Raw genomic sequence first — 72089 nt, 5'->3', positions numbered from 1 at the left:
TTATCCTTACTCACAGAGGCAAGCTGTTTGCCAATATCCATCACTGGAAACTTAAAATGGCTCAAAGGATCCTTGACATTCCCCAACACTGCAGAGCCAGTAGCTGGCCAGGTTTGGAGATCTGTGTGAGGAGGGATTATTTTAGACTCCACACTGACTCAAAGGCTTGACATTAGCCTACACGGAGGTAAAAACCCAGGCCAGCGTCAGTATCTGGTTAGCATCAAAGCATCAGTGGAAGGAGATTTATACCTTTCTTGTCTAGAAGTACATTGCAGCATTTGATATTGCAAACCTATCTGCCTACATACATTCTTTTCTCTCCATCTATTTGAAGCTGAATGATCAGGTGTTTTCACAGTTGCGTTTTTAACTCAATACTTGTGTTGATTCTGGACCTGTAAAATGGCCAAGGATTCTATCAATTCTTTACTTTAAATGTTTTAATGGTCGTAATTAATTAATTGCACACAAACTATATCGTTTGTTGTCCTCTTAGGGATGTTCGTCTAGTATTCATCAACTCAATTGATCCTCAAGGTCATTCGTGACTGAGTTACATACAGACTAGGGTTGGGAAAAGTTACGTGGGCCACATTACAAAAGAGCTCTGTCTGTCTTCTGATAACATGCACAGGCTGGACAGTCTCGGTAGCTGGTTCATTGTAAAGGTCTTCACGTGTTAAAAACTTTGGACCTGACCCAAAATGGGCCTTTGGAAAACTGACTTTAACCTGAAGCGCATAAATTACTATTTGGGAAGGAAATCGATGCAGGTTATAAATTACACAATAGCTCTTCGCACATCCACGGTGGCTCGTGTGCTCTCATCAGATCTACTCTAAACTTCATCTCCTCAACTTGGGCAAATCTGATGCTGGATCTCAGCTTTGAACAACAACTGCACCTTAGAGTTGCACTTAGAGCGTAAATGGTGGCTGAGTCATTTATTTGTTCATGTTCAATTCTCAGGTAATGTTACGTATACGTGTCATGGGTGTATTTAACTTCTAGTTGTTGTGGTGCCAGAGGCAGTTGTGGGGGTGGGAAGGATGGGAACCTGGAGCTCAGTTAGTAAGGCAGGCGTCCATGGACCACAGGGTCAGTGGTTCCCGGCTACATGTCAAAGTCTCCTTGGGCAAGACACGGAACCCCAAGTTGCTCCCGGTGGGTCAGGTGAGCACCTTGCATGGCAGCCACAGCCATCGGTGTGTGAGTGTGTGTGTAAATGGGTGCATGGGAATCAGCATTGTAAAGCAACCATTTACCAATGGATGATGGTTTCACTATTTCTTTCTTTCAATCCATGTTTACAGGGGCAAATCTGGGGCACATGCTCAAAAAAGGGTGGGGCATGTATGGAAAATTATTCAACAGGTTTTCAATTCAAATTTAAAAACCTTTCAGGAAATAATAAAGTGTAAAAATAATAGGCTTATAGTGTGTTTGTAGTGTTTTTCGGTGTCAGTAATGTCAAATAGGTAACCGAAAAAACATATTGAACAACTTTAAATGCAGATCATGCAGATAGTGATTTAGTTCAGCTACAGATTTGGTCAGTTCGGACCTGGCAACTCCTCTGACGTCTGTGTCGGGTCATGTTGAGTCACTCAACTGCAATTAATCACAGAAAAATGTGCAATTGATTTGTAAAATTTTGTTAAGATTTTGAATTTTGTTTAAAAAACTGAAAAATCATCACTACATTTAAAATGAACCACTGAACTTTTTTTTTTTTTTTTACATTCTGAAAATTAGACCACTGATGTCTTGTACCTCCGTTTGTCCTCACCTACCATTTGTAAATGTTCCCTCGACTACATACTGTACTGTTCAGAGAAGTCCGCTCGGATCTAATGTTTCCATTGCTCTTTGTGAACCCAACCAAGCTTAGTGCAAGACAACAAAAGCACTACCAGTTAGCAACAATGTCCTGCGCTGTAATTTGAACTGCTACCAATGAATGCTTTACCACTGATGTGAAGCAAGAAAAGTTGTTCTCTTGAAGTTACATGCAGGGACATTTTGAACAGTACATGACATTTTGGCAGTAACTGTAAAAACAATTGAAAGAGAAAACCAACAAAACAGTGGTGCAGTGTTGTAATGCTGAGTGGGCTTTGTGCATCCTGTCTACTATATCCTGAACCTGCCTAGACTGCTCTGGGAAGTTATGGCCTGTTGAGCATCTATTAATTTGCATCTGCACTGGTGTTGACAAGAATCACCACCAGGTTTGCTGCCCTGATTGTTTCATCTGTTCGGGCATGGGAGGAAAATGAGACAATTAATTCCCGTGAACCAAAATCCACCCTGTCCATTAATCTTGTAATTGTAACAGAACAGAGCAGTGGAAGCCACGGTGGCAGCTTGTCAAGGAGGGAATGTGAGCTGAAGGAGATTCAGTCATCCTACAGATTGAGTGTGAAAGCTTTAATGCACAGAGAAGCTTCCCAAAACCCATTTTAGGTCACAACTTGTGTTTTCTAAGTTTTATAGAGCTGAATATGAAACAAATATATGGTCAATATCATGAACCCTTGTTTATTTATTCTGCAAATACCACTACATTCATATGTTGCCAACCACAAAATGTTTTTATTAACAATAACACTTTATTGTTTTGCCTATAAAATGTGGTAAAATGAGCCCATAATTTGCCTGTTGCTTATTTTGATAGCACAGTCAATGAATACTTTATTAGGCCATTAACTACTGCTTATAAATGCCAAAGAGGAGGTTAAATAAAATACAAATGGCAGTATTTTTATTTCTTATTTTCTATGTATTAAAAAACATACGGCACAATGTTATGGTACCCAAGTCTTGACTGATTAAGACCAGGTTGTTTATGTCCAGGTTTTGAGTGGTGTTTACTTTGGAAAAGATCCCAAGTGCTGTTTTTTTCAGTCATATTTAATAGTGCTATTTATACATAATATAATGGATGTTCTGTTCACAGTCCCTATTGCCCTAGAGTGCAATGCACAAGCTTCACCTTGCTGCCGCAAACCTCTAAAATATTTTGTGATAACTGTAGTAACAACAAAATGATATTGAAAAACAAATCTAATGAAATGTAATATTTTTTTGGAGTTTTTTTGTCCCCTGTCTTTGATGATTAATTGGCAGCGTCATTCTAAAGCCACAGTTCACCGAATGTTTTTTAAGCTGTGGGAAGAAACGAAACAAAATGCTTTGGACTAAAATGTAGTTCCAACCTCGTCTTCCAAAATGTTTTTTCTACGCAAGCGAAGCCGCATACGCGATTACATTTTTGTTGAAAATGTAATGACTCAATCCTTATTGTTTTTGAAAGAATACAATGGTACTTTAATTAAGGGAAAGGGAGCTGCCAGGCCACATTCAGGGAGGGTGACGGGTGTATAAAGCACAGACCTAAGATTGGTCCCTGAGTTCTGTGTCCGGTTAGCTTCAGGCAAGAAAACCACTGACAATAGGGTTAAAGAAAGATCGGGGATGTGTTTAAAAGCAATAAAACATTGTTTTGTGGAAAATCATAGATTTTCTTGTATTACACCAGCCCTTGATCTTCCACTGACTCTAACCAGCTGCTTTAAGTGCCTAAACACAACCATGAAATGCTTTGATATCGGTGTAGTCACACGAACTGGAATTAAACTAGCCATTTTCAGATTTATTGTGGAGAAAGAGTACATTGTCTGTGGACATATTCGCTCGCTTTTTACATTATGTTCACAGAAAACGTAATGTGGCCGAAATTAGGTTTCTCAGGAAAACGTAACGTTTGCAGTTTAGTTTTTATAAGAATGTAATTTTTATGAGACAGAGTTGCAGCAAGAGCTTCAAGAATAGTGGCAGATGCTGCAAGCCTGGATATAATACATATTTCCTTGACAATTCTTGTAAACACATGTATCATATTTGGATTTGCAGTTCAGTTGTATAAAAATGTAAATTTTAGGTGACAGGGTTATTACTGTAAACAGTAATGTAAAATGTGAAATATGTGCACAAGCTCAATGTTGTTAGTAAAGATGAATGAATGTAGTGAAGTATATGAAACCCATGATCAAAGAACTGTTTCTTTAGCAAAAAATAGATCCAGTTAAAGCAGTGGATTGTGTCCTTTGTGAGTCACCCAGACTAACCAGGACACGCTCTCTCTAAAAGGACAGACTGCTGTTGAGTATTTCAAATATAATTTCCCAGGCTTTGAGCACCGCAAACAAACAGTGTCCTCCATTATTTTGGGTTGAAGGCATAAATCCCAGAAACAAAATCTCCACACAGAAGTATGTGCATGGGTATATTCCACAAAGGGGAAGCGATGATTTGTGTTGTTTCTTGATTTGGGTGAAGTGACCCCCTACGAGAGACAGTTCTGTAATGACACATCTGCACTTTAAAGTGGCAGCTTACCATAAATGCCAGGAGGCAAATTTACTTTCGTCACATTTAGAACATGTATCGTAAGCTGACATACAGCTGAATATTTAATTGTTGGAGTTGTTACACTTACTGTGTATGCTGCATTTGATTCGATTGTATTTCTTCTGCACCTTGCATATCCTCTCTAAGAGAAAGTGCCAGGTGTTTCACAGATAGTGTGATTTGTCATCTGGTATGTTCAATCGGTGTGTAGGCTGCTATATCACACGAAAAGTCCCCCAGTTTCCACCGCAGGCGCTTGTGTCACGCTCATCACGTTTGACAGCTGTTCAAACTTCACCGCATCTGCTTATTTGGAGGAAAAGTCTGCTGCTATCATTAGTACATTCACAACATTGCCATATTGCCCCTTTTTGCATCTGTTCTCAGAAGTAAACTGTAACTGATGGTATTATCTAAAGCCGTGATTCAATAATCTGGCTAATCCTTTGGGACTTCTTAGAACTGAATGTTGTAGGACTGAACACTTGCTGTGCTCTTGGAAAAGTAAGGAGCCTTAGAGTCAAGACTTGAATTTATGGTGTGCAGGATAAAACTATTTTTGGGATTAGAAATATTTCATTTGGAAAATTGATGAACGTACTCCGCAGGAAAAGAGAAAACTTTTCTGCTTGCATAAAGATAAAGAACACAATGTCTGAGCTACAGTAGAATGATGAAGGACAGAAAGAGTTGCGCTTATCAAGAAACAAACAAATAAAAAAACCTTCCATTATTTGCACTAAACACACAGAGGGGAGTCGCGGTGTCAAAGCGATTGAAATGCATGCTTGTTTAGGGGATGCACTGGATGGGAAGGCTCTATTGTATTTGGAGTGGGGCTATGTTTAGACTGGAGGGACACTAGGGTCATAAGAAGCTTTGGGGTAAAAAAATAAAAAATAAAAACCCACATACCACCTCCAGCCCCTCCATCTCTTATTCCTTCACACTTTCCTGCAAACCCTGCCATTTCAGAGATTTATAAATAGTATTAAGACTGTTCTTGGCTCTCTTGTCGTTATGGGCCGCTCAGTTTGAGTGGCGGTTGTCACAGACAATTTCTATCATACTTTCATAGAAAAGAGGCACCCGAGAGTACAGAATTCCCTTTGAGGAGGCAAAGTCTTAGTTAGAAGAAATTGGCCACTACAAATACTGATCTATTTTGGCAAGTAATTGTCAAAGGCGTAAATATTCCAATGATGACAAAGTTCTCCCAAGCTTTCAGACAGACCTACTGAGGAATTGAAGTGTTAAGTGCAATGAGAACCTCCAGCTGTTCTAACATTGTTTATACACTTTTGTATCTCACGATTTATGCGTTTCAAGGTGGTTACTCCCGAAAGGACCGTGACATCCATACATCATAAGTAACCACTGTCTATTTATTCTATCACCTGTAATTGTGATCAGCATGAGTGGCTGATGAATTCATAAAATGTTGGGGCTACACACATCATGTGTCCATAATTTTCAGCACGGTGAAACAAATCCTAAACAAAAGCTGTAATGTATATTTTAGTGCTGTGCTGGAAAGGCTTAGGCAGACACTCGATGCGCAGTCTGACAGGCAGCAGGGAATAGCAGCAAAAAATGGCAAATCCCTTTTAGACTCGGAACTGGGAGAAATAAATGATGTAATTGGCAGAAAATGTCTCGGGTCTGAAGCCTTGTGTTTTGTCGAAGTTCTCCACTCGTTCTGACAGAGAAGTACAACTTACACACACAGGCCTACTGCAATAACCGAGAAATAGCCCCGACTCCGGGAAGGTTGCAGCTCTGCTCATCTCTGAAGGTTGTCGTCTCTGTTCGTGAAGCTCTTTGCCCTCAGGTCCATGAGATGCCCTGAGATCTGCCGTGCTCTAAAGACACCTACTCGGCTCCTGTACTTTGCAATTCTTTCCGCCCGCTAGCTCAATAACAACACTCATCGTTTTGCTGCTAACCTTATGCAACATTTCACACTTAATGTAAACACTGGATGTCGCATTTTTTGAAAGAGTCTGGCATGATCAAACAGGAGCCTTTTTTGTTTTTAAAGCAGCGAGATGCACCCTTTTCATGTATTTTCTTTAATGAGTTTGAAGCACAGCATGCCAGTTTTGCGCCACAGGCATCGTACATATGCATCCTTCTGGCATTTGTGTGTAAATTCTCTGAGCTCAAAAATGATCCAACTCTTGATATGCTCACACTAGAAAAGCGCACTATGTTACTGTCATCATTTTCTCTTCTTGTAAAATTGAATGAAAGCATTTTACTGCATCATCAACACGGAATGATGAACAATAGTCAGAATTGGAGTTTTGTAGCTAAAGCGAAGGCTAAGTAGATAAATCCTGGTTCATGCGAAGCTCAAAAGAACCACAGACATAAACTCAAATTTTACTGATTTTTAATATGTTAATATGAAGAACTCTCACATGGGAAGATTTGGTCCAAAGTCAAGAAAACACACGTATTGGTCATGTTAAATTATGTCAGAGTGGTGATTCCAGGTAAGTAGGGTCTAAAAGAAACTCAACTACACAAATGTGAAGTCAGAGCAAAACAAACATGGAGGCAGCCTGTCGTGGTCATCTAGCATTTGTGCTGAGAACTCAAAAACTGTGACTGAAGTCCTGGCGTGTCATGGTGTGTACGCTTTGCACGATGAACTGGAGATAAATTGGAAATTGTTTTATTCATAGTCTCAAACAAAGCTAGTGGAAGGTGCTGATATGCACGTACAAGACATCTGGTTGGTGACGCTTCTCGGTCGTCCTTGGTCTCATTGGCCGTTGCTGATTTCCGCTAAATGTTCACCGCTGCACCTTTCACTGAGGCTGTCGGGACCATTAAGCTCTTGTCAGTAACCCCCTCAAACTACTGGGCTGATTATCTAAATTTTTTCAAACAACGGTCTTGATTTTACACAAACGAAAGCAGGTTTCTCATTTCGATTCTACCTTGTCAAATGCTGGCTAGTGAAGTTATGCTTAGTAACTGTTTTAAAACTTTAAATATGCCAAAAATTTTGCCAGTGAGTAAGATTTGGCATATAATATTTCTAATAATGTTTTCATTAATTACCTGAAAATAAGAGCTGTTGCATTTTCTTTAGTTTAGAATGAGCTTTCTGTATCTCCATAGGTTTCTGTAGACTGCCATGTTGCACGGCTATGTTTCTACAGTAGCTCAGAGGACAAACCAATCACTGGATGGAATCTGGCAACAGTCTAGCACTGCTTGGTCCAGTGTCTGAAGGAGTGGGATTTACTGGATGAATAAGAAACAGGTCACATTTCAATAAAAATCTGTCTTGAAAACAGAAAAATTGGCTTGTATTTCGTTTTTTGTTTTGTTTTTTCATGCTATTCCTCTGTGCGTGTGTGTTCATTGCCAAAACTACGTTTGGAAATAATTCATCTTAAAGTAATATATACTTTTTTTAAAAAGGAATTACAGCTACTAAGCTATAATATAACTACAAGATAAAATTTATATCGTGTCGATCGTAGCAGCAGACCTGCCACAAAAAGAAACACTGTGAGACTGGGGTGATTTAAAGGGGAGTTTCTTTGATTGCACAACAACTTAAAGTTAAGAACAAATGCAGTCTGAGAGCCAGGACAGGACATGTGAATTATACAACTTGAAAGTTATAGATAACCCAAAATCTTCTGTGTTGTGCTTCTCATTTAAAATCTCATTGGTATTTAAATCACTAATCCTCTGATTTGTCTGTAGTAACAGAGTGTTCTGACAGCTGTTGGTTATGCCCAGAGTTGTATTTTTGCCACTCTGACCTGCCTTTTTCCACAGCATCTTTAACCACCGCGCGGTTTCAGAGTCATACCTGCTCGGTGTATATTGAAAAGGACTTGTCAGTTCTTGACGTTTCTTTGTTCGGCACTGTTGTTGGTATTCAACAGGCAGTGACAAATCAATGGCACCGGGTCTAAAACTATTTGCAGCCATCTTTGCCCAGGTCTTCTCCCTGCTGTGTCAAAACAACAAGACCAGAAAAATACTAAAAATATGTTGACAAGGGCAGACTGCACATGCTGCCTGAAGACACACACACACAAAAAGACACAATGAAAAAAATCATCTTCACCTCACACAAACCCCTTAGTCTGATTCCCCCCCCCACCACCACCTTTCCATTTGGATCACTTGCTCCTTGTTAAAAGGGACCCAGCCCTGGATGGAGCGGGGGTGGTGATGCCCCTAATGAAGATGAATATTCAGCTGCTTTAGAAAGGCTCCTGGAAGGCTGCCCAGTCTGCACTTGCTGTTCCAGTCAAATTGGCGGCACAGCGAGGGTGGGGAGGGAAGGAGGGGTCTGACGCGATGGGTTGAAGTGGGGAAGCTGGGTGGTGGGGGCCTGTGGAGATGATTGGGGTGGCAGACGGACAGGGGTGGCATGCGTGCCTGTTTTCTCCTCTGGCAGATGAGCTAAAAGTGATGCATAAAATGTGTTTGCACACACACACACATGCATACACATACATGTCAACATGACAGCACAGTCCAGAATCAGAGAAGCGAGGCAAGAAGCTGCCGACATGACAGAGGAGCACAGGTAAGAAGACAGACACATTAATTAATAGGCCGCCATTAATAATCCCAACTCAGTTTAACTTTTACATGCTGCAACCATATGATTACATGATGCATGAGGGGAAAGTAAAATGTTGACAATTTAACATGATTTCAATCAAGACATCTTGTTGGAGAAAATACAATCATGCAAATCCCTCAATTACTAGCATCATTCATGCTTTGGTATTTTGGTATCATACATATTTTATACTACATGGTACAAAAACACTGTGGTTCTGTAAGTTGAGATTTGAGAGGTTTGCGTGTCGGCTTCTCTGTGAGCTTCTAAATTCACCCACGACTCACTGCTCTGCTTATGTTCCAAACATTCCCATCTACTGTATATATACGTTTGCAGAAAATAGCTGTTTCATGTCTGTATATATTCTGACTATACGCATCTAAAAATCTCAGAAAGTAAAATTTCATAAAGAATTCATTATGTTTAAACACGCCTGTTCTAGCGCACATAATGCCTGCTCTTATAAAATACAACATTTCAACAGAAATCCATTTCCTGTGGCATGTTGCTGCAGTGTGGCAACAACAATAAAAAAAAAATCATGCTGTAGAATGTTAATTAAAATTAAAAGCAGGGACTTTTCTAAAAAAAACAAAATCTAAATATTAAAAATTATATTTGCAGTAAAAACAGTGTTTGGTTGAATTGCTTGTAGTGTTGATGTTTGGAGGCAAATTAACAGAATAAAGTCTTTCTGAAACTCTTGCTTGTTACATATTAACCTCTAAACCGCTTTGGCAAAAGTGTTGAATGAGAAAAAAGGAAAAAATCCCATAAAACTATTCTTATTCTGTAAAAAAAAAACAAAAAAAAAACTGAATATTCCAGTGGAAACTTAAACAACAACAGCAACCCACTCGATAAAGACCCTACTTTTGGAAGTGAGTGTTGATAATATTGGGTTTAAATCCTCTATTCCATGCCTCGTGCTGTCACGGTTCAGGCTACCTTTGGCTGCAGCTGCGAGCACACTCCTGTTGCCAGGTGGAGAGGGAAGTTGGAGAGAGCCGCCGGCCATTAACGGTGTTGGATATTGAAAGTGAAAAGAGAAGAAATGTGGGGCAGCTTTGCCACCCGTTTGAAGTAGGGACAGCTTGTTTGTGAAGTGGAGGCCGAGCGCTCGCCTTTCATGTCCTGCTCTTATGTGACCTGGGGAGACCTCAACTTCATAAACCATATTGACGATATCGCCTAAAAAAAAAAAAAAAAAAAAAAAAAAAACACACACACAATCTATTCCAGCACTTATGAGCCTCGGAAAGCCTGAAGCTTTATGAAGTGAGATGAATGAGAGAGCGCTGAGAGCGGGTTTCAAGGCCAGCTCGTGACACAACTTACCAACAGACAAACATTAAAATGCTCTCAAGTATTGACTCATTACCTGAGCAATAAATAAAGGGTTTACGGGAATGATGTGACAGTTAATTTCAGGCTGCATAACAATACCAGCACTGTGACATTTGTTCACGATTCTTTTAACGATACTGTCACACTCCATTAGCATTTACTCTGTGATCCTGTAAACGATTGTGTGATTAAACATGAATTAAAAGTGAAACCATGAAATTGCAAATCCTCCCACCACCTTCTCTAAAGTTGAAATCGTGTGCTCTTAACGGGAGTTTTTGACACAACTGCTGATCCAGCTTTTGGGGATGAGAGCTTGGGAGACTTAGACGTTTTTTTGTCATCTCTGCATTTCTTGGGAGGGAATTGGCAGATTATTTGGTCAACCTCGATCGGTTCCACCCCAGCTTAGGGGGGGATACATGCTCGCTGACTAATATTGCCCGGAAATCCATCAAAGTCAGAGGGCCTGTCCCCCTTTAAAACTTATGTGTTCCAATCAAGTGCTCAGCAAAGCCTAAACCATCACAAACAGAGGCCACACTTCGCCCGCAACTGACACTGACAGATGAAAATAAATTATGCTGCCTCTGAGCATGAATGTACCTACTGTAATGTTGAATGACATGACACTTAACTTTAATCTTCAAAGCGCTCCTATAGCATGATGCAGTTTTCCGTTGCTGGTTTGATTTTCCATAAAAAAAAGTTAATATGCTTTTCACACTCAAGACTTTTGATGTGCGACACAAAATGTCCTTCTCTGTCATGGAGTGTGTTGTTATACATCATAGTGTGCAGTACACGTGTGTCCAATGCTTGAAAATTGACTCGAATGAAGACGTGCAATTAACTAGAGCGTTATTTTGTTATTACACTAGGAAATCACCTAACTAATAACTACAGTAATGGCAGCTATCATTGAATGTGTCAGCTGATTTCTCTGTTACATCCATTACTTAAGGCTGATGAGAACTCATTGTTACATGCGGTGTTATCTGAACATATTTGAAGATAAAAGGGATTTTAAATGTGCAATGTAAAGCCTGCTGTCACACAGACATTTGATGTATAATATATATAAAGGAAAACAAAGAGGCCAAACATGTTGTACATTTGAAAGATACAATACAAAATGAAAGTGAAATGGTTGAATTTGCTTATCCTCTTATGGCTTTTCATGGGTGCAACCCAAGCTAGTTGATGCTATTTCACTCTCACGTTCACACCTATGGGCAGTTTAGAGTCACTAATCAGCCTGAACTGTAAGTGCTGAGGGCCACTGATGATTTCAATGACCCACAAAGGGCCTGTACAGCCTAAATGAAACTACCTTGGTTGTGTATGAAAATGATGTAATGATTTTGATCATCTATGTAATGCCATAATTTCCCCCGTTACACCAGCCCACCTAGAATACTATATGTTGAAGAAGCATTTAGCACTAAAATATCAACCTTCTACCAACAATACACAAATAAAAAAATACAAATTTTAGAAAAGATCTTAAAGGGATGTTAAGAGCTTTGGGCACTGTTTGATCTCACGAGCTAGCGATGTGGGACTATGCCATCATCAGCCTAAGTGAGCAATTAGCTGGCACACCTGGAAGCTGACACCTCAGCCTGCATCCAACGATGTTTTAAAGTTAAAATCAAACCTTGAAACTGTAGGAATACCTCTCTCCTTAATTTGTAATAAGTCAACTCCGATATAACTATATTATTTCACTTTATTGTGTTTATTTATTGCTACTCAAACTAGAAAAAAGTAGAACTTTCAGGAGAGTCTTTATTTTTTATAAAAAACTAAAGATTTCATTATAATGGTGAGTAGTTGTTGTTGTTTTTTTTTTGAGTCACAAATAAATGTGAAAAAGAAAAAGAAATGAAAAAGAAATGATGAGTCAAGGTAAAATACACTGTGGTATAGACCATTGTCTTCCCACATCTCAGACATTAACTATTCTCTTCTTACCTTCAGCCATTACAAATGTCAGTGCTGTGCTTTGCTCAGCAGGACGCTCAACTCACGAGTGTGGGCACATACACACAAACACACACACATACACACATGCACGTTCTCACACATAATTTCACATTCCTTCTGGTGCTCAGCTGCAGCACGTGACAGAACAAGTTATTCAGCACAGGTCCCACGGGTTGGCTGTCGTCTCGTTTCTTAATGACAAGCATTTGGTGTAACCATCGATTTCCTGTGGCACTAATTAAGAGTAGACTCATTAAAACGTTTGCAATACATCCTGTGTTAACTTTGCAGGCAGTGTTTTTCACTCTCTTTTCATTCTACTTTGATCATTGTGTCTCTCCTCTTGTTGAGGCAGGTCCTCATACATCTACAGAGAATAACAGGGATACTATAGTATTATGCTACACTCTCATCCATCACCCATCTCTTGGCAAAAACAGAAGCAACTATAAGATATATGTACAGAGACGTAAGTGCACTGTGTTAAATATGTTTCGAATAGTGACTGCGTGTCCTTGCTTTTGCCTTTAGGCTGGATTTGTTCATAACAAATTGGTAAACAGACCTAATTTTGTCTCCTTAACCCGCCATGTTAATGTACCTGAGGGACACAACTGGGCTAAGGATTTAATGGAAGGGAGAGATAATGATGGAAGACTCTTGGCTCTGATTTGAGCTAAGCTGACTACAGTGGGAGGTATTTGAGCAGGCGTTCACATCCATTTAGGACTGCAATCTGTATTAAAAGCCCAGTAGTTCTTATTCTGACCGACCATATTGATCCGCCTAACGGTCCTCCCTGTGTGTGTTTGTTGCCAGGTCAGATATCTGTTTCTGATGCCTGCTGATGTCCATGTGTTGCTGCCTGATCCTAGTAACCAGAGTCATATATCATAGTCTGGTGATTTAACCTTAAAATGTTATTTCTGTCAAATACAGCACATTTTTGTAGCAATTGGGTAAGTGATACGGGATAAAAATATTCCATTTTCAATAGCTGAATCAGTTGCGTCAGTATAAATATTGGATTTTATTTTGGTGTAATGCCAGTTACAGGGGTTTCGCCATCAGCTCGTTGACACTGCGGTAGCTCTTCTCCCAATGTGGCAGATTTTATAGTTGTCAGATAAGTGTTGCATCTTCTGTTGCTGAAAATTGCAACCAGGAGGTTAATGTGGATATTATGCCCCACTTGGCTGCTCATAAATAAGCTCATTATTAAGTTTTTAATATACAACATAGTTGCTATCTAACGATAACACCATTTAAGTAACTGACGTGAGAGAATTTCCAATTCATTCTGACACAATCACATAATACGTTACTATAACTGTCATTGTAAATAAAGCTCTTTAGCCATTGATCGATATGGACATTATGACATGTTTTATTGGCGTGTATGTGTTTTGTTTCTTTGTTTTTTTGTGGGGTTGAGCATAGCACGTTTATTTCGTGACATACCGGCTGCTAGTGGCATGTGAAAAAACTTCAAGTTAGAGAAATTACTCCTTCGATTGTGGCACCCAGCAACTCAGCAAGATGACATTTTTGGTAGGTTATGTGGCATGCAAGTGATTTGAGTGTCCAGTTTTCCTTAGTTTTGCCTTCAGCTCACACCATAATCACGACGTAGGCATCACAAGTATCTATAGGCTTCATCTAAATGGGTAATTTTTCTCTGTCAGTTTATTATTTTCACACATATTGTATCTTACAAAACATGTTTTCACCCTGCAGCTTGAAGATATATTGTCGTATTTCTTTTACTTATTTATTAAGGTTCCAAAAGCTCTTGCCTTTTGGAAAAGTATCTAACAAGTACTTTTTCATCTGAGATTTTCTGAGCACCTAAAACCAGAATAATCCCTCAAGCAGCCAAACAAACAAACAAAATATATTCTTGATTACATACCACTTCTTCACAGTCCACATGATGGACTGTTGGCTCCGTTGGCACTTTGTGAACACAACATTTGTTCCATTATAATGGCAGGGCACTTTCTTTCTCCAATCTTGCTCTGCTAGTGGGCAGCATTTGGAAATGTGTGGAATGAACAGCCTGCAACAATATCAAGTGTTAGCAGTCAACTCAACAGAAAGCTAATGAACCATAGCAAACAGCTTGTGGGGTGTAGCAAGAGAGAGCAGTTGCATCAAAAGCCCTTCATCGGCAGCTTGAGCACGCTGAAGTGAATAAACTATATCCTAAGGCTGGTGCAAAACAGTCATGATACAATGGCATGCATACAACCTAAAGTAAGAGAAGTGGAAGACGGGGTTACACTGAAGTATGGACGTAATATCTACCACAGATTCCACCTTGACTTCGTGGTTACTTCGTTTTCATAGAAACCTGTTTTATGGGTTGTGCTTATTGTACAGCACTGAAGGAACTTTAGACAGAGAGCAACCTAGTGAAAAAACACCAATATGACACTAGACTCTGGATACATTTTTACGTTTTAAACCTAATAAAGTAATACCTCTAAAAGTAATAAAGTTTTGCTCAGTTTACACTCAATAAGCCAAAGTAAAACCATAATTAACCCTTAATTCAGTACTTTTTAGAAGCCCCTTTGGTAAAAGTTACACTTTGAAGTCCCTACAAGCTGCGCACAGCTGGATTAGGAACGTTTACCTAAATCTGCTCAGATTGGATGGGAAGTGATCTGCCATGTTCACGTCTCTCTACACTCAGAAAAATTCCCGACGTGACTGCCGCCATGACTAGACTCTAAAGAATGCTACTGAGATCCCCACATCTGCAGATGTCTTATGATTTCTTTTATGGATTCCCGACAGCATCTGGAAAAATCAGGTCTGGCTAGTTTCCAAATTTCTCCGATGTGTCTGAGGTCTCACAAAATGTATGTTGAGGAGCTGAGTGTTCGCAGCACACAGCATCATCAGTCGAACGTTAGAAACATAGAACCTTTGGAAAAGCCTTACACTACAAGCTCCCTCGTACAACAGCTCATGATTTCCCAAATACAGCTCCTGCAGGAATAGTCTAGATATTGTATTTGTTCCTATTTCCATAGCCTCATACATCCCATAACATTAGCTAAGAGTTAACATCCAGCTTAGGTATTGTTACTGTAGTACACTGCCCAGCTGTTCTTACAAATACCCATTTTGAAATACTCTATAAAACTATATTTAGTTTGTGTCCCACACACTATCACACCTGGGTTTTGCTTTGGTTTTTTAGATTTGCTGACAGTAAGAAAAAGAAGCACTCCATTTCTGGAATCTCAAGAGAAAAGATAAACAGCCAACACGGAAGAACCCAAAGGTTTTTATGAATTTGAGGGCTTTTCTTTCATCATAATTGTAGCATTCATGCAGAGGTTTTGGAATTCAAGCCCTCGCATTGTGATCTTCAGCTTCAGTCGTCCTCAGTGTAAATCCTGCCGCTGTTTCCCATGCAGGTGTTGGACTTACAATGAGAATGGCAGCATGAATGTTAATAGGCCGTTGTAATAAGGTCTTTGAAGTATGCAATACACTGTTGCAGAATCATAATGTGAAAATCCCTGTTTGAATGGAAAGACTCAGCCCTGCTTGACACCAGCAGGCCCTTGCTTCCTCTCTCTCTTTCTCTCTGTCTCAACTCTCCTCGTCACCGCACCCCAACCCCCTCCTGTCCATCTCCCCAACATCTTTTAATATTCACTTCTGGCAGGAAGACTTGCCTCGCTCTGATAGGTCTCAGATGACAAGTAGGGTTTCCAAATACCAACATGTGGGATGTAGCGATCCGTGGGAAAAAAGTGAGGGAGTGGACCCAACAGGGAGGAAGCTGGATTACTGGTTTAGGAGAAGAAGAGTAGGGTTTAGATAGGGATAGTATGGAATGGATTGGGAAGGAGTGGGGTGGGTTTGGTCAGAGGGTGGGCAGATGAGTTGCATGGGGGCACTGGTAATGTTCCAGTCGAGGATGCAGTACTGCTACTTCTTTTCTAATTTCATCAGTTTCATCCATAGCACATTTAAAGAACTTTAATCATTTCAAGTGTGAATAGCGACAGGATAATTTTCTGCAATTTGACTTTAATTTGACTGAAGCAGTCAACAGGAATTTGAAACAGCACCACCATTCTGAAATATTTGGTGATTAAAGCCATTGTATCTACCAGCATGGATCCCATTCACCGGTGTGCTTTTCACACATGACCTTGAACTGTTTGGAGAGCTTCATTAGAAGACTGCCTGATATTGTACATGACCTCTGAAGTTTGGATTGCCGTTGCTACAAGAGAAGACTAAAATGACTGAAGGCTTTGTTCATTTTGATGAACCGGAGCCTAGAGCAGGAAATTATCAAGCCACTTGAAGTCCTGTTTGTGATTCAGCCAAGGCCACTTCAAATTTCAAAAGGCATCTCGACAAGCAAGCAAGCAGAATCCCCGTGACCCTGAACAGTTTTATAGAATTGCTCCACTACCCACTGGAAATATAACGTTTATTAGAAAATAAAAAGTGATTTAGTTTAATCTAAAGCTCTACAATATAGTCAATTAAGAAAAATAACAATTTCTAGCCATCTCAAAAAAACTGTTGGGATGGGGCACGTTTTCTATTTGATTATCGCACTCTATATTAAAATTTACAGACGATTGTAAGTGAGTCTTTTCTAACTAATGAACAGGGAAAAAATATGTTATTCACACATGAAAATGTATAAGCAGGAGCAGTACAGTGCTGGTGGTGGGGATGCTAACAGTGGTGGGGGTACTAACATCTAGAAGGTCCAAGGCCTTTCTGTCTGGAGTTTGCTTGTTCTGCGGCTTGATTAATACTCAAATGTATTGCTCTGCTGTTGAAGTACTTCTCTTCTTTAGTGAAAATTTTAAAGGGCTACTTTCACTCTTAGTGAATATTTTATAAGCAAAGCACCTACACTTTTACTTGAGTGTTGAGTTTATGTGTGTTGGCTGTAGCTCAGTTGGTAGAGCAGTTGTCCATGAACCACAGAGTCAGTCACTGTCCCTGAATAAGTTATTGAACCCCACATTTGTCCTGTAAGTAGCTCTGGATAAAAGCGTCTGCTAAATTATTAATTGAAATTGTACTAAGTTACTAATAACAACAATGCACTTGGACGCATTATATTTGCAAGGGCAGGGATGGTAATTATATAATTGAACAGCCAACAGCTACTTCAGACGTGGTTGTGACAACAGCAAGATAAATAGACAGTTGGGGAGCAAAAGCAACTTTTAAGGGGCGGTGACATTAGGTGAAAGTCAACAGGCCAAAAAAACAACTGCAGCTCTGGTAAAATGCCACAGTATCTCTAGTGTTTTGAATGTTACCTAATTGGGGTTAAATAAAAGCCATGATGGGTTCAAATGCCACTAAAGCTTAAACCAAGTGTGGCTGTATTTAAGGTCTATCATTATTAACTTTATTAGCACCGCCTCAGTTTTGATGATGGCACCAAAGGCTAGAAATTTCTGATAGGACTGATTCCAAATTTGACATTGGGAAGTGCAAAAGTAAATGGACAAATAACGGGACTTATTATCAACCTTATGAAAAGCAGGTTTGTTACTCTTCTTTTTTTTGCTCTCGTTTGGTCTCCGCCAAAATTAAAAATCTTCACCTGACAGATGCTCTACTGTGATGAAAACAATAACATGGGACATGGGACATGGAAGTGAACCAAAACAGTAAAGATGTGTGCAGGAAAATGAATATAACGAGCAAAAGGATGGTAAAAAATAATATGGAGAACTATTTCTATAATCCTATTGCACTTGATGCTATTTACATATATTTACGACACAGTAAAATGATGCCAGTTCACTACATATGAGGCACCGTGCAGAGTCAGTGGGGAAGTGCATTATTGGAGCATTTTTGGCCCTGGATGCTTTACAATTTCTTAAACTTGGGTACTCTTCCATTGGGTTTTGTGCTGCCATCTAATTTATTAAAATCTTTTTTGATGCAAACAGAGTTACGTGCAACTTATCAACTGAGCTGAATTTGCAGCACAAGAAAATGTCAATAGTCTGTGAGAGGACATTTTATATCCACTCTAAAGTGGAAATAATTGTGCTGGACTAAGGCAGTATTGATACAGAAAAAAGTTGTGAGTGATGTTTTTATTGTACCTTCTCTCATGCTCTATTGTCTACATCTACTTCAGTTAGTGAGATTGTACTTTCCCCACAAAAATGTGTTCTTGACAAGCTCTCAGCAAAGGGCTTCCTGTGCTGTGTACATGTAGGTGGAGAGAGTGATAACAGCAGCACAGAAGGGTTTCTGCAGTCGAGAAAAAAAACGGGAGAGAAGACAGAAAAGTACGGCTGTAATGTTCCATGTCCAATTGTTGTAATTACAAAAACAAAATTTTTTTTTTTTTTTTTCTTCTTTGGGATTCTCCTTTAAATTACTGTGATATCTCATGTGGTACATCTGCCTATTTGCCTTCCCACTCATCTCTGCTCTTCTTCCCCATCCATCTATGCTGTCGCTTCATCACCGATGCCGCTGTCAATCACCCAGTCATGCTTATAAAGCGGCTGAGTTATGAAGTGCTTTTATTTGCTGGCAGCGTCGTTGAACTTGACCTGTGATAAAGCTTTGATGGGGGACGTGTTAATAGCGAAGCCGGGCTGACTGATGTGCAGCCATACCCGAGTCAAGAGGGGAAGTTATGAGAGGTCGACCTTTGTCAACTAAATGCATTGAGGGGCCTCCACTTCTCTGACTCACTTGTTGAGCGGGTGGATTATCGACCTCATCGACATCATCACAAAAATAATTACAGTCATTGTAATCGCCATGCCAGTCACCTGTAGCGGCACTCTCTTTACATCTGTGCATCTTTTCATCCCTTTCTGATTCCCTTTTCCGCACAATTTTGTGAACAGATGACTCATTCTCCTCCCCACATCTTTCATTCAGTCTCTCTTTTAAGCTCATCTATTCCATCTTTTATCTCTTCAAACAGGTGATTCACCCTTTCTCCCCGTCTCTGCTTTGCTCTCCTCGCCATCTCTCAGTTGTTCTCATTACAAAAGGTGATCGCCCATTGAGCTCATCAACCCTCAGTGAACTCCCTTCACCCACTGACTGATGAGCCTGAGAACGGGGGATGTCGCCATGCTGACAGCTTCTTCTGAGGAGGAACACATTAATGGGTCGTCTTCCGACAAAAAAAGAAGAAAAAAAAAGGGAAAAAAAGTGCCGTCCCACTCATCCTGCTGATGCCGCGCCACTCGTTGCTGGTATTTCTTAAATGCCAACGTCAGTCATGAATAGGTCAGGACAGCAAGCACTTAAATAAGGCTTTGTCACTGATTAATGAGAGGTGGGGAGGACTGGGAAGGCCCCTGACTGCCTCGCGCAGATAAAACAATGAATGTTTAGTAAATAGCCACGGGGGCTTCTCGCCACCTCTGTCTCTCTGCCTCTCTCTCCCTGTTCCTTCCTTCCCCTGGTGGAGAAGAAACATCGCCGTCAGAAAAGTGACAGCTGCTCTGGGGATCGCAGGAACACATGTTCCCAGCCGCAGGACTGGGGGAAATCCAATCACATCCCAGCGAGCCTACGGTGGCTCAATTTGCAAAGCCAACAGGCCTTTTACCAGTATTGTTGTAATGATATTAACAGGTTGGAATCCAGCCAAGGAGCACTATGGCAGTAACATGCTGATGTTATTGACTACTTATCCATAAAAATGCATCCCTTCTCACTGCATTAAACTCACGTGTGGCACAAATCGACTAATCTGAGCAGATTAAAGTCACTTAGAGGAGATTGGAGTTCACCCATGGTTTTATTAAAATACACAAATCTAATCAGAGACAATGTGCAAATTGGCTGGTCAAAAGGCAAATACATTACATGGTGTAAGGCGTGCAGAAAGAAAGGAAAAACGGATGTTTATTTTGTTTGGTCTTGGCTTTCAATCAGAACGCAGTGAATTCATAAATACCAATCAGCTGGAAATACAGTTAATGTCAAATACCACCAATGGATTTTGGTGTTTTAATCAAAATAATGTGGAATTTCATAGAGCTTATTTGAATAATCCATAAAGAGCAGCAAACACAGAGCGGTTTGTTATCCATCCCTCTTAAGTTGTGGTGTTCCCCCAGTGCAGACCTGGCTCTCACACTCAGAACAGATGCCTCAGAGTTTCAGCCATGTTCTTTTTTTTTTTTCTTCTTCTTCTTCTTTTTCCGAAGTAATTAACTTGTGGAAATGATTTACCCTAGAATGGCTGTCAGATCAATTTCTCATTGGAGGTCTTTTGCAAACCTGTTGTGGCACCCGCGCCCTGTCAGATCCCAGCCACTGGGCACATCAGGTCCCACATGAGTGATTCTGGAGTGTGAGACAGTACAGCGAGGCTTTAAACAAAGACTGGACTTGTTGTAGGTTTGAAGTGAAAATTTGTAAATGTCTTGAACTGTTGTCAAAGAAACTTGTGGTGATGGGAAAAGCTGTTGACAAAGTTTGCACAGTTACATTACGTGGGATTATTTTAATGATACCGTATTTATAAAAGTGTTCAAGCAAGTTTAAAATGGTTTGTTCACCTTCAGGTTTGCTCACGGATCTTATTCAATGTAATACAAGGTACCTTAAAACTGTTTCTACTGTTTAATGGATTAAGCACTAGCTGAAGAGAAACTGATACATTTATTAGAAACGACTAAATATATTTCTGTGAACAATTACTTTATTTTTACCTAAATGTTCAACCTTAGTTATATAAAGGACTGCATCTGTTATTTGTTGACAATTCTTTGGTAAGATTTGTATTTTTTTTTCTGGAGTCTTTTAGAACAATATCTTGACCTTAAGTGTAGCCAAGTCAATGTTTGTAGACTTTAGAAGGATTTTTTTAGAAGGAATTTAACCACAATCTCCAGTCCACATCTACAACAAACTGGAGTGAACATGCAAGAGGTTGTCTGCAGGAAGGGACAAAGCAGATCCCTTGAGGAATATTATTAAAATTATGTGTGCAGCAAGATGGTGCAAATCTTTAACCAGTCTGTTGTGGCCAGTGCTGCATTCTTTGCTGTGATCCGCTACGGACAACAACACACCAACACTGGGTGGGGCCAAGCCTGGTGGGGTGGGATTTGATCCTGCAGCCTTCTGCATCCAAACCCAATGCTCTACCCATGGAGCCACGAGGCCCCCTAACATTAATCTATCTAATAAACATCATGTACAATGTATCTTATAATATGCATTGGCTTACACTGACACCACATGTATACACTGTGTGTATTTAACATGTACCCAGTGAATATTGAATTAATATAGCGATCAATGAATATAGCGTAAAGTTGAAACTGTCAAAAAGGGGATAATTCTACTATGTGTTTATTATTGAGGTCATAGTGGGTGATGTAAAAGTACTGCAGTGCATTATCAGGAGGTGGTTCTATAGGCTTGTCTTTTTGAAAAGACATCCTAAAACAGTTTGTACTATTCTTCCATCTTTTTCATTCTTGTAAATGCAATATCTCAGGAATGCCTTGACGATAATTTGGTACAAAATTTCCCTGGGATAAAAGATGAACTGATTACATTTTGTTTGTAAGAGGTCAACAGTCAAGGACACTGCAATCTCACATCACTCTTATTCTTGTGAATTGGATATCACAGTAACGCCTGGAATTTCATCATATTAGACACCAGTATCCCCCAGGGTTCAAGGATAAACTGATTAGATTCTGGTGGTCAAAGGTCAGAGTCACTGTGATCCTTTGATCACTGAATGATCAAACGTGAATCCATAGCAAAAGGAATACACGCTGTGCTCACACTTTCGCAATAACTTGTCTTCTGTTTCAACAGTCCAGCTGTCGGGGGACACACTGTTCTTGCAGTTGGCAGCCATGTTTGTGTATTTTTACATAAGTGTGCAATGATGAGTTGGTGAGTCAACTTTCTCTCGCTGGGTTTTGTGGTTTTCTGCTTAATATTTTATTTCTGTTCCTTTCACTATATTTATGATTTAAAGTCAGGGAGACTTGGAGTTTTCAGGAGCATTGAAATTATGTCTGTAAACACTACACACTGCATGGTGATTTGGATTCACAAATGGTTCTAGCCAAACTATCCTATGCTATACTATCTAGTACAGAGTCTCCGAACTCTTATTCTTAGTGACCCCTGCTCTGTTTGTTTTATGACTATCTGTGCTTTACCCACTGCATATAATGTGGATCAGCTGTGATCAGTCAAGAAGAAGATGGGATATACCATTTTCAAATAAGGTGGGCTGGGGTTGTATCTGCCAACTTGACTGTACCCACATGATCCAGGTAATCAGCAGTGGGTAGAGCACTACTTGATTATTGAAAACAAGCAGAGCAAGGTTGGGAATTGCTGCTGTAGTTCGGGGCCAACTTTATGCACGAACCTTTGTATTACCGTTGTTACCTCTGTCTGAGACAACTGTCTTTACCTTGTCTTCAGTATTAGATCATTTCCATCTAGACCAATTCATTTATTCCTCTTGTTTGTATCAAGTCATCAATAAAATTACCATCGAATGCCTTTTTCTATTTTGGTTTATAATTACATTGCATACATGTAAAGGTACATTACAGTATATTTGTTTATGTGTGCAGCTGTATTTGTAAATGCACTTTGACGTTTACAGTGCATCCTGAAAGTATTCTTAGGCTGTAACATGTTTTTATGTTACAGCCTTATTCCAAAATGGATGAAATTAATTATTTTCCTGATGATGCTGCCACCACCATGCTTTATTGTAGAGATGGTATTGGCCAGGTGGTGAGTGGTGCCTGGTTTTCATCAGAGATGACACTTGGCATTCAGGCTAAAGAGTTCAATCTTTGTTTCATCAGCGAATTTAGTTTTTCATGGTGTGAGAGTCCTTCAGGTGGGCTGTCATGTGTCTTTTAGTGAGGAGTGGTCTCATCTGGCCACTCTGCAAGACGGGCCTTATTGATGGAGTGCTGCAGAGGTGGTTGTTGTTCTGGCAAGTTTTCCTCTCTCCACAGAGACCCCAGTGGTGACTCTTGGTCACCTCCCTGACTAAGGCCCTTCTCTCTCAATCGCTCAGTTTGGTTGGCCAGCCCACTCTAGGAAGAGTGGTTCCAAGCTTCTTCCATTTACCACAGTGCTTAATAGGACCTTAAATGGTGCAGAAATTTTTTCTGTACCCTTCCCCAGATCTGTGCCTCATTACAATCCTGTCTCACAGGTCTACAGACAATTGATTGGACTTCATGGCTTGGTTTGTGCTCTGTGATGCACTAACTGTGGCACCTTATATAGACAGGTGAATGCTTTACCAAATCATGTCTAATCAACTGAATTTCCCACAGGTGGAGTCCAATCAAGTTGTAGAAACATCTCAAGGATGATCAGTGGAAACAGGATGCACCAGAGCTCAATTTTGAGTGTCATGGCAAAGGCCATAAATACTTATGTACATGTGATTTTATTCATTGTATAATTTTTAATACATTTGCAAATAATTTAAATAAACTTCTTTCATGTTGTCATTATGGGGTATCGTTTGTAAGAAAATCGTGAATTTAATCCATTTTGGAATTGGAAAAAGTGGGAAAAGTTAAGCGCTGTGAACACATTCTGGATGCTCTGTATATCCTGGGTGATGTTATGGATGCAAACCAGGCAAGGGGCTGACTTGATTCTAGATCAAGCCAAGGGTTAGTCTAATCTCAGTTTGTGATTATTCAATAATACATGTTTAAAGCTCTTCTGTTTTAAATATAAAACAACTGCCACACTTAATTCCAAGGGTGACTGTGTGTTGTGGATGTGCTCTTATAGCCCGTGTGGACTTTTTTTCCGTGTCTTTATCATGACGGAGTGATTTAGTGCTCTATGGGGTTGCAACATTAGGATGATTCTTCTTGCCCTCTCGCAGTCTTCCTGGCAGCTTCCCAAGGACAGGCGGCAGAAAGCAATTGCTATTAGTGCGCATATATAGTCCGAGCAGATAAATATAGGCTGCTTTTAGCAGATGAGCCACAGTACCATCAATTAAGATTAGGGCAAGTGCTATCATTGTGTCATAAAGAACAACAAGAAGGCATTCCCTCAATGTCAAAGGTAAGATGAACTTGTACAAGCCATTGGGAAAAATCAAAGAGAACCTGATAGCTCATATACATAATGCTCACATTGACAAATAGCTATTGATGTTTCTTCATCAATGAGAGTGACGGCGAGTGATGAGAAACAGCCCGGAGGGAATCCCGATGGAGCACCGAAATGAAATTATGCTGAAATTTGGCGAGGATGAATCTAATTAATTTATTTCAGGCACAAGTGTTATTTTCTATTGAGGCGATGGATGGCGCAGGGGGAAATCTTGGACATCTTCATGTAGCAAGGGAAAGTCTTTTAGCTTGAGCTTTTAATCTGCCTCCATTTTACTTAAAAAGAAGATTTTCACAATAAACAAAAAAAACAAAAAGAAAACAACTCGTTGTGTTCACTATGAAAATGAGCAACGGGAGCAAGGAAATTCATCTTTGCACCATGTCCAACCACAACCCCCATGACCCTGTTGTTGGCTGGTGTTCCTGTCTTATTTCCCTGTAGTGTCCTCTTTTCTCTGTCCTGGTTGTAGCAAAGAGTATGGCAGCAATCACTATGCCAGGCCAGAAGGACACGGACAATGTGTGTGCCCTGTGACTCTCCAGTGGTTTCCAAGTAAAGGCCATCACTCTCTCTAATTAGCTGGTCTCTTTTGGGCTGTGACTAAAATCACCTCTGTGGCTCCTTCCTCCATTGGATCACACCTAATTTTAATTAGACCCCTCGGAATATTAGCCAGGGTCTTTGTTCCGCTTCCTCTCATTAAGGAGCCAGACAAATGAGTCTTTAGAATCCTTTATACATTTCCTCTACATTTCTGCTTCTATCTTACCCCGTCTCTCCTTCTCCCTCTCTTACTATTGTCCTCACCATTTTCTTGTGACTGCTATTTTACTGTGATATACTGTATATAATCAGCCCCTGGCCAAGCTAAAGCCCTGTGAATAGTGATTGCCCATTCTGTCAAAATATCCCTGCAAAGTCACACACTGAAAGAGCTACCGATACAGTTTGACCTGGACCACACAGACCTGTAGATTATAGAAATGAGCAAACTTGCATGGCCCGGCACAGTGGTCTGAGAAACTGCATATGCAGCAGCTTATGCATCCGCAATTATTTGTTGGAAACCATTGACTTACGGAGAAAGTCACACACACAAATACATTCACTGTATTGCATTTTGATCCTTGAAATAACTGGAATTAACTATTTATTCAGCATTTATACACTGACAAAGTAGAAGTTTTGAAGTCTTCTTTTATAAGAAGTTCATGCACATTTAGCTGGAACCATGGACACGGTGTGGCATCGTAAAGCACCTGAAACCAGGCCCAGCACAGGTCATCACACTGTACCCAAAATTACAAAAAAAAAAAAAAAATCTTTATCTGATAAGCATTATCTGATCTCTTACACCCCAATAAACACAACATTGTCATTTATCAGCAGCTTCCAAAACTGTTCCTGCATTTGTTTAAGTGTGATTAAGCACAAAAACTCCAACATGGTTAAAGCTATAGTTTACTGTGGAATTTGTAAGACCTGGTGGAACATTTGTGTTCATGTATGGTTTGCATCGTGCCCAAGGACGTAGGCCGCTTTAAAAGAGCAGTGCAAAAGCCATTTGAAAGTGCTAAAATACAGCCTTACAAAGTAAACACTCAAATTGTTATAGTTAATGAACTGTATTAATTTGTAATATAATATTGTAAAGTAATTTTCTCAACTCTGCAAACCTTCAAACCTTTGTTCTTTACATATTTTGGTACAAACATTCAATATAAAAATCATTGTTCATTTTCATGTTCTATTATTTTTTTCTCATTTCTAGGAATAAAATGTAAACTGGATTAGTGAGCCTGATTTTTTGCATAGATGTAACTGTTACAATATTTAAAAGACAATATAAGAATTTCTGATCGTTTCTTTATTTCTTTATTTTTATATGAAACAATTAGCTGAGAGCAATGCGTTTGCAGCTGTGATTCGTTGTCTATGAACTAAAATCATCACTGATCAATAAAACATGAGCATGAAGAAAAACAACATGAATCAAATTATTTATTTTTGGGGTGGGGGTGGGGTGGGGGGAACAAGTTGGTGTGTTGTGAGTTTCTGTTGCCTGAAGGCAACACCATGCCATAGAGGGCCAATTCTGAAATCCTAGTTTTTCATCCTCATTAATGCTCTGCTCTTAAATTTGACTATAGTAAGAGTGTAGGGTTTACATATCGACAGTAAGGGGAACAGTCACGGTGGCTTTTACTACAGACTAAAGATCAGTTTAGGCTGTGTTTAAAATACCAAATAATTATTTCAAATCAAAAGAAATGTGTAAGTAATAAGGAATAAAGCGGAAATGTAGAGGAATAAACATACAGGATGCTGGGTGATGCTGACAGGAAGTTGCTATCTAATTATCCAGAGTGGACATTAGCAATGCTGGTTTAGATACTGTGGTAAATTCTTGGCAAGTTCCTGCGGTCAGAGGTCCAGCCAAGTAGAACTGGCCGGGCTGTTGATTGCCCGTTACATGAAGGGAGAACAACAGCCGTATTACAGGAGAGGAGGACAGGACGGCAACAAACAGAAAACTGGTTTCTTAGTTAACCACAGGGAGGTTCAGGTATGGTGGCATAACTTGTGTTGACGTGTGTTTAATTGCTTTCCAAGTGTATTTGAATAACCTGTTATTTAGCTAGTTGACTGCAGGCTTTGGGGATCTACAGTAAGTAACATTGTGTCAATTAAATTCTCTAAAATAGTGTGGGGACTTATGACGGTCTGAATTCAGATTAGCCATGTGTTGTGTTATTATGGTAATTAGCTATGTGGAGCTGGTGTGGGACAGGTGCATTTCCCTGCTTAAACAGTGGAACAATTTCTGTAAACCAAAGGAAAAATAGTTTTAAGTAATGCTTTTTTATCTTTTTTTATAAACTATATTATGTTTTCCCCCCATGTGGTTTTCAACCTATGGTTTACAGGGTTCTGATCATGAACAACTGGGCCCCTGCAGTTGACAAGTTGACTTTGACCTTTTTAAAGTTTGGGCAGGTGTGAAGGCTGGAAAATCACAGGAAACATGACAGTATTGCAGTTTGCAGCAGGTCGGACAGCTACTATAGGCCAAACTAGTTGTCCTAGAAATTTTGACATTGCACAAAGTGCAAATAGGTTTTCAAAGTAAAATGTGGACCTGATGAAGGCAGTACTGTATTTTCTGGATCTGAAGTTGGACTGTTTTAAATGCGTGATACTATACTGACTGTAGCCATGTTGATTTAAAATGACAAACAGGAGTGTGCGTTGCCTTCTGCATTTTTAATTTAATTGCAAAAACATGTAAAATGTATATTATCTCTCTCTTTCTCTCTATGTGCAGTTGGAGCCACAAAATTCTTCAACAAATATTAAATTCTTTAGTGAAAGAGGAAGAACAAATTGTGGACAAGCAGAAGAGAAATACTCATCACTAAACAGTGTCAATGCGATGTGCTCCATCCCAGGAACACAGACAGCCTCAAGCATGTAGGGCGGTTCTTCTTTATGGGCAGTGCTGTTAACGAGGGGCATGTTGATTCCCCAGCAGCCGCCAATCTTTGTCTGATGGCAGTAGCACCTGTAGGAAAAAAAAAAAAAAAAATACACAACAGTCAAAAGACATTAGTATCTCCCAGTGGCAACTCAGCGCAGTTCAAGTTGCTAATCTTTCTCACTCATAATATTAACATCTGCAACCATTTAGCCCAAGTGCATTTCTGGCTGTGTGTTTGTCTTTGTCTGTGTGTGTGTGTGCACAAACACACACACACACACACACACACACACACACACACACAGATATGCGCATGTTTACTATTTGTCTGCGTAGAGCAAGTGTGAGGATGCACTCATGGGTGGTTGAGTAATAGATGCTGGTGCTCTGCCAGGCCCCACGCCCTTGTTCATGAATTATAAAACCAAGTGCAATTATGGCTTTTACACAAATTAAGCAAAGCATGCTGGATGCTAACTGTAATTGGGTCAGTGGTTATTTCCTGCAACACACCTGGGCTGGAAGTAAACGTTGGGTATCAATTATGAATGGCTCCTGTCCTACCCTGGGTGTGTGGCAGACCATGGCCTAACACTGCACATACAAGTGGATTAGCATATGCATGATGATTGTAATGATCTTCATGATGATGCCTCGGTATCTCTTATGCATATTATGTTAGTGTTGTCCATGTGTCCACCAGGGTCAAAGCAGAAGAAATGCGCACGTTTTTATGTGATGTCCTCATTTCGAGACACCTTTATTATTTATTGTTTCTCATTACAGGTGATCCCAGGTGGTGTCCTCCAAAAACGGAAGCTCAAACATTAGAGTCAAATACCACTGTTCACCCACTGACATGTGCTAGACATGTACAACACACATTACTCTACAGACTGACCCCTGACTTCCTACTTCTAAGGGCTGGGACACACTAAGCCAACATCAAAGAACTAGTGGCAACAAAGACAAACTGCTGCGTCATCTCACATAAAATTTTCTCCGAGTGAACAAGCAGCCCTTGAACACACCTCAAAGACTACAGCCAGCAGCCAAGCAGCACTTACATTCTGCAGCTGCATGAGAAGGGGAAAATGACTGAGAAGCCACCAACAGAGGCTGGACTAGTGCCAACGGTGCACGACACACCGCCAAAAGTACCGTGATGGACACTCACGAACGGCCCAGCAGCTGCTGACGGCCGGCTGTCGACTTGGTGTGTCACGGCCCTTAAACCTGATTCTAGGATCCACTTTCCTCCCTGTCACTCTTGTCAAGCTCGCTGTCCTCACTGTCAGAAGGAATGACCCCAACAGTTCAAAGAGGCCCCTTTATATAGTACAACATTTCTGTGTATATTTCGTGTTACTTGTAGCAGAAACTAGAGTAAAAAACATTGACTCTGGTCATAATTATGCATCCATCACCTTCTCTACGTTCACCTGATATTTCTCTTACAAAAGTGGGCTAACTGCACAATGTTGCCCTAAGGCAATGAATGAAAAAAATGCTATTTTAAATTAAAAAAAATCTTTGAATAAGCAAATGGGATTTATGCTTTCATGCATGTGAATATATTTTTATATAGCTTCAATTTAAACATGTTCCAAATCATGCATATGCATTTTCCACTCTAATTATGTAAAGCTAAATTAGTTGAAATGTATCACGGTCTGCTTTCTGATTTCTATCTTTTTAAAAGTATTTTACATATTGATGTTGAATCACTTTGTCATTACATACAATGACAATTGTGATAAATATATTAAAACATTCTAAAGTTACGTAACAAAATTCAAAATGTAAGTTTTCCATTTATTCCTATCGCACTATTTAACAACAAAGGCAAAAATCAAAAATACAAAACGTGCAGTTAAACTTTTACACATCAGTCTGTAAATCAAACAGGTGCTTTTTCTCTTTCTTTTTCTTCCAATAATCTAATTTTCCCTAAACAGACTTAAATATTTGAAATATTTCCCATCAGCAAAACTTCTGTCCATGTTGGACAGAAGAAGTCGGAGTGTCCATGTCCATGAAGACATTCAATTCATTTATAGGTTTACAGGCAGGCTTACTTTTGTCCGGTGTTCCAGAGATCGTTGTATGACAAACACTGAACATTTATTCAATAACACGTTCCACAATTAAACTGATAACAAAGTAATTCCACAGCACATGTTCACTAAAAATTCCACACAACACGTTTCACAAATCAATTCCACAGCACAAGTTAAGAATCCGTGTACCTGCATAGCTACATACTCAGCTCTGCACCGCTACCTCGTTGCTCTCTGATGCTACCTTGTAGTCCAATGACTCATTCTGATCCTTGGAGAAGAGAGACGTTGGTTATGTGATTATCAAACTCGTTGGTCACCTGTTGGACTAGACCATGTTCATCTTCCATTGTATGAATGATCACCCATGAGTTTCGGGTTGCTGACTCATCACCAATCACAATGTCTCCAGGCACGTGTCCATTTTTGCCGTCTTTGGAGCTCAGGCAGATATTCTTTGAGCTTTAGGTTGCAGCAATGCGGAGTGCGTCCTGGAGCAAATCTGGCAGTTAACTTTCTCCTGACAGAGTTTAAGGATATGCCCTGGTTTCAGACAACTGAAGCATGTGCCTTTGCTCTTGAGGAAGTCTATCTAATCCTTATGAAGAGAATTATGGAGTTTTTTACTGCTCATCATTACTGCTTTATGCTCATCGTGGCAAAAAAGACGAGACTTAGGTGAGGCTTCGATAAAACTGGAAGGGTCTTTCTTTTTAGAGATGGGCTCTAAGCTCACATATTTTTGAATATTTACTTGCTTTTCAGTGGTGGTGCAGCTCTTTCCGCCTTTCCTGGCCTGTAACTTGAAGAACAATTTATTTCCAAAAGGAAATTAGTTGAGTGCTTCAGTATCTTCAGCCTCGATTGTTCGCCAACTTATGGCTTTATTCGTGTAGGCTACAGACATCTAATGTTCATTGCCAAAATGCTCCCTGAAAGGTTTCTTGGCCTTTTTGTATCTTTGGCTTGGTTTCGCGTGAAATAAACTTTGCACAATCTCTCTAGAGTCTGTAGTCCAGAGAATGTCCACTAAAGTTGGGAATATTTTGAGGAGGTAGAGTTGACAACCTGTTTAAACAGAAATTCTGTTATATTGTTCTGGAGCTGCCTTACCATGAGCAAAGTATTGCTGACTTTCTGAACCTGGAAGATGGCTAACAGCAGTTGCTTGGGAAACACACTGGTATGTTTCTGCCTTTGCATTCCAACTGGACTTAGCACTGAAATACCTCACATCAGGCTCATTGCATGTTTCTTCACATTGTTCAGCGGCACTGGTGTAACAGGTTTGCTATTCCTTTATTTGTTATCTGTATCTGACTTGATCTGAAAATGTCCTCGCTGGTCTTTGAGCCACCTGATACCACAGAGCTTTCATATTTCTGCAAAATCTCAAGAGCATTACTAGCAGCCAGAGCAGCATTCTCTTGCAGTTGTTCCTTTTCTGTCTTAAGCTTAACTTCTTGTTCCTTTTGAGCATGTTTCGCATTAATGCCCAGCCTTAGCTAATAAACCCTTTCTAGTTTATCCTTAAGGCGATGATGATGAAGCCGAAAATGCTACAGCGCGCTCAGAACTCGGATTTCCTGGTTCTCCTAGAGGATGGCACAGGACTGACATTCTCACTTGCCTTATTTGCCTCCTTTATGCGCTGATGTGCCTCTTTGATCCAACGAGCAACATCGTCACAAAATGTTCTGAAGAAATTTGCCCCTGGCTCAAACCAGCATTGCTGATCACTATTCATTTCCTCTTTGGATTTAAGCTTGTGAAGTACTTTTTTAACTGCGATATTTTTATCACAAAACTCACCAAACAGCTGGTTGAACTGGTTAAATGTAGCTTATGTAAATGCAAGCTTACTCGGGTCCGGTGGTCCAAAGAATATCCACTCCAGAGACCATTGTATGACAAACACTTAACATTTATTCAATTCAACGTTCCACAATTGAGCTGATAACAAAGTAATTCCACAGCACACACTCACTCATAATTCCTAATTTTTTATTTATCTTTTTCCTTTCGGCTTATCCCATCAGCTGGGGATGGGAATGGGCTGTTGGGGGGGCTCAGTGTCTCGCCCAGAGACACTTTGACATATAGCCGGGACCGGGTATCGAACTACTGACCCTGTGGTTCTGTGGACGACTGCCTCCTAAAGGATTTCCACAGAACAGGTTTCACAAATCAATACCACAGAACAAGGTACACAGCTACACATTCCACTCTCCCCTGCTACCTTGTTGCTCTCCAAAGCTAACTTTTGGTCCCAAACCGTCAACTAAACATTCTTACCATAAAAACTGGTTAGGCAAACTCAAAGGCAGCCATGTGATGTCATTGATGACATCATCAGTACACTTACACACACACACACACACACACAACTTAATCTAACTAACCTTACAATACACAACATGAACAAACATACAATAGGCATTACTCATTAAAGAAGTGTGATTCGTTCTCATTACAACCATAATTTTACAATTTTTCTAGATGCAATTGTTTAAATATGTGCAAAAAAGCATTATACACCTACCACCATACATAATTCAAAGCAACCCCTGCGAAGGTTATGCCTACATACAGTTATAATATAGATTCACACTTGGGAGCATATAACTTAGCTTTAATGTTATTGTACAATGACTTCCTTTGGTGTGAATATACCAAAGCATTTGCTATGGGCTGACTGAAGTACAACCTACAACTACACACCTACACAATTCATTTCTTCAATAATTGAATACATTTAATACATTAATTTATGCAATCCACAGCCTTGGATAGTTAGAGTGAGCAGTGTCTTTACATTCACATGTGTAAACACCTGCTTTAAAAAAAAAATAAAAAATCTGACTCCAGGTTCAGTAACATAATTGTCAAATATACTCAAAGACTGTTCACCTAGAAAGTCAAGACCCTGGGAAAAGTTTCCATATTTAAATGTTTAATTCCTTCTCATTTATATAAGGAACAATTAGGCAATTTTACTACTCTGTGGTCCTTTGATTGCACTCTGAGTAAAAAGTGGATGTCTCAAATGACCATGGGTACAAATAATATATTTTTAAGCATCTAAGAATCAGTCTTTATCAACGTCAGAGCCTTTGGTTGAGTTATACTCGTGTGCAATAACAAATGAGATGTCACACTGGCAAAAACAGCCTATGCTGATATATCTGTTTTTATAGCCATTAAAAGGGGATCAAGGGAAAGAAAAATGGTTCCACTTTTGGGTTAAAACAACATAATGAGTAGACAGCTGAATAAGCTGCTGACACACAATATGCTGGATTTTCCAAACAATTGCTTCGATGCTGCCTGATGCACTTCCAGGATAATAGTGTGATTAGACTGGGACGTGAAGAAATGTACTTAAGTCTTGACAAGGTAGTGAACCACACTCACGTGTTTGTTCTAATTTGTGTTTGAAACCAGGTGACAATGGTGAGGTGTGCAGGAAAGCAGACTTTATTAGTCACCTCCATGTTCTCCATAAACCTCACTAAGTTGCACCAAACACATCTATTAAAAAAAAAAATTTAGATGAGATCTTTGTGCCTCGATTATAAATATGCTGTGACAGAGTGTAGCCACAGCCAGCCAATAGCCTATCAGAACTGAGGTGAAAGAATGAGTAAAAAAATATAAAAATAACAACACAGCATGGAAAAATGAATGGCATTTAAAAACAAATGTCCACCACTGTTCAGACCTGCCACTACACAATACATCAGAAAACAGATTAGCTGCTCAACAAGACACGATTTGTTTCTGGTAGTGTGAGTGCACAGTAGGAGAAAACTACCACCATGACTGTGTCTTTCCTTGAAGTACTTTTATTTAAATGAAATTTTGTTTGTATTGTATATTTGTGCTTTTAATGCAAAATTATTTTCTAGTTTTTCTAGTAGTAACAAAAGGAACCACAGGCTAACTCAAACTACAATATGATAACAATATATTTGCAATAATATTAATCTCTCCTATCATCCTGCAAGAAAAGACATATAGCAAAAAAAAATCTCTTCATCACTCAATCATTTTCTTTTCTATCTCTCACCTGTGTACAAATCTGCAAGACCACTTTCTGTGAAATAGTTTTGACTAGGTATTTTATGTATTGGTTCCGGTGCTGGACTCCATTCTAAATATCTATTTAGCTTAAGGCTATAGTGCAGTTTTGTCACCTAATACGAATCAGGAAAATCTTAAGCAAGGTGAGAGGGTTTTTTTGTAACATTCTACAACTAAGTAACCAATGTTACGGTATATAGGGGAGTAGAGAAAATCTTGCTGAACAGGCTAAGTTTAATATACTCAGAACCCCAACAGCCCAATTACATCCCCAGCTGTGCAGTGCCGTTCCAAGCCCGGTAGAAATTGGGGTGGGTTGCGTCAGGAAGGGCTTCCGGCGTAACAAAATGCAGACAATCATCCGCTGTGGCGACCCTGAACTCACGGGATAAGCCGAAAGGACAAAAATAAAATAAAAATTAAATAAAAATATGCTTAGAAAATATCAGTACTGGGGGGTAATGTATCGAACCATCTAGTAAACTAAAACATCAGAAGTTAATCTCATTTAATTTTTTTCTTCAAGCCCTTCTCGTCGGTACTGACAGTAAAGTCGTATTGTGTTATATTGCAAAAAGAAACTCAAATCTGCAGTGTGTAACATTGTTTTTGTAGAGATTTGATCCAAAACGTTTAATTTGGAGGGATGTTGTCAAAGCTTCCTCTGACCAAGACCTATTTAACACTGGCATCAGTACAGATTGATTTTAGTTATGTCTGTTCGATTTATATGGTTCGGAGAATTCTCATTTATAATTTTATTACAGCAACCACCTGACACCCTGGGTAATGCTACAGGAGTCATACAAAGAAGGCTTTTATTTTTTAAATAGCAGTTCAACAATGGAATCAAATATTTAACTCAAAAGTAATACAATGCAGAAACATTCATAAACAAGAGAAAAACTCATGTTTATGAGAAAAGTCATTCAGAGAAACCGCTGTGAGATAGGAGCTACCAGTCAACCGTGGTCTCATTAGTTCCCAATAATTATGCCAAGGTTTAGCACCCGGCCTGATCCGGCAGTGAAGCAGTGGTGTGGTTGACAGTTTGAGTGATGATAAGGATCCATCGGTAATACAAAACACTGAATATTATGTCACTACAGTAGATCTACTAAACATATTCAAAGCCACGCTGAAACATTTCTGTTGATTCCTGTGATTAAGACTAATAATGAATTGTAGCATCTGATGTTACTCGACTGTGATCTCTATAATATGTATAATTAAAGGGCTGTAAATAATAAAGTAAATGACCAAAAAACTTTTTTTTTTTTTTAATATTGATCAGCTGTACTTAAGTGACAATTAGCCTCTATCACTAATCACATGCTCATCAGGGAAGGTTCATTCATAACAGTGCTTAAAAAAAACACCTAAGAAATACCTCGACACTACGAAAGTGAATGAAATAGGTCTTTAATCCTGTTTTAAGGGGTTAAAACCACGTTTTTGATTCAGGACTCGAGGGATGTGAACTGGAACAGAGAAAAGTATTTTAGTTGTACATCTAACAATGTGTCTGTACAGGCGCTAAAGAGCTTTCCGACAGACAAACAAAGGCTGAGACCTTTATTGATTCAACAGGGAACATAAAAACTTAAATTCACTTCTAAATTCTGGTGCAACATAAACACAAAAAACCACAAGAACAAGCCTAGAAGTTGTTACTTGCCTTCAGACACCACTATGATTCACTGTATATGAACTACAGTGAGTTTATTGCCATTCAAGACCAGCTTTAATTAGACCGTCAGAATAATAGAACTTTTAGATGTGAATCAAGGTTAGCTTGGGTATTTTCAGAGTTCTCTAGATGTATTCATTCAGCCTTTTCAACACCTGGTTTCCAGACCTTGTTTTTCTTGCAGCTACGCACATGCATTGATCAAAGTGTGCACAGATACACACAAAGAAAAAAAAAGAAAGGAGTTTCAACCACCAAGTCTAAGAACTGCAATGCATAGTCGCAACTGGATTCCAACGGTAATGATTTTGCAGCCACAGATCCCTGTTGAGCTGAGAGTCTATTCTATCGCCAGGTAGTCCCACATGACGCCTCTGGGAGGAAAGCCATTGCACCTTCTCCAAAAAGCTCATCTACTGCTCGGCAGGTGCATGAGCATAACACTAAGCGTGTTTTCAGGTCAAAATAATTCTCTCTCCAACAACTTCCTGTCCTTTTTATTTAGCTTTGGTTGATAGCCTGGGTTTCCTAGAAAAAAAAAAAAAAAAAACCACTCAGGAAACTTAATTAAATATTTTTTTCCTGTGTGACCCCAGCTCTACAGAAATACATGACATTTACTAGATGCGCTTTAACAGGCATTTATTTCAAATGTTTGGCTTTAAAAATTGTGACATTCAAAGGTTACTGACTAATTCTAATTCACAACTTCAGTATTTTTATCCTCATTTGTCTGCTGTCCCTGTGTGAGCCTACATCAAAGTGGCTCCAAATAAAGACGTGAGGGCAAGAAAAGGTTACATGGCAATACGGCGGGTTTGCAGCTATAGGTAATGTTCTTACTAACAATTTAGGAGAATCATGGTCACAGCTGTCATATCAAATGTACAGTTTAACAAGAAAAATAATAAAAAAAAAAAATCTCATGCAGCATTTAAATTCCCAGGAATTCATCCTATGAGCGATAGTTGGTTCTGTGCAGTAAGACAATGAATAATTCATTGTAATATATCTAAAAATCTAAGGTAGTTTTCACAAAAAATCACCTTATATAAATTTAAAACTGCCCTTAAAGGCACTGGAAATGCAATATTTTACCTACTGAGTTTTGTAACCTTTGGGGATATAAAGGAATTTATGCCTCCATAGGTCAGCATTAATAAAAGAAGGAAAAGCTACAGTCTGGCTGTCCCTCATATGTAGTGTGCAGTACGGTTGTCACTGCGTGGTGTTAAAATGAGCTGAGAATGAGTTTGAAACTCGACCGATTGCAGTGAAAAAAATTAAACAAATTAATAAAATTACATGATTCCTTTTATGCAAATATGATGCTGTCTCGGGCATTTTAGCTTGTGTTACTGAGCCTCCGTCACAGTGCACACTAACTTAGGTTATGGATTAATGTCCCGACGAGTGTCCTGAAGCACAAACCCTGACCTGGAGGATGCAGCTACAGTATGCATGCGATGTACTGGAGAATGTACCTTGGTTCTCCACCTCCACAAAGCATTGTTTCTCTTGCTCTGTTTTGAGAAAAGCTCACCTTGAGCCATTCATCAGTTTCTATGGTGATTCAGCTTTGGAGTTGTCTTACTTATTTATCGCTGTCAGGTTTTAAATGCTTTGGGCAGTGGTTGATCAGCATTGGGTAGGTGCCAATATTTTAGATTACACATGAAACCTTTAACTTCACATTATGACCATTTATTTGATTGACAAAAGAGGAAGGTTTGTAATCACCTCCACATTTAGCACAGAACAGGCCGAATTGCATCAACACATGATTCTAAACCATATACAGTAGCAAGTTTTGGTTTTGAATAAATTCCACTTTTTTTTTTACTTTTTATTTTTTATTTCCAAGTGGGCTGCATTTATTCCTATTTTTTTCTGCCTCGGGCAGCCTACAAGCAATGTTCCAGAGATGAAGACATGTTAATAAGATGGAAATGACTGAAAGATCCTCTATGTGGAAAACTTTCTTTAGTGTCGTCATCATTCTCTGGATTGCCATGTTGGTCTCGCCAGAAGGTCAGTTTAGGCTGAAGAGCAGGAAAGAAGGCGAAATTTTTCTAAAGCTATGACTCCAAACAATCAATAAATAATGGAAACTTAGACAATTGAAGCTAATTCAAGCTACAGTGATTATGTTTATTGCATAAGTTAAAGCAATAACATAAAATGGGTTTTCATCTTTCTCTTTTGCATTATAATAATGGATGGATTACTGAACAGGTCTAGGGCCCAAAGTGATCAGAGCACACATGGGCCAGGTCTTATGAAGTTGATATTTCTCTACAAAATGACCACAAATCTGTGCAAAATGACTCAAAATGTATGAAAGGAGACCTTTAACTATCCAAAAGGAGCACACAATGACCAAAAAGAAATCAACAAACACAAAACTATTCTTACAAAATGACATCCAACAGACTTTAATGACCAAAACAAGACGGCAGAGTGGGGATTTCTGCCTTCTGTGCACGGCTGCTCATTTTCTTTCAAAATGAAACTTATCCTGAACTAATCCGGAGTTCTGTCATTATCTTGCTGATAAACAATTGTGGTTTCATTTAATTGAAAAACCTGTTGACGTCAGAATTTACCAAATTTCATGCGAAATCTAGCCAAAATTTATTTCGACTCATTCCTTTTAACATCTTCCTGCATCTATTCCACAAACAACACAATTTCCGTTGAGTTTGTGTTGTTTTGTTTTCAAATTTTATTTAGCCAGGATATTAATTCACCATTTACTGTTACCTTCCAGATACAGGTTTATTTAGACTACAGTTACTGCACACAGTTTCATTTAAATGACTGACCGCAACATGATGTCACAAGTCACTTTAAATAGGTCAAATATTACGCAATCAATTATTTTCTGTCTTATACTATAAATGGTTTAGATCACTTTGTGGAGATCCGCAGATTAGTTTGTTTTTGTGTTCTGCTAAACATGTCCAAAAAGCCTAAAAAATGGCCAAGATTACTTTAAAAAAAAATGGGAGTGAAATTACAAATTGAATCACTTTTCCTGTGCTTCCATTTTGACCTGCTACCTGTTACATTAAGAAATTGTAGAACTCTGACAGAATAGCAGGTCAAGTTGGGAAACTTTCAAAAGTACAACTTGGGAGAAGTTTGAGCGTGAAGAGGTCCCCTTGTACTCAGTACCCTCTAAAGTTTATTACCTGCTCTCTTCTACAACCCACAGGCCCCCGCTGCTTATGAAAGTCATTCAGAACAATTTAGCTGCATCGTCCCTCAGCTCCATTGTTCAGTACACTATGAATACACTGCCACCCAAGATAATGCTAGCGCAGCAAGCCAATCTCCACAGAGAGACACCTCAAGCGTGAATCAATACCCCTGACTTCTATGAGACAAAAGCTAAGACCTTGCCAAGCCAAGAGCCACTTTGCCAGGGACACGTAGTCATGACTTTCCCATGTATGGCCAAAGCCCAAAGACATCGGATCAACCACTGCATCAAACAGTGACAAAGCCTGGCTTAATCCAAATCCACTTTCATTTCACTTCATTCCGGAAGCCGGCATTCATGAATATGCAACGAGGGAATACATTTATCACAAATTGCTCATCATTTGCAATCCGAACACAAACATTTCCGATCGAATGCTCCTTTGATTAATGTATGATGTTTCAGCTTTTACCTTGCTGCTTTCTGACTTTCTCACTGAAAGTGAAGTAAACTTCTGTCTCTGTGGCCTAATACAACACAGACACAAACACACATACACCTACGCAGGGATAGAAAAGGAGTCAGATGGAGACGGAGAAGAGAGGAACACCAGGAAACCCTGCAAAAAGTGAGGTGTAAAACGCTGTAGTTACTTTTTTTATAGCATAGGGAAAGAAAACAAAAACAACACATGAAATACACAAAACAGAAGACAGACAGATGATTGATTTTATTGAAAATGAGCTATTGTAGCAATCTAGCTCTATTTTTTCATTCTTTTGAACTAAAAAGAATGGCAGTGAATTTAGTTTCTCAGGCAGTGACTGCTTGTCACAAGTACAGAAAAAAGTGTGCATGAGGCAAGATTGTGTGGGTGGGTACATGGGTCGATGGGGTGCCACAAATCTGGGGTGCTCTGATGAGTTTGTTTGGAGCCCAGCTGTGTGTTTGCCTGTGACGCCTAAAATCCATTAGAAATCTGCTGGGGGTCAGGGCTCTACTTCGGCTGCGATGGCTCCGTGCCTTGGAGAGGCCCGAGTGGCTCACCTTAACCTCATTTTCTCCACAGAGCGGGGGCTGTGAGGCAATCAGGCTCCACAGGACAAGACGCCCGGAGAGCCTTATGGCAGCAAAACATGCTGTCCAACCATCTCTAGAGAGTGCCTGGCATCAAAAGATCTTTAGATAAACGCTGGTTACGTGGTGGTGGCATCAATGGCAAAGTTTGAAGATTTTTTTGTGGCTTTTTGGTGGCTTTTAAATTGACAACAATCCAAAATAAGGTTGCAATTATAGCTGTAGCTATCTGGAGGTAGAAGAGCTGCAGGATATTCAGCCGTATAAGGGCCTAATCAGGAAAGATGTGCTCTAAGCTTAGAAGACACAAAGCTCTTTGCACGCTAGTTATTTGCTGGCTCTTATTTTTTTGCCGTAACTGGATCCACGTGGGTCAGGGGCGGCAGTGGCTAGAGTGGCAGCCTACCGACCATAGGGTCGGAAGTTCGCTCCCAGCTCTTCCCAACCGCACGTCGAAGTGTCCCTGGACAAGACACTGAACCCCCCAACAGCCCGACTGACCATGCATTGCCGGTCCCAAGCCCGGTAGAAATTGGGGTGGGTTGCTTCAGGAAGGGCGTCCAGCGTTAAAACTGTGCCAAATCAACATGGGGACAAATGATCTGCAAACAAACTTGTGTTTGAGATCACCTAAACACTATAAGCTATCGGCTTCTATGATAGTTTATGTTAATTTCCGTCAACTTTGTCTCGAGTGGCACTTTGGCAAGGGTGGCAAAATAGGGGTCCAAGTACTCAAAAACTACTATATGAATCACTGAGAAATGTATCGATCGGGCTGCAGCTGCCTCCCTCCCCAGTTTCTCCGATGCATTTATTTATTTGTGGAGGCCTGCCACAGAAACATAATAAACATACATAGATTTTCCATGTTAATGCAGAGCTGTCTGGTGCGTTGTTTTTATATGGATCCGCCAAAAAACCCACATACCGCATCCTGCTTACAATAATGTTGTATGGTGCACTTTAAGTACAATATCAATGCAATTCTGTGCAAGCTGTGTTCTGAGTACTGCAAATTGGCTTTTATGTGTTATTGCTGGTGTGGTATGTGGCAAATAAAGGGCAGAATAATTGTTTTCCTGCAGCAGAAGTGCGTGTAGAAGCATGTATAGCCAACACATTCTTATCACAAATTGCATTTTTATGTCCTTTCACATGTTTTATTGGGGACACGGGTACCCTTTGGTGTCACTATTTACGCTCAAGGAGCGCCACTTTTTGACGCTATGGGAACAGCGGCGTCTGGTATTGACATGACATGCACACTTTGATGACAGTATAGGTTTCATCATTTGACATCACAGAAAAACTGAGAAGCTGACGTAGGATTTGCATGTGCTTACTTTTTTGTATTTTATCTTCAAATGAAATTATGGCTTGTTTACAACCTGCCTTAAAGTTTTTGTCCTTTGGACGTTTAGTCTTGCCATGTTCCCAAATCTTGCCAGTCTTTTATTCAAAAGCTTTGACTGCAACGCCATGCCAAACCACATTCTGCATGGATTACATATTATGGCTCGTTAATAAAACTAAAGAAAATGTGCTAAAGAAAATTGCCTGCGGGATTATAAGACAAAGGCCTGAACTGAGTAGCTGAAATCTTATGGGAGGCAACAACAGGTGAAAAAAGGAAATGGGAAATTGGTTCCTCTCAGTTCCAAAAAACTTCCAAAATGTAAACTAGCAAAGTGGTAAAACATTTGTTAACATTTTTGAGATGTTACAGCATCAAATAAAAAAATGCAGTCAGGCTTCTCACTTTTTACATTTTCAATGTTGTCTTTAAATACAGTTGTTTTAACGCTATTTCTACTTTCTACCATCTCAAATGCCATAGTAGATGGACAAAATGTATATTTGAACTCCAATTTGTCGCCGCTTTAAACAAACGGCCAGAAATTATGCAGGACAAAAAAACGATCATTCTCAACCCTAAAGCACGATGCGAACATCAACAATAACAACGCTGCATACACAAATTGTCAGGCCAATTAGTTGGGTTGATTCGCAGTCCGATTGACAGCATCTCCTTTCATCCAGAAAGTTATTTTCAGGGCAAAGGGGGCTAAAACTTGGTTTCCCGGGGCAGTGCTTGAGCCATCATAGGGACAAGCTGACAAATGACAGATATGTGTAGGAACCAATCAGTGCCACCTGCTGTGCAGAAGAAGCAGAAAGCATTTCTTTAAGAGAGGCAGATTTACCAGCAGCCCTCCCGTCTGTGTTGAGAGCTGGTAAAATGACCAGGTCTTGACAAGACTTCAATTCACGGGTCACAAAACATGTCAGAGTAATGGCAGAAAGGTTGAGAAGCACACTTAGCTTGACAGGTTCCTTTTAATGCTAGCTGCCTCCGAGCTGTGATCCACGTGATACGGCGCACATACAGATTAACTTTCAGCAGACTCGGTTTGCATGTCAATTTCCTTTCTGATGTCAATCTGATGCAGTGGAGGGATCAGAGGTGTTTTCACCCTGGTAACAGTGCACAGATATTCATGAATCTTTACACTATATAATTCATTGCTCTGAATTAAAATTAAGAAAAGAGCCACCGACACAGCAATAGATGAAAAGGCTTAAAAACTCTCTCATAGTGCCACTAATCAGTGGTTATCCAGCATGGTTAGATAACAAATGATTTCTCTCTTGTTTGTGGTCCTTTCAGAGGTGACTTCATCATTGGTGCCTGAAAGACACCGTGCCCCTGAGTAACGAATGATTACCTCTCAATGAATCCCTAAAGACTGGCTGCTAATGCAGAACAATAGGTAGTGAGAATAGGGAGGCTGTGCTTTGCTTCAAGATCTATTTTTTTTTTTTTTTTTTTCATAGCCGGCATCATTTTTTGCTTCATTGATCTATCACTAAACAACAGCTGCTGAGCAAGAGCCAGAGAGACGCACTGCGGGGAGGATGAGGCAAAGTGGGAGACATGGAGAAAGCAACGGCGAGGGAGAGGAGAAGAGAAAAGGCATCCAAAATTGGAGACAGAGGAGTTGTAAGAGGTGAGGTCACTGGTGATAGCCTGAAGCTGTTAGGTATGGTGGCCCACTGAGAAGTGAGAGTGAGAAGAGGGATCCTGGCAGGTCTGCCGCTCTCATGACGGATAACAAGTCACCTGAAATGGCTTCCTGGGTGGCAGCCATTAGACAGACAATTTGCAATCATCCCTGGCCCAATTTCTCTCACCTTCTCTCCCTCTCTTTCTCTCTCACTTTTTCTCATATTACTCGGCTTCTCGCTCCGGTGCCCCATAGACCTTGGCAGCTTGAGTGACAGGGACTTAACTAGTCTAGTCACACAAATGTGAGAGGGGAAAATGAGGAAAAGAGAGGGGAGAATTTCATTCATCTCAGAAGTACCAAATAACCTCTGCTGCCTGGGCCATTTACATATTCCCTCCACATTCTCAGTTGGCCAGGTGCACTATCCTGTTTTTAAGTCATCTCATCTGGAGCTCAACCAACGCTGCGTGACACCACAGCGGCATAAAGCAAACATGTACCTACAGTAACAGATGCTAAAAAGTGCAAAGGCCTTGACTGAATGTCTGCAATACCACAAATACAAGATGCAACATTCAGCATAAGGGGCTGCTGATCCCTGATACTGCTAAATACACTGTATGGCTGTATGTGGACACCAGAACGTTATTCTGTGCCAATACAGTATCAGATGCTTTGACATCTAATTTGAGAACCAGGGTCTTTAATATACTTCAACATCAGCCTCAACGTTTTTTTCCAAAGACTTCCCCAAAAGATCCACAAACCTGGCTGCAGGAATTTGCTCGCATTCACCCGTGTTTGGAGTGGTTGAACCATGCCTGAGGTTATCATGCTTTATAGGAGCATTTTCATTTCACTTCTACCCCGTATACATTTTACATTACTGTATCTAGCTTGGCAGCTTAAGTTAGCCACAATATAACCATGAATATACTATATCACTTTATTCTCAATTACTAAGTCATGTTTTAAACATACAGTACTTTTACTTAAAGCTACAATATAAAACTAAAGCTACAGCTAGTTTCAGGAAATCAATCCACTCTGCTCTGCCCAGCCCTCCCTCTTTCTGCTCTGCCAACGCTCCAGCAGACTTTAACAGCACTTCAGGTATTAGTCGTTATCAAATTACGGTAAACAAGAGCACTGCAAAACTTACTAATAAAACAGAAATAATTGAAATACTCTAGTTTGAGGGCAGAATCTCGATCAAAAACTCTTCGAAGCAAATGTCTCTGCAACCCAATCCATTCTCATTTACTAAATGTGTCAAATACAGACTCTTCCCAGACAACAAGAACTGCTTGCTGCACCACCGCCAGTGCTGTTCCAAGAGTCTGACTTCATGGGGGCCATTGACTGCACCTCCCTAAAATACAGTTTCCAAGTTTTTGAACAGATTTTTTTAAGTTTTACAGCATTTGTGGGTTACAATATTGCAGTTCTATTAAACTGTTGCACTCCGATGAGGCACCTTGAGGCATACAACTGAAAATGTGCCTTCAAACCTTAGCGTTTAATTTTCATGACTATATTAAATGGGTACTGGGCACAGTCCCACGGGTCCCGAGATGTCACGGGCCAAAGCCTATTAAAATCAGATAAAAAAAACATAAAGAGATGTACAACAGCTACAAGAAGATTCTTAATAAATCAAAAGCAATTAAAGCCAACCTTAAGGGGATGCATATGAAAAATAGGCCCAAACTGAACGACACACACTAAACAACCAAAAAACAGGCATAAAACTGAAATAAACCAATGCAGCATTATCATAAACAGACTCAACATGCGTAAAAAGGAAGGGGGGCCCTTCATCTGTTGGACCCCAGGGACCCATTTTCAGTCAATGGAAATGTTGTAAGTCACACCACCTTTGTACGATTGAGCCCCTCATACAAACTGACAAATACATAATTCTCTCAAATGTGACACAAGTAAACAGGTCCAAGTTTGACAGCAAATTGCTTGTTCGTGTGGAACACAGTTGCTCATAGTAAGAAGCCAATTGTGAAAGTGTATTATTTATAGATCCAAATTTCAACAGAAGGATATTAGGAGTGTGTTCACATATGGCCATAAACCACACCACCACATCATAATCATAGTGGCTTTGGGTTTGGTTTTTCACTGTACTGCAACAGGAAATGTGATAGTTGAAAATTGCTTGTCAAGAACTATGGGAGTGCTACGTTATGAAGTGTCAGCGTACGAGTGCAGCCGGGGTGATGAGGCACACAAAAGCCAATTGCCTTTTTTTTTTTGCCCAGACAGTCACTACACAGCAAGTGAGAAACACACAGATCGGCCTTAACTTTAAAACCCCTTTTTAATATTGTGCTGGATGGGGGTCAGCATGGGTAAAAATAATGTAAATATCAACTAAAGACACACAGAGGACAAAAAAGCTGCTTTAATCGGAGGCAAAGCTCACTTTTATTTCCAACCAGAGCACCATGAGGTGAGCATGAAGATTCTTGGACTACACTGGTGAGTCATATGTATGTGCTGTTGTTGGGTATGTGGCAGCACTCCGCAGTGCTGACGCTGGCTCATCTTGTCGGAGCGAAGCAGTGTGTGGCGTGATTATGTTGGTGGTCTTGTATTATTGTAGCAACATGCTACAGTGACAAAGATCCATGTGAGGAGGACGTTTGCGGCAATCACACCAGAATCCTGACAGGAGCAAGTCACACAGTCTAAGGTCAAGGTTCAGTGCATTACGTCACTCTTAGCAGAACTGTGACATTTTATGTTTAATGAAGACAGGCAGATTGCTCATATGTTAAGCTCCCCCCCCCCCCCAAAAAAAAGAAAAGAAAAAAGATCCAGCTGTTCACAGGCTTCTCTCATTTTCAAATGTCAGATTGCCCTGAGACAAGCGTTGGTAGAGGAGCAGCTATCTGGCCTGATGTGGTCTTACTCCAAAGGTTCAGCCGTCTGTTGCTGCCTGCTGTTGCATGCCCGCACACCCCCCCACCCCCCCAAACACACATACACACACGCACCGCGTGTCCCAATACGCCTATCTCCAAACAACACGCACGCACACATGATTCACTGAAGGTAATTTCTAGAGAACAGCCAAGCAAATGTTGGGTAATGAATTAACACTTCATTAAAACCCGACCCACCAGACACGGTGCATTTCAGGCCAATAAAAATAAAAATTGTTTTTTTTTTTTTTCTTTTCTATTTTTGTAACTATTTTCTTCGACTTTTAGGAAGTCTACCGTGCCGCCTCCCTCCCCCACGTTCTGTGTGTCAGTACAGAAAATGCACTACGCTGGAGACTGAGTCATACTCATCTTCCACTTTCAAAACATTTCTGGGCGTTTTATGAAGGAGCACACTGCGCTGAGTGTTCATTTCCTTTAATAGCACTTGAGCTGTGCGAAATAGGGGAGTATGAACATTGTATGGAAAACAACTAATAGCGCAAAATGTCAGTTAACAACGGTGTTGACAATAACACCCGGGAGAGAGAGACAAAGAGAGTGAGTGGCAGAGGGAGAACGAGAGAATGAAAACAGTGTTCCATTATGAGTAATTTGGCTGCTGTTATCCAATTTTCTTTTGCCTTTGAATAGAAATTATTTCCGTGACATCTGATTCAAAAAAAAAAAAATATTGACAAAGCGATTGATTTATGGCTCAATAATGATTTGTTATTTTTAGGTTTAGTACTGAAACACATAGAATGTGTTGGTTATTTTTTTTTCCAAAACATTCACTGGTAACCAAGAAATCCCTCCATCAAGACATTTCACAATCAAACTATTTTAATAAGCTGAGCATAACTCTGTCTCAACTCCAAATGGCAGCAAGAGCCAGAGCTGCCTGTATAAATATTTTGCTTGTAAAATCCTCTAAATTTCGTTATATACACTGATGAGGACAGGGAAGCTGTTACGTAAGCTTTACGTAAGTGTGTTTTTTCCTCACCGTGATACTGGGCAGAGGTACTTTCATCAGCTCTGTCCAGCATTAACACTGAAATACAGTCTGTAGGACGTTGCTACTGATACCTTAATGTAACTCGATGTATTTTAAAGGTCTCAGTCCCACTTTAAAGCAGCTTCTGTATTGTCACTTTTTCCTATCGACAGTTGAAAACATACCTGTAGGGTTGAATAATATTAATTAAATTAATTGTTATTTTTACTTCAGTTATCCATTTTAAAGATGGGTGAGGTTGCACATCACAACCATCTGACTACCCCTGGGCCCCCCACCCTGTTTTTCCATGTATGAGAGGCCCTACGATGTCCATGCCGTTGAGTTGTCAAGTGAGTTGCTTTTTCTAGTTTGAAATTACATTTCAATTTCTATTTAGTATGTAAATAGAAATGTAATTTTTTATTTTTTTATTTTTTTTTGGTATGTCCACTCTGAGCTACTGCAGAAACATGGCAGCACAACATGGCGGCCTCCATAAAAGGGTGAACTTCTCCTTACATAGATATAATGTAAAAGGCTCATTTGGAGCCTAAGATAATGCTAGGATGCTTATTTTCAGGTGATTATACAGCAATGCATGTGTGATTACCAGTTTTCCATTGATGCTAAATCTTATACACTGCACGTTTTAAATAAACAAAATATATATTATGTGTGGAGGCAGCAGGTATTTTTTGTAAATGGTTCATTTTTAAAATGTCTATTTTGTGAAAAACTGAAAAAGTAGATGATAGCCAGCTGCATCACTTGCCTTGAATCAGGACAGTCCTGCAATCTGTTAAGTAAATAGTTGCAGTCTATGAGGACCCACCACAGTTTACCAGACTGACACACTCATCTGAGCTCTGTTTGCATTTGTTGAGGAGAAATTATCTCTGGCTACCACATGTGAAGCCATGGAAGCAGACTGAGCAGTGAGTGGAATTCTACTTTATTTAGTCTGTCCCTGCCGGGTGGCTAACTCTAGCTAGCCAGCTGTCTGCAGATATCAGGCTGAGGTCTTGTCAACACAATCAGTGCAGACGAATGGGAAAGTCTGTGTGTGCTAAAAGTGATAACTAAAGTGAATGTGCTCTATGTGGTTGAACCATTCAGCATTTATTTTTTTTAAAATATGATAACACCTAAGCAGTGCAGACTTAAAACTATATATATATATATATATATATATATACGTATATATATATATATATATATATATATATATATATATATATATATATATATATATATACGTATGTATATACGGCACAGACTGGTCAGAGTGCTCGCGCTGACCAATAAACGCATTTTCAATTCCACTTTGCCCACTTTTCAATTCAAGGAAAGTACAAAAAGTTCCCAGTTCCCAGCATTTTGAAAAAGCATCCTTAAAAAAAAATATGTATCATCTCAGGCTGTGTATGTCCATCCTCATCCATGTGTTGCACAAGCAAAATCAAATCTTGCTCTTTAAAAGTGTGTTGTAGCACCACCAGTGGTCATACTCTTCACTGTGTACCTTAATGATGATAAAGTCTCTCGACATTGTTCATGATTGGCCCAAAGTGTACTGTACCATTTGTAAGACATGACACGTTAATTGTTGCTTGTTATTAAAAATGTCACACTTGACAGCCTGAAATGAAACATAAATTATAGCAAAGACTTAAATGATGATAATAAAAAATGTCTGGCAACCTATAAATAGCTTTTTTAAAATGTTAACTTAAAGTTTTAAGTGTCACGCAATGAGCGTCACAGGGAATGGCTGCTATCCACACTGTGCTCGCAAACGAGCGGCAGCCAAAAGATGACATATTGCACAGATATTGCACTTGTCTCGGTTCACTTTGCATCCAGTGTCTTATTTAGAGACCACCCACTGCAGCACAGGCAGGAGGTCTGCTTCCCAGGAAGGTTTAGTGAGCATCTGGCACTCCCTGATGTCACTGTGCTATTTAGCTGTCTTTCAAGGACTTAAACTTACACCCGTAATACTTTTAATACCACCTTAATTAGAGTCACCAATGTTGTACTCTGATGCTCTACTATACAACAGCAGCTAATGTTATTTCTCGGTAGTGTGGTATCTAGATATCGAAGCATCATTTTATGTGTTAATATTTTACTGACTTCCCTGACAAATGCTCATAAATTCGCATAAATAGTGTGTAAACTTGCAATACATACTGTTAGAATATTATACTGCTTAATCAAAAATATTTAAAGGTTAAAAAGAGTCTTGTAGATTGTCAAGAAAGCCTCTGTTTTTGTGTAGCTTTGTGTTCAATGGTGTCTTGACATTTGATGCTAAGCACTTACTGAGTTGAGAAATTTGTTTTTTTATTTCTTCCAACTTCTTAATAATAATCTTGTACCGTGTACACTCACTTGGCATTGTGTTAGGTACACTAAGCCAAAGCTAATCCAGTCTAATACGACAACCCTGCAATAAATCCTCCTTGATGTTTAGATTTAGTTGAGATTGGTGATAGTTCGTCTGTGTGATTTTTGGGGCTAAGATTTGTGTTGTTGTGCAATTGTATTGCATTATAGGGACAGGTGTCCATATGAGACATCTGTGTTTAATTTGGTTTCCATTATTTTGTCCATCTCATTTATAACCAGGTTAAATAACAGAAACAACTATAGCTTCCAAAGTGAAGCTATCAACACATCCCTGAAACTGTTGGAGCAATAACTGAACACCGAGGAGGATTTCTTAGGACTGGCGTATTCAGACTGCATTGGCTTTGCCAACTGACTATGCAGTAAATGCACTGTACCAGATAATGTCACGCTCAGCCAGTGTGCCAAAGACATGAAGGGCACTTTTGCAAATTCAAGTGCAAAAGGATCCCTGTGGAGTTTTTTTTTTTGTAAACAGTTATTTTTACATACAGAGTTTCTTTATAAAATGGATACACATACATGTGTGTGAAGAGACAATTTTATATATATATATATATATATATATATATATATATACACACATAATTTTTTAATGCTACATTTTAATGTACATTACCATAATAATGTTACCCTGCAGTTGTAAAAAAAGTTCTTCTTGAGTCAAAAGGTGATGCCACACTGATGCCAAAGTGCACCTGCATCTTCAGTACCGGATTCCATTGTTCCCATGACATCGAATAGTGGCGCCCCTGAAGTGTCCAATACTATATTACCTATATTACCTGTGGCATCATAATATGACATGCAAAACAACACAATTTGATGAATTAGGAAGCGGCAATATCTGATGCTGTGGGATGAGACTGTGTTGCTATGTGCTCATCCACCTGTATCCTTTATAATATATGAACAAAAAGCATAAAAGAACTAAAATAGCTGAGAATTTTCTTTGTTTTTATTTTATTTTATTTTTTTGTAGAAATAAGCTTCAAAACTGATCTTATTGTGCTAAGGTGCTGTCAATCAGACTCACAGAACAGAGATATTTACAAAGATACTTGCTTCTAAACATTTTTATACGAGGCTCTTCCATCTAACCAATTGGGGAACTGCAACAATTAATGTTTGGTTTGTAAGTATTTCAAAATTCTTATTTGTTGTAATTTTATAACGATTAATACCTTAGGGGTTGATCCTGATGAGTTGGGCTATGAACTGGCTGGCGTAACTGCATAAACTTAGTATCTTTATATCATAATTCATAAATGTTTCAGCTCGTAAAGGCACAACCTCTTGTTATTATCAATATGATGTAAAGATACCAACCGTGTCTAAAAGTTGTGTTCACAGAATTATATTTTATAGGGAGCATAATCACTCAATGCGTATGTTCAGAAATGTTTTGAATGACTTTAATTTTACTAATTAATTTATTTTTTGGGGGGACTTTTATGGAGTTTTCTTGTTATCTTTTATAACTAAGAAAAAAAATTATGTTCAAACACAATTGCATTTGTAGGGAGGGTAATCAGTGAACCATTATTTTTGGATGTAATGCTTTTTTTTTTTTTTTAATGAATAAAAAGCTAGATTTACCAACAAAGGGAAAGTTTCAAGGATGTGGATGTTGGTGAACGTATAAGTGCAGGACTGGTGCAGCTTGTGTTTAGGCAAAAAATGACTTTGGTTAACGTTTAACGAAAGATCCGTGTTTGGTTTGAAAGCCAATAAAAGGTGACACGTTTCTCCATTCGGCCTGTGTTTGTTTATGCTTTTCTACTCCGTGTTGCTGGGTGTAATACTTCTCAAGTATATATTTCCCTGCTTTAACACTACTAGGGCCTGTTTTTAGGACTTGAGCCAAATTTGTTTTTTAAACCCCCATCTCCCTGTGCTGCAGAGAACTTTTGATAAGCGCATCCAGTCCATCTAAAATGGCAGACGTAAATGTTTGTGAAAATATAATTCTGTAGTTACCAGGTGACACGTTCTTACGATGAGCTGTTTGACGGCTTCTGGCCCCTCTCAGCACATTATTAATCATATCTAACGACTCCAGATACTGCGCTAAACAATTTGCCCTACAGGATTTCCCCACTGCTGCAGTCAGCGCTCGATATGCTGCCCAAGGCAGGACTGGGTTACACGTGATGCGAGTGTGTGTTTGTGTGAAGGAAAGAGAGAGAGAGAGAGATGGTGAAGAAGAGAAATGAGGAAGAGGAGAGAGAGGCCTGATCTCAAGCGGCAAATTAGGGCCTCTCTGAAATCGATAACAGGGGAGCCATGCACAGATTTCATTAGTTGGCAAACGTGTGTGGCTAAAGGGATGCAAACCGATATCGATGTCTGAGATTGATTGATCTCTTCTGTCTTCAAAAAATGTACACACTGAGTTGCAATGCAGAGTTTGTTTTAGGGTTTGTTTGCTTTCTGAGTACACACTCAATCTTAAATACCAGTGTGTCCGTGACCTTTTTCCTAGAAAAACAAACTCACTTTTTTTTATTCAAAAGATAGTCATCTACTGAAAGTGAATATCTAGGACACATAAAATAGACTTGCTATGTCAACTGACAGTCATTCCTGGCGTCCCCCCATCCCGCCCCTATTCTCCAGCTCCAGCTGCAAATATTTCTTCCACTAGATTTAAAAATCAATAAACAAAAGTGACATTCAGGCCTTTTGCATCTTAAGCAAGTCCACCCTGTCACGGAGGTGGCATTACAAAATATGCCTAATGCACCCTTCCAAGTAAATGTAACGGGTGGAACTAAATTCTGTTTGCTATTACATTTTAGCCTAATGAGGTCCCAGATGGGTGTGGTTTGCCACAAAGAGAAGACCACAGAGTGCTAGAAAGGTTAAGTAATCACAGGAAAATCAATCCAGAATAACATTAAGTGATGGACTACTTCTATGATATCACCTGAATTTCCCCAAATGAATTAAAGGCTGCTCATGTGGTGGATGGAGCAAATTAAACCAATTCTAAAAATTAGATTTGCATAAATGAGTCAGTGCAGGACTGGAGAGCGACAGAACAGAAACGACCCAAATGTTTGTATCATCATTATTCATTTATTTTATTCTCTTTATGGTGTTTATCAGCCCCATAAAGTTATTACTATTCAATAAATGCCACTGTCCTTGTCTCTGGTGCATTGACTTCACCTTATACCTTAGATGCCCGGCAGCACGGACCTGACCAGGTGCTGCAGCAATGTGCTATTCTGCCATCTTAATTTTTCATCACTTCTTTGATTTCCTGCAGCCATCTGATAAACGTGATGTTAGTGATAGTCCTAAATGATTAATCCGGCTTGAATATGTGCTTTAAAATTTCCATTCATTATGGTGTGTCACATTTTATCTGCAGCGCATTTAATCATTTGCCATATGCATATTAATGATTACAGTGGTACCTGTGTAATGGGAGTGAGTCACTTGATGTAAGTGTCTGCTTCTGTACAGTCACGCTGCCCACAGCACTGTCTGTGTGACACATATTCCCTCAGTGGTGAATTCCGGCCTTCACTGGAGAGTTTTAAAGCTACAGTGAGGTGACTAATAGCTTTCTCGCCTTGTTGGCTAAAATTGAATGTCATAATTTACACCTCACTGACAAAGCCTGTTAACAAAAATAACCTTTTAATTTATTTTGCTATGCTGTCTTCAAAATCTCATTACTCTTTCTTAACTATTAAAAACAACAAAAAAACCCCACTTGTTTTGTATTTACATTATGGTTTACCAGAATATCATTAACAAAAAATCCATCCATTATCTTTAACCATTTATCCTGTGTAAGCTCACGGGGGGCGGGAGCCTAAACCCTGCTGTCAAAGGGCCAGAGACGGAGTACACCCTGAATAGGTCTCTTGTCTGTCTCAAGACCACCACCAATCAAGAGACAACCATTCACACTCACATTCACACATTCAATTTGGATTCACCAATTACCTAACAGCTATGTCTTTGGACTGTGGGAGGCAACCAGAGTACCCGGAGGAAGCCCACAGAATCACAGGGAGAACATGCAAACTCCACAAAGACAGGCCACGGTGGGCTGAAGATTTTAATCAGGGACCCTCCGTCTGTGAGGCAGCAACACTAACCACTCCACCACCGCGGTGCCGACCAATAACATAAAATGCCAATAAATATAAATGTGAAAGAGTTGACTGAAGTCAGACTGAAGTCGTGAATGAAGATAAAACAGTAAGGCTAAACCAAAATGAACAAACTCATTCTTTCTATTGATATTTTTGGGAGCTCACTGGAAATTCAGTAAGTACAGTACTGCTAAAATAATGCGTGATAGCATGTCTGGGATGTTCATTTCATTTACAAAAAACATTGGACTATTTCTGGCTGACCTTGCTATTTGGCAAGAACAATTATTTGTGTGGTTGTTGGTGTAAGTAATATCTTCAGCATTGTGCAGTAGAATTGAATATGATAGCATATTCATCTATCGGTACAGGCCCAAGAGGTCAGGAGGCCAATGGGCCAGAGCCTCTCAAGATGTTATTGTTAAGTAAGAGCTCAACGATGATCTGCAAAGACATGAACAACAATCACAAGATGCAAAACGAATCAAGAATGATAAACCACGTATAAATCTGTTACAACATTGTGCAATATGACCAAAATAAAGACAATACTGACTAAAAGCTGGCACAAATATTCATGCATTCAACAACAGAGATCAAATGACTAAAAACAGACAAAATGACAGAAAAATAAGACAAATGTAAACTTACCACAAATGACTACGGTGGGGGCCATTTTCTCATGATCCATAGGTACCTAACCTGACCTCATAATGAACAGCTTGTTTGGAATGTTTGAAACTGGCCCAAATACAATATTGAGCTAAAAAAAAAAGTACATGAAAGTAGTTTTTGATCATTATAACTTAATGCTTTGCACAGGGGCCAAGCCACTTTTCACCTGGGTGGCAAACTGTACAAAATGTACAGTAAAGGCATCATTTCATGCAAAATGCACTGAAAGGTTTGGCAGAGGCTCATAAAAACCTTCAGCCGTCTTGTGAAGCCAAATCACATCAATATTTAGACACATTTTCCACTCTCTGTTTCCCCTGAAAGTAGTTCCTCACTGAGCTGTGATAAAGGGATCGCTTCGATTAAATAGAAGGATTTTTGTTGTTGAGCTCCTCAGTACCATTCTGAGTGCAGACAGATTGACCATCCTTTTACATTTAGAGTCACAATAATGTACAGCCGCTTGAAGATGAAGCCATTTTGAACCAAACTTGTTACACAGACAATGTGCAGCTGGTCCCAGTGACTTTGTTTAATAGTAATTGGAAGAGGGTAGAGACTGAATTCAACAATAGCCTTCATCATTGTTAAGATTGTGTTTATTATTGTGAGAAGACAGTATGATCTTGTTTTGAATATGTTCAATTAAGTCATCAAGAATAGGAGGAACTACATAAAAAAAACAAGGGTCTTATTAGATGTGCACACTTGGGAGTCTGTTAATGCTGCTTCAATCCGTTGTGGTAAATATCAGCACTTTATTCCTTCTCATTATTTCTACCTTAAATAAGTACAAATAAGGGTCACGGCGGGGATTGGAGCAATCCCATCTGTCATTGTGGGTAGAAGGAACAGCTTATGACTGGACAGATCACCAGTCGATTGCCGACATTCTCATCATCTTAATTTAAAATACTTCAACAACCAAGTGGTCCAAATAATTGAAAGCACACATGCACTAACTGGAATTGACTTGTTGGCTGTGGTTCATTTGGTAGAGAGGTTGCCCACCAATCTTCTTCTGTCCATCTGTTGACGACTTGGCAAGACCCCGAACCCCAAGTTGCTCCTGGTGGGTCAGGTGGGTCACGAGCACGACTTGTATGGCAGCCACTGTCACCGGTGTGTGAATGTGAGGCAACACTGTGAAGCACTACAGTACATAAATGAATAAAACCTACATATTTACATGACGTTTCTGAGAAAAACCTGGTGGAGTCCACAAATTCCCAGTAGTGGTTTATAGTGTAGGAAGAGATGACAAAAATTGTTAAAGCGGCGCAAAAAGTACCTTTGACTGACTTTACTGAGCATTGCCGTCATGAAGATTTCACAAAGCAGTGGAGTTGTGTTATTTGTTTTTTTCTTTCTCCATTTCTGCGTTCAGTCTCTTGCAATTGCAATTTTTTTCCTATTTGTAGGGGAGCGAAGAGGCAAATGATTGATAGTGACACAAAAAAACGGGAGCGGTGGGTTTGGTGGTTGAATGTGGGGTGGAGGGGCTGAAAACCTAAGTATTTAGCCTGAGTTGGAACCATCACCACCACCAACCAGAAGTAGAAACATTTTCTCAGTGGGACATCAATCCCATTTCTTCACGTCTCCTGCTGTGCACAGGTCAATTATATCTTTATTACAGTAAAATGCAGATCATTTTCCTGCACAATGTAGGCGCAGTAAGACTGATGATCAAGGAGGGCTGCACAAGCTCTTATTTCCACAATCTGGCATTGCTGTTTATACAGTAGGCATGTTGCAAACGGGGAGTTCACGGTCATAAACAAAGGCAGGATTTCACTAATCTAATAGTGACCTGCTGTAAACCCCAGCCACAACCTTTAACCATGTTAGTGTGGATTCGGCTTGACACTTTGAAGCATCAGCACCTTTTTCCCTGGGTGTGGGGAAGGTGTTGTTTTTTTTGGGACCCCATGCTGTAGGATTGAGGCCAGAGCTCAAAAGCTAAAGGTTTCTGGGGGGTTGCTTTTTATTCATTTCACATAATATTCAAAGATCAAAGGGTGGAAGAACAATATGGAAATGGCTGTTTGCAAAAAGTTTTTTTTTTAAATCAGCTGAAATGTGACCCCTAGATGTGCTGGAAATCTGCTGCATTCAGCACTTTTTAAATGCAGTTATCTCCTCGAACAGCATTAGATAGACTGTGTTTTTTTTAACCTGCCGGTTGAAGCATGTTCAGTTTCCCCACATCAAGTTTTCCAAATTTTCAGGATTTGAAACATTACATTATAGCTCTGGGAAAATTGTAAAGGTCATGACCATGTGTTCATACTCCTCTTTTTTTTCAGCAGCGCATTGTCAAGTTTGTCTGTTAGTAGATTTAATTAGTCTTAAGGGACTAACAACCTATAAACATGTTTCTGTTTATAAGCAGCAAAGCCTCACACATTCAGATCAGCTTGATGAAAAATATTGGTAGAATAGAAATTACACTACATGTCAGGTATTGCTTATGAAAAAGTCAATTACTTTCAATAGCCACTGTGTGCAGGTTTTTCCCTCCCCCAGTGGCCTTCTTGGACCACATGGGTCATAAAGCTACAGGCCTCTTGATTTTTACTGGCCCCATTATCCATCCATCCATTTTCCACACCTGCTTGTCCTATTTAGAGTTGAGTGCGAGAAGCCTCTCCCAGCTTGCATTGGGCAAGAGGCAGGCTAAATTCTGGAAAGGTTGCACGCAGACAGGGAATTGCTCACGCTCACACCTACAGGCAATTTAAAGATTCCAGTTAATTTAACCCACGTCTCCAACGACACACTGAGAGTTTCTTGTTAGCTCAGTACCAGCGTTGGACAACTTACCTACACCAATTAGACTTTAAAAAGCAGCCAAGTCTTGGAGACGCTTACTGACCATCAACAACGCGGGAAACTGCACTACTCACAATAAAGCCATCAAGCTTTATCAACCATCCAACTACATGTATGTACAAATCTTACCAATGGTAAAGGAAACTCAGAACTTTGCCCTAAATTTGTAACTTCTTTTTGTAACTTTTATGACAAAGGGTTACAGCCTTGAAACCAGAGAGTATGAGCAATTACCCACAACTGGCATATAAAACAAGAAATTCTTCGAAAAATGTCCATAATTTACTGACGTCATCCTCATTTTGACCATAATGAGGAGCTTTGCCGTGTAGTCACAGCCAACACCTAGATTAGGCCCTTTGTTCCTGCTGCCATCAAACTTTAGTCTTTATCACTTCCAGCAAACTCAAGGCAGCTGGACAACTGCAGAGTGATTGTCCTGATTGCTCAGCGGTACCTGTCAATTTTGTATGAATTCACACACATTGTTTTCTATTATATTCCACTGCCAAACAAATTCTTATAGTATTCCTATTAATATTATAGGGGCTCTGGTATTTTTGCACTAAATTCTAAATGAATCTGTTTTTTACTTGATGTAAGAATGATGTAATTCTTACCCTGCTGCTGTGGAACCTGAATTCTCCTTCTGATAGTCTGACTTATTCATCTATCTAAATGATTGTGTTCATTCATCCAAACGGACTTTTTTTTACCATGAAAACAAGTATTTAGTTAAGTGCTTTGTAAAAATATAACGAGTTATAATATAACTTTATATATCTTAGTTCTTATTGCAAAAGAAGAATAATATTGTCCACTATTAATGACACTAGAGTTTTCAAAGGGGAATAGTTTGACTACATATTATTTACATCATTTTAAATGTCGTTCACAAATTATTTATGTCTTTTATTTCTTTTGTTTAACTGTTTATAGGTCAGAATGATGTTTCACTTTATGTTGTATACGGACACATTCCCTGTGTGAGCAATAAAGTTGTCTGAATTTTGAATCTTGAATCTTAGGTGTTAAAAGTTTTTGTTAGGAAAGCATGTGGAAAACTTAAAGGTAAGATGTCTTAAGTGGTGTTTTGTTAAGTTTCTTAAGTTTTATTATATTTTTTATTCAACTGGATTCATTCCCTTTTAGATGTGTGCAGCCAGCGAGATGGTGCTTTTTAAATAAAATGAATTATCATTATTATTCATGATTATTTGCAATTACGTTTGCATCCTGCCATGTATTTTACCTGTTATAAGTTATAAGTCAAACTATTCAAACTTACCTGTTATAAGTTTGAATAGTTTGATGGTGGATATGATTAAAGTCAAGAGCAAAAAGTGGAACCTAAGAAGAACGAATCCATCAGTAACTTAAGAACTACGGTGCTGTGTATTTCCTGGAACGACTGACATTTACAAATTATTTACTTTAATCATTAAAACATATCTTTGTAAAAACATAAATTGGCTGTGATCACATTACTTACCAAACACATTGCATTTGCATTTTAGTTGTTTAGAAATATGATTTTAGAAGCCAAAGTTGATAAAACGTATGCTGCAGCTCTGTGTCACTGAGAAAAAAAGTTTAGTTTATGTTGTCTTCAGTGATTCATTTAAATATATATTTAAACTTCTATATTTCTTTACATTTTCTGTGTGCAATACATAAGGTCAACACCTACAGATTAATCTTATCTCCTCTTATTAAAATTCCACAGTGGTAATGGTAATTTTATATGACAAAATTAATGATCTACCACTTGAGGTCCAGGCCACCTGGAAGTCCCATTGGTTTCTAAGATAATACTATAATAATTTGTAATAAAATTATGTGTAACTATAACCACTGAAAAATCTGGATCTTATTAAATTCTATCAAAAGAGGGCTCAAAAGGACCGGTAGGAACATAAGGCTAAGATCAAACTGTTTGTGCATGAAGGCCCCAGTGTGTGTATCTCTGTGTGTGTGTTAAAATAGGAAAGCTTTTAAAAGTGCAGCAATTATAATACACCATTTATCTTATTCACAAGTTCGTTGCATTAATCTAAGCTGGTGACCCACAACTCCTGGTTGCCTGGGTGCTGCTTTCGCTGCCTCCTTGTCCTTGTTATGCCAGATGCCTCGTGCGCTACAGATGTTTACCGAGCACGTGCGTCAGCTTCCCCACGGCGATTGAGCCGGTACGAGGATAGATGGAAGATGCAGGGGAGGGGGGGGGAGAAAACCTGCCTCCCCCTCCTGCGCAAGGTTAATCTCGTCCTTAGCCACAACTAGCATGTCACCCTAATGAAGCCCCAACAGACGAACACTTAATAAGAGTTAAGAGTAAATTAACCTTCAAGACTTTGCACACATCTCTCCTTTTTTTTTTTTTTTTTTTTGATATACTTTAAGTATCTATTTCCCATGATCAAGGACGAGCGTTCATTTAGCTAGAGGAGGTGAGAACAAAAACATTCCCTTGACGGTTGCAAATTTCCCTCTGACATCTATGTTCCAGACAGAGCAGCAAAGCAGAGGATGAGCCTCTCTAATGTTGTCTGAGGCAGATAGAAACTACAAGCTGCTCCCACACCCACTCGCTGTTTTGTTTTTTTCTTTCTTTCTTTCTTCTTCTCGCTGCTGATCAATGCTCCTAATGATGGCAATCAATCAAGAAAATGAAAGATTTACTCTCCAATATTAATTTTGCTCAGCATCGATTGAGAAGCGAGGAGTATAACTGCCATTAATGCCTTTTGAGGTGCTGTATTGAGTTCCTTGCTTCTAAAAACAAGTCATTTATCTTTCATTTCAACAGTTTTATTACACTTTTAAACATAATTAGAAACGTATAACAGTCACCTGAGGTGGTATTTAGTAAACCCGTTGATAATCTTGTGTTTGTTTTTACATAATTGTGGTTAATATCAAATATTAGATATTGGTGCAGATCTGCTACAGTGAATTAGACAATTAAATCTTTTTTTGCTGTATTGTGTAGAGACAGATTTTACTGCCCCATGTAGGATCCTTTTAACCTCATCACGTCAGCCTTTTCACAAATAGAGAATGAAAGTTTGCAGCTTGTCTGTCATACGTTTCATGGGATTCAGAAAAGGGTCAGTTGGACCCGAAGTTGTACAATTTACTCATTCTGCCAAGTTACATGTTTCTCACTCGACAGTGCTAATTTTCTCCCTTCGCCACATCTTAATGCACATGTAGAAACACAATAATCTCAGGCTGCTGTGCTGACTCGGGCTAGAGCGATGACAGCCGGCGCTAATGATACGCCACTCAATGAACCACCAGGGGCAGACAACATGCCAACCCGACGAAAGGATTTATGCCACGAGCTGATTCTAGCCTGCGATATGGTGTCATGTTATCGCATCAGCTGATCAAAGGCTTATAGGAACCTTGAAAAGCTCTGTTCTGCTTTAACTGGCACTTGCACAAATCTTTTTTAACCTGTCTTGCAGTTTGAGTGCTGCGAAGCAACGGCGCCACTTTAAGTCAGGGTTGCTGCGCCTTGTGCCCACATGGCAAGGACACCTGCATCAAGCGGCAGAAAAAGCTTTGTTGCATTAATATATTTTTGGTTGGCTGTTTATTTTAGACCACCTACATTTAGAAAGTGCTTTTTGTTGCCGTCAGTAATGTGCAGATAATGATCCCAGTTATGGTCATTTTCTTGTTATCTTGACATGGATAGAGTGCCTTCTCTCACTGTTATTCACTAGCATTACACATCATAATACTTTTAAGCCAGGTTGCTGCAGCATCTTCTTTATCCCCGACTTTCCTTTTCTTTTGTCAGTAGTATACACGCTCCGCAGCCAGATCTAGAAAAGGGGAGCAGGTTTTGTTGATGACTTAAGGGATGGAAAGCACACCGGGGCTTCTAATGCACCTAGTATTTAAATAATCCCCGGGTCTCCTTTATCCTTTTGATGCCTTTGTTCACTTTGAAAAGTTATCACCATACAGCCTGTACTGTTGGTTTGGGGATGAAGACAGTGAGAGGAGAGAGTGAGAGAGAGAGAGATGTTGAATCGCGCCGCCATACCTTTTCTTCTGCATCCAGTTCCCAGAGCGTGAAAGAACATCTGAATACACATTCGAAATCTTATCTCACTCCAGCTGTACTGCCGAATTCTTCCTCTTCCAGGCACTCTAAGAAAGCAAGGCAAAAAAAAAAAAAAAAAGGGAACCCAGGAATAATCAACCATGCTTATCTTTCTGCAGTACTGAGGGGAGCTATAATGAGACTCACTCATCCATAGTGGAGAGCTTAATAATTCATTGTGGTAGCTTTGCAGGTGAACCCTATCACATTACAATTTAAAAGCTCTAAAGCTAGTATTGCTGAAGGGGAGAGCAGCTAGGATGAATGCTAGGCTGAAAAAAGCCCTCTTGCATAGGTACATGGACGCCACACATACTCTCTAACACATACACTCGCGCGCACACATTCACTCTTAATGAGCTCCAATTTTCTCTAAATAGACTTGTATTGCAGTCTGCACACTTCCACACGAGACTATCAACACCACGAGAGACAACACGGTGGTGCTGCAAAGTGGTAAACACAAACAGCTTTTATTGTGAAGTGGCTCGGCTTTTCTTCTTAATTTGAAAAGTACTCATCGTATTAGTGGCGAGTAGCCCGAAAGTTAACGCTCTCTAGGTGTGGAAAGTAACACACACGGAGGAAATTAAACAAAGCATTCCACTAGTTTCGTTTCAAGGGCAAGAGTGTTACTGTCCAGTCATTTTTATTTTTTTGTAGTGCCACCCACCACACCCCGTCTAACCCCCCACTCCCACCCGTTCTGCTGGCCAGGTGCCACGAAACCTCTTGCAAGAAGGGGGAACATTAGTATTTCTGTGCTTCGATACCCTTGTTTTCATGTGGACCTTTGCTCTGATTAAAGATCTAGAACCGTCGGCTGGAATTTTTTATTCCCTCCTAAAACTCATTTTCTTGCAGGGGACCTTCAGACATTCTACAAAGATGGGGTCGGCTTTGTCAGTGACCTCTGGCACTGACTGTCTGTGGAGCGAATCCCAGATGGGTTGGACCATGGCCCGCACTCTTTCCAGCTCGCTCTCTCTCTTTCCGTGTCTCTATCTGTCTGTTGCTCTCTCTGTCTTTCCTCACTTCTTTCCTCCCCATAGGACAGACCGAAGAGCCTGGGTCGCTTGGCACACGGACTGCATACTGACCTTGCAGGGCTTCCTAATGGAGAACTTGGCGTTGTTCCACAGCTTCTCAGCCAGGAGACACGCATAACCACCCCCCCCCCCCCTCTCCCCCCTTATCACCACCACCACCTCTTCTTGGTCTGTAGATCTTGGGCTACATTCACCTGTCACACACATCCCCACCCAAGAGCTGGGACGCATCACATCACTGACATTAAGTGTCATCAGCATTGGCAGCAGATAAAATCTCCCTGCCCTGTTTCACTCTGACAATACTGTCCAGTCACCCAGGAATTCAGCTCACTCCTGTGGAGTGATTATGGAATAAGACGACAGAATAAGGGACGTTCATGCGCACGCAGTGCATTTGAGACATGTCCAAACATATTGGAATCACGTTTTGTGTGATGGGATTAACTAAAAGCATCATCTTGGGATAAAATGGTGCTTAAGTCATCTTTGATGATGCCCTGCCACAAAACACTCTCTACAGTAAACCAGCCATTGATATTATATATCTTTTGTACAGCTGTGTCAGTATTAACTGTGGTAGATGAATTGTGAAAAAAAGTGAAATATTTTAAATGTTTATTTATCTAATTAATAGAAACATTAATTGATACGGTCCTCCACTGATAAATATTTCTATATTCAAATTTCTATATTTTTATTGGTTTTTCAGACTTCCTTATATAATTGTAGTGCTCTTAACTCAGTTTACTCACAAACACATAATATCCAAATATCCAAACCAGTTATGCTGTATGGGGAAGTGGGGTGGCTAGAGGCATAGACATGAAATGTCGCAAAAGGGCAAAAAGCATAAAAATTAGGTTTTACTTCTTAACTTTTTATATCAAGAAATCCTGTAGAAACCTTTAAATCATTTAAGTTATTAGAATAAGTTTTGAATTCAAATTGGGTTTAAAATAGACTAGACCAGATATACCTTGAGCTGTTGTCAGCTTTTAGAAAAAATGAAATGAACAAATTAAACATTTCATAAAATTGTATTAACTTTAAGTTAACTATCTGAATTCTGAGCTCAGCCTCTACTTATAGTGCAGTAACTGACCTCCTACGTCCCAATGGTGTCACAGCTAATAGCCTTAGAAAACATGACGGAAGCAGGAATGTTTTAAAGTTTAAAACCTGGACAATCATTAAAACAGAGGATTTTGAAGTTGGTTATTTATCCATATTGCTGGACAAATAGTGGAACTGCTACTCTGAAATTTCCTTTATTAATGGCCCTGAAATTTACACTTTGTGTTTTACAATTTTTTTCCTAGAACCCAATCAAAATTTTTCTCCCAATTCTTTTGGGCCCAGATTGGGCCCAGACAACTGTAAAGTCAATTATAAATGAGATTTGTTTGGTACATGTTTGCTTTGTGATGATTAAAGTCGTTAGTCATATCTAGAGTCAGTCTCTGCAAGTCGTTCTAACAAATATTTTCCTTACATGTTTTATTATTTGAGACAGATGACGTCACAGTCGAAGCAGAGCCCCAGTTGTACCTAAGGTTAGCTTTGTTTTCAGTTAGTCACCTCCAGTTCCCTATGTGGGCTCCGCAATCCTCCCCTCTACATACAGGATCTCACCGCGTTTGTCACCTTTTTGTTCTTTTCAACACAAATTACAATTTATAACAACTCAAAACTACTGGTTTGATGCTCTGGTTCTGGCTGCATGGTCTCCATGTTTGGTAAAGGAATGCTCAACCATTCATTGGGACTTAACCACATAGACCTAAGAAGTCCACGTTTCTAATTGTAACAATGACAACAAAGGGCGGTTGCATCATAGCACATAATAACAGCCTACTGCACCATAATTATGTGCTGTAAAGAACTGATAACACCATAGTCAATAGTGGGACAATCAGTTGCTATAGTCTGCATAAGTGCCCTTGCTGAAAATCTATTATCCAATGCACTATTTTACATGTTTTTCAGATTTGTTATTAACAAAATGTGTTATTCCCTGTAGCATATTTAAAAAAAAAATCTTTTACATTTACATGGGCTGTAACAGTCAGAAATAATAAGTTCCTATTGTCATCCGCTGTAATTTTGCTACCACTTCAATGACAGAGTCCCCAGAGAGCACAACACATAAATCAGCCGGGAGATTCGTCTATAGTAGGAGGGCTAGATTTCCAGTTGAATAGACTGAGGCATCTTGCTGAAACTGTGAAGGTCACAGCGTCGGTGTGGGCTCCCGAGAAATTGAAATCACTCATGTTTTTATGATCTTGATACATGCACCGAAAGGTTTCGAAAACCTTAGCCCAAAACTGAGTCACTTTTGGACCAAAGACCAAAATAAAGGTTGCATTAAACCCAAAGGAGGATTCCCGCCAAAGTGACCCTTCCAATCCCCCTTTATCAACAGGAGAGTGGGGGGAACATAGTGAAATCATAAATCTGGGCTATCAAATTGTTGTCAGCAGGAATACATGAATATATTTCACTAACCAAAGAGTTTGAGCAGCAGGAGAGGATTTTAATAAGGTTTCTCATGATAGCATTAACATTTTGTAACAATCTTTTACTTTGCAAACCTTTCATGGACCACAGGGAGAATTCTGGAGAGGTATGTTTAGTATATGCTTGTTTTAGCTCCAAATTGGGCTCAGTATTTTTAAGGAGCGTGTTATGTCAAGGTTTTCTGCAGCATTTAGGTCAAGAGGTAATGAGCAGAGACAAAAGGATTCTAAGTTTTCAGGGCCTTTTTTCTGGCGATGACAACGCTACATAACGTAACTGGCATTCATACCGGCTTCAGTGGATAAAACACCGAAACCAATCCTATTTTTAAACTGTCCTCAAATATGTAGTTGATAGAAATCTAAATTTGTTCCTTTCAATCAAGACCTTGGAATAAGCATGAGGCCCCAGCCTGGGGATCTCAAATTGTGCTCAGGCTTGCACAGGACTTCAAGGATTGTGATATAGCTACGGGACATAGCCAGCTGAGCCATGAAAGGAGAATCTTAAAAAAAAATCTATTCTGAAATTCACAGGTAGCTGCTGCAGAGATCATTTTTCCTTCAAGCATTGCTTCAGCACTTTAGAGGAGTTGTAAGGGGGGTGGTGGGGGGGGTCACTTTTCAGAAGCCACAGAAAGTCACAGTAATCCAAATGAAGGGGGGGAAAAAAAAATGAAGGACTTTCTCCAGGTGTCCCTCGGATAAAAAGGCCTCAGTTTAGGTACATTTCGACTGTCAGCAGGTGGTTTGCTTGGATGTGCAATTGGTCAGCCAGGTAGATCATGTACAGCTTCAGCCTACTGTCACTGTGGACTGGTGGGGAAATCACTAAGGCAACATAAATAAGAAAGAGTAAATGAGCCAAATATCTGACACCTCATATTTTTATGCAGCAGCACTTTTCTTGTGATTTCAAGATGACTCAGTGGGAAAAAAAAAGGCGGCATGTAGGGCTTCCTCTTTCCCTGGAGATTCTGTACAATTTTAGACCAGTTTTACAGTTAAGGGAACACGTAAGATGAGAAATGGCTGCATCTTCCAAGAGAGAGAGGAAAAAAAAAAAATATCACACATTATCATTATTCTTTTGCTGACAGCAAAAAAGAAAATGTGATAATATCCTGCGTCCCCACATCAACTGCCAGCTGAGTGTTGTGCAGCGAAAAGCTAAAGTTAAAATGGCACGAGCTGCTCTCGGTTATTTTTTTGAACGCTCAGAATGCCACAAAACCGTGACCTTTTCAGTGAACTCCGAAAAATCTGCTCCAAGTCATAGCATGTATAATTTATACAAGTATAAATTTTAATAGAAATCATCACTAAAATTTAAAGAAATACCACTTAATGTAACTATTTTATTGTCTCTCCATGGCATAAGTCTATCCGAGAAGAACTTTTTTCTTTTTTTTTTAATTGTCTATAGCTAGTCAGCTTCTCTGTTGTACAAGGTACAATGTACAATGTACAAGGTTGCTATCACTGTTGGTATTTTAGGAGCCTTCAACGTTGCTGTGAATTGATTTCCATTGAAAGCACATGGTGAGTGGGATCTGTGAAAGTGCAATATGTGTTTAGTCTTCGAGCTACATATTCCTGAGCAGTAGTGGCTCGGCATGTGTTCACATTCACGTAGCAGCTAAAGGTAATAAAGATTTCCATGGAGATCATATAGACTGATTTAACCTCTTCCCAACTATGTTTAAGTGATACTGATGATACAAATAAGTACTTTGAGAGCAACCTTTCAAATGGTGCTTTTTTAACTAAAGAGCTTGTAAAGATTCATCGCATACATGGAAGTTGTCTAAGCATTTTAGGACTGGTGTTGTAGCCATAGTGAAGCCAAGGAACAACCTAAATGTTAAATGAGATGTTGTAGAAGAATGGGATGCTCACGGCCTCCTGCCTCTCACACCAGATCTGGATCATTAAAAATAGATTGCAGATGCAAAATTGACTTTTTGTGTGTGTTTCGAGAACACGTTATCTAAAGTTACAGTATACTCAAGTGTACGTTTGCTATAACTGTGTTACAGGACACTGCAGTAAGTGCAGTGCAAGCTGCTCGACAGTTAGTGGTCAGTCTTGGCAAAAACAGTCAGTCATGGTCAGCTGAGTCAGCAGGATTTTGTATCTCATACCCTTTAGAGGAAAAAAGCTGCAGGACAGAGATGACTGACACGACTCAGGCACATGGGGTTTTGTACTCCTACTACATTTTAATGTGTTCTGCGTGAATTCCAGTGATGTCATATTGAAATAAAGTACAGCCTGAGTTCATCAAAATGTATCCTGCTTACTAGTGATCATTGTTTAGCCAGGGCTGCATAAAGTGTCAATCTGGGATTTAAGTTTCAGGTTGCAAAACACAGTGGGTACTTTCACACGTATGTCATTGGGTGAGTAGAAAATATGGTGTGTTTGTTTGGACCGTTGTCAAAGCTGTCAGTTGAACACTGTTATGGATCAGAAGCCTAAACCATGGAGCCATCTGCTGTTTGTGAAAAGAAAGTGATAACTGATCTGTATCAACCTGATGTGTGTATCATTTGGTCCATAATAATACAAATTGTATTGCAAATCATCCAGGACACGTAAAAGATTATAGTTTTCTGTATTTGTCCATAGAAAACTATATGACACAATGATATTAGTAATTATTAGTTGAAATACTGCTAAGCAAGATGCTTCTTGTTTGTCCACTCTCTACCTGGTTGACATTATTTGTAATAATGAGGTGATTCTAAGCAGCAGTATTTATTTATGAGCTATATGTCACACAAGAGAACAAACATCAAGTTGTACCGTGCTGCAACAGTTTAATACAACACTCTTGCATTAAAACTTCCCTTCATGAAATTACTTTTTTTTTTCTTAAAACTTTGTGGAAAAGGTTCAATCCAAACCCCTGAAACAGTTTCAACAAAAACTGAACATTGTCACCTTCCCAGAGGGTTTTTGGAGAATGTCCTGTAAAGTATAACTAAAGTATAACTAGTGGCTCCACTGGATATCACCACAGCATGTCATTTAACGCTGAAGCAGTGAGTTTTAAGGCAAATTGTGACTTTATTTCCAACCCTAACTATCTTCATTAGGTGCCTAAACCAAACCCTGACATCTCTGTACCTAACACCAACTAAACTGATTTGTTTACATTAGTTGTAAATCCAGCGTTTTTGGGTGTTTAGGGCCAAAACACCAGATGTCATTTTGGTGCCATTTTAACACATATTCTACACTGGAGGCGTTTTTGCAACCAATAGGCTCCTATTTTATAAACCTGGCTACCTGGCTGGGAATTGCACATCCATGCAAGCCACCAGCTGACAGTAGAAATGTATTATATACAAATACATATTTTTTTAAAAATATGTTTAACCGTGTAGTCGGAATAAGTCAGAATAAAAGTTGTGAATGGTTGACTGTCAGATATTGAGGTGTGGTCTTCCAGAATTATTAATGTGAGTTAATCCTGTCTTGTGATAAGCCTATTTACCTGCCACCCATACGAAATCAATAAAGCCGACCCAGCACAGACAACTTTGCCCAGAAAAATGTGTGGTGGCCTAAAGGTTGAAGCCAAACTTGTGACCAGAAGGACACTGGTTCATTCACCGGATTAATCTGAGTGGGACAATTGAAAAAGCAACACTTGTCAAGCCATCATCAACACCAACGTGGTGCCCTTAACCTGGACTGCTCCAGCGGAGCTGCTACAGTAGACACAGGTCAGTCTGTGCTTGTACTGGGCATCTTCCAGGTTTGCTCCTGTGTAACTGTTGGAAAAGGATCTGAAAAAGAACTCAGCAAGGTTTTTACTATATTGAAAAATGAATAAAAAAAAGATTTTGTTGAGCCAAACCATACGGAAGTGTCCAATGAGAGTCCCATGTACACTTTGCGAATGACTTTGCCATGAGGGGATTTGTGGTTGAAAGTAAAACTTCAAATCAATAATGTCAGAGACTGTCAATAATGACTTGCTTACATGTATTACATTACATGCTGACAACCCGAGAATGGCTTGTTTGTCCAAAGGCTTACTATGAATCGATACCCTCCTCTAAATTCAGTGACGTTATGTTCATTGGACATCACAGGGCGTAATGAGGTGTTACTGCACAGCTGTATATGTGAATGTATTTCCCCTCTGGTATTAGCTGTTACGGATGGAGCTTCATACTTAGACGGCACCTGTATATGTGAGACAGATTCATTCACAGCTGGTAAATTTAATCAATTAATCCGCATGACTAATCTGACATAAACCTACTCTGAGATCCACATAATCTTTGATGGAACCTGGAAGTTGTTACAGAGTCTGTGTTTACCTGATGTCCCTGATGTTGACTGAAAAGTTTTTTTTGTTTTGTTTTCTTCAGGTTTTCCCAACAAAACGTTGTAAATGAAATATGGATCAGGGCATTTATGTCCGCACGACAATCAATCATAGAGGTTGAGAGGTTAAGAAGAATTTCATTCTAAGAAGATTTCTAAGAACACTTTACAAGTTTCCAAAGTAGCATTGAAAAGTGAGTGCACACAATCCCCTAAGAGCTTTATGTCAGGCATCTGCAGAGCTGGTAAGAGCTGAATACACTTTAAAGTATCCTGGCAAAATTAAAAGTCTGCTATTTTATTGCTGTGTGTTGGAGCTAACATTATTAGTTGCAAGGAGATGAATTGAAAATAACACAAACACTTTTGTGACATGTAGGAAGCAATTTGCGGCATTTGTTATTTTGGTAATGATAGTAGAAATATAGGAAAGAAATATTAGGAGCTGGAATTGGACAGTGTGTTATCCCCTTAACCACTTTGGCACTAAAAAACGCCATAATGTATGTTTTTGTACTTTTTTGTTGATGTGTATTAAACCATGCCAAAGTTCTAATGTCTGGTGTTGGTCTGTCAACTGTGGTGTGACAGTTCTCAGAGATTTTCCAGCAGCTCCTAAAGACTTTCTCTGGACCCTCCCAAAACATTCCCAACAGCTGGAGAGTGCAGCGCTGCATTTCCTCTGGAAGTACGACTAATCGAATCGAATCAAATTGGCAGACGTTTCACAAAGCCAGGGGGCCTTTGTGGAAGAAGGACCAACTATTTTATATATCATTTAAATTGCATTTCATAATTATTCCCCTCAAATGAGTTTTAGCTCCATTCCATGTGAGCTTATGATGTGGTGAAAACTCAACCCATATTGCTTTAAAAATACTTCTTCTTTTCCTTTCGGCTGCTCCCTTTCAGGGGTCGCCACAGCGAATCATGTGCCTCCATCTAACTCTGTCCTCTGCATCCTCTTCACTCACACCAACTAACTTCATGTCCTCCCTCACTACATCCATAAATCTCCTCTTTGGTCTTCCTCTAGACCTCCTGCCTGGCAGCTCCAACCTCAGCATCCTTCTACCGATATATTCACAGTTTCTCCTCTGAACATGTCCAAACCACCTCAATCTGGCCTCTCTGACTTTATCTCCAAAACATCTAACATGAGCTGTCCCTCTGATGTCCTCATTCCTGATCCTGTCCATCCTCATCACTCCCAAAGAGAACCTCAACATCTTAAGCTCTGCTACCTCCAGCTCTGCCTCCTGTCTTTTCTTCAGTGCAACAGTCTCTAAGCCGAACAACATTGCTGGTCTCACCACCGTCTTGAACACCTTTCCTTTCATTCTCGCTGATACTCTTTTATCACACAACACACCTGACATTTTTCTCCACCCGTTCCAACCTGCCTGCACTCGCCTCTTCACCTCTTTTCCACACTCACCGTTGCTCTGAACCGTTGACCCTAAATACTTAAAGTCCTGCACCTTCTTCACCTCTGCTCCCTGTAACCTCACCGTTCCACCTGGGTCCCTCTCATTCACACACATGTATTCTGTCTTGCTGCGGCTAAGCTTCATTCCTCTGTTTTCCAGAGCAGACCTCCACTTCTCTAGATTTTCCTCCACCTGCTCCCTGCTCTCACTACAAATAACAATGTCATCTGCAAACATCATAGTCCAGGGAGATTCTTGTCTAACCTCATCTGTCAGTCTGTCCATCACCAGAGCAAACAAGAAGGGGCTCAAAGCCGATCCTTGATGCAGACCCACCTCCACCTTGAACTCCTCTGTCACACCTACAGCACACCTCACCACTGTCTTACGGCTCTCATACATGTCCTGCACCACTCTAACATACTTCTCTGCCACTCCAGACGTCCTCATACAATACCACAGCTCCTCTCTCGGCACCCTGTCATACGCTTTTTCTAAATCTACGAAGACACAATGCAACTCCCTATGACCCTCTCTGTACTTCTCCATCAGCGTCCTCAAAGCAAATACTGCATCTGTTGTACTCTTTCTAGGCATGAAACCATATTGCTGCTCACAAATGTTCACCTCTGCCCTTAGCCGAGCTTCCACTACTCTTTCCCACAACTTCATTGTGTGACTCATCAGCTTTATTCCTCTGTAGTTGCCACAGCTCTGCGCATCTCCCTTGTTCTTAAAAATTGGTACCAGTACACTTTTCCTCCAGTCCTCTGGCATCCTCTCACTCTCCGAGATCTTGTTAAACAAACTAGTCAAAAACTCTACTGCCACCTCTCCTAGACACTTCCATACCTCCACAGGTATGTCATCAGGACCAACTGCCTTTCCACTCTTCATCCTCTTCAATGTCCTCCTCACTTCACTCTTACTAATCTTTGCTACTTCCTGCTTCACAACAGTCACCTCTTCTACTCTTCGTTCCCTTTCATTTTCCTCGTTCATCAACTCTTCAAAGTACTCCTTCCATCTTCCCATCACACTACTGGCACCTGTCAATACATTTCCATCCTTATCTTTAATCACCCTAACCTGCTGCACATCCTTTCCATCTCTATCTCTTTGTCTGGCCAACCTGTACAAATCCACCTCTCCCTCTTTAGTGTCCAACCTAGCATACAAGTCCTCATATGCTCTTTGTTTGGCCTTTGCCACCTCTATCTTCACCTTACGCTGTATCTCCCTGTACTCCTGTCTACTCTCTTCAGTCCTCTCAGTGTCCCACTTCTTCTTAGCTAACCTCTTTCTCTGTATACACTCCTGAACTGCCTCGTTCCACCACCAAGTCTCCTTGTCCGCTTTCCTCTTTCCAGATGACACACCGAGTACTCTCCTACCTGTCTCCCTGATCAAATTAGCTGTAGTAGTCCAGTCATCTGGAAGCACCTCCAAACCACCCAGAGTCTGTCTCAGCTCCTCCCTGAAAACTAAACGACATTCTTCCTTTTTCAACTTCCACCACTTCGTCCTCTGCTCTGC

This window comes from Channa argus, chromosome 2 (assembly GCF_033026475.1).
Source record: "Channa argus isolate prfri chromosome 2, Channa argus male v1.0, whole genome shotgun sequence".
Lineage (NCBI taxonomy): Eukaryota > Metazoa > Chordata > Actinopteri > Anabantiformes > Channidae > Channa > Channa argus.
Note: the sequence above shows the minus strand (reverse complement) of the source record.